Genomic DNA, 72089 nt, shown 5'->3' with positions numbered 1-72089 from the left:
TGGACTAGAAAATAACTCCTTCTCTTAATACAAAATCCCATGCACTTTTGGTGCTTATACTCAAATTGTGCACTCTCCAGACCTCCATAACCCTCTTAACTTAATAAGTGGGTCCACAGTAGCTTAAATTTACAATATCCTTCTAAGTGTATTTATACCAAAAAAATTACTTAGAACCCCCAAACATATATATATTTTAAGCAAATGACAGTCATTGCAATATTTTATGTCACTCAATATTTGCGCAGCGGTCTTTCAAACGCAAATTTTGTGTAAAAAATAAAATACACTTCAAGGAATAAAAAAATAAAAAAACGAAACAGTAAAGTTAGCCCAATTGTTTTGAATAATATGAAAGATAATGTTACGCCGAGTAAATGGATACCAAACATGTCACGCTTTAAAATTGCGTACACTCATGGAATGGCGACAAATGACGGTACTTAAAAATCTCCATAGGCAATGTTTTAAAATTTTTAAAGGGTTGTCTTTCCTTTAAACAAAGTTGGAAAAGTGGGTGGAACTCCACTTTAAGTTTGTATAGGATCAGAAACTTCCAGCACAGTAGAATGCTGTAGAGCAGGGGGGTCTCTAAACTTTCTAAGAAAAGGAAGGGTTCACTATCCTTCAGACTTTAGGGGCTGTGGCCAGTGGTGTTAGAAAATGCCCTGCATCAGTGGGAGTAAACAGTGCCTCAGGCTTGGTGGTCATTGGGAGTAAAAAAAAAATATGTAGCACCTATGGTTAGTAGGAAAATAAATAGTGCCCCATCAATTGTATTAGTGGGGAGAAAAGTGTCCCATCATTGGTGTCCGTGGAAAGAATAGTTCCTAACATTGGTGTTAGTGGGAGGAATAGTGTCCCATAACTGGTGTCAGTGGGAAGAATAGTGCCTCATAAGTAGTATAAGTGGGAAGAATAGTGCCTCATAAGTAGTATAAGTGGGAAGAATAGTGCCTCGTAGTTGGTGTAAGTGGAAGAAATGGCACCAAACGTTGTGTCAGTGGGAGGAATAGTGCATCATAATTGATGTCAGTGGGAGGAATAGCGCCCATCATTGGTATTAGTGGTAGGAATGCCCCATCGTTAATGTCAGTGGGAAGAAATGTGCCCCATTATTTATGTCAATAGGAGGAATCATGCCCTATTGTTGGTGTCAATGGAAGGAATGGTGATTCATTGTTGGCGTCAGTGAGAGGAATAGTGTCCCAAGAGCCGGATAAAGATGATAAAGATTTTTTTTCCACAAAATTGTCATTGTAATAGGTCATTCCTTTCACATGGCATGTGTATACCACAAATGACACCCCAAAATAAATTCTGCTACTCCACCTGAGTATTACGATACCACATGTGTGGGACTTTTTCACAGCCTGGCCACTTAGAGAGGCCCAACATGCAGGGAGCGCCATTTCACGTTCTAGGAGCATAAATTACACATCTAAATTGTTGACTAACTATTACACTTTTTAAGGCCCTGGAGCACCAGGACAATGACACCGATATGGCACTGATGACACGTGACACTGATGACAGATGCCACTAATATGGGGCACTGATGACACGTGACACTGATGACAGATGGCACTAATATGTGGCACAGATGGCACTTATACGTGGCACTGATGACACGTGGCACTAATACGTGGCACTGATGACAGATGTCACTAATACGTGGCACTGATGACAGATGGCACTAGTACGTGGCACCGATGACATGTGACACTGATGGAAGATGGCACGTGACACTGAGAGGTGGCATTGATGACAAATGGCACTGATACGTGGCACTGATGACAGATGGCACTAATATGTGTCACTGATGACACGTGACCCTGATATGGCACTGATGACAGATGGCACTAATATGGGGCACTGATGACAGATGGCACTAATACGGGGCACTGATGACACGTGACACTGATATGGCACTGATGACAGATGGCACTAATACGGGGCACTGATGACACGTGACACTAATATGGCACTGATGACAGATGTCACTAATATGTGGCACTGATGACAGATGGCACTAATACGTGGCACCGATGGCACGTGACACTGATGACAGATGGCACTAATACATGGCACCGATGACACGTGACACTGATGACAGATGGCACTAATACGTGGCACCAATGACACGTGACACTGATGACAGATGGCACTGATACGTGGCATTGATGACACGTGACACTGATATGGCATGGCACGTGACACTGACAGGTGGCATTGATGACAAATGGCACTGATACTTGGCACTGATGACAGAAGGCACTAATATGTGGCACTGATGACAGCGGCCCTGTCCGCAGCGCGCCGCTGCCACCACTATAATCGCGGAGGGGGGTGCCGGCCTGACACCCCCCCCCAAGTGTGCATCACCCGGGGCAGGCCGCACCCCCCACCCCCTACTTAGTACGCCTCTGGTATAGAGCTTTGTATAGAATTTGTGCGGCTTACAAGCAGGTGTACATTAAAGAAAATCCGACCAACGTTCGGTAATTATAATCATTTGTCATTAAGGAGAAGGATTTTTTTTTTGGGGGGGGGGGTTGCATTTTTTTTTGCCACGTATCTGTAAATTTCAAATTAGCTTAAAAAATGTCACTTTCTTGTACATAAGCATCCTTTCTGGCTATTTATCTTTGTGAACTGTATTACTGTATAATATAAAGTTATAGCTCTAGACCAACCTATACTTTGGTAGCCAAATGGGGGGGGGGGGGGGGGGGGGGTTGATGGAAAGCCTATATAACACTCAACTTACATACTGTGTACACTCACTGTGTAGATCAGATGATGCCGCCCGATGCTGAGTGTGTCCTGTGTCCTGTGATCCTGTGTGTGCACTGTGAGTCTACAGAGCCAGATCCGCTGCTCGCCTGAGTAGTGAGTCGCTGGCGCTGCCTTCCTGCTCCTACACGCGGAGAGACAGGAAGGAATCACTCCGCGGCGCCGGGAGGGCGGCACTACTCACGCACGCACTGTGATTGGCTGGCCTGGCCGTGACCCGCACGCACTGTGAATGGCTGGCCGTGACCCGCTGGCTGGCCTATCAGCGGCCCTGTCCGCAGCGCGCCGCTGCCACCACTATAATCGCGGAGGGGGTGCCGACCTGACACCCCCCTAAGTATGCATCACCCGGGGCGGGCCGCACCCCCCGCCCCCTACTTAGTACGCCTCTGGTTTATTATAATACAGTGCCTTCCAAAAGTATTCACCCCCCTTGGAATGTTTCGTGTTTTGTTGCCTCACAACCTGGAATTAACATGGATTGTTTGTGAATTTGCATCATTTAATTTACAGAACATGCACACAACTTTGAAGATTTTTTATTATTATTGTGAAGCAAACAACAAATAGGACAAAATAACAGAAAAAGTCAATGTGCATAACTATTCACCCTCCTAAAGCCAATGCTTTGTAGAGCCACCTTTTTCAGCTATCACAGCTCCAAGTTGCTTTGAATAAGTCTCTATGAGCTTGCCATATCCTACCACTAGGATTTTTGCCCATTCCTCCATGCAAAACTACTCCAGCTCCTTCAAGTTGGATGGTTTGCGCTTGTGAACAGGAATTTTTAAGCCTGACCACAGATTTTCTATTGGCTTGAGGTCTGGGCCTTGACTATTCCAACACATTTACATGTTTCCCCATAAACCACTGAAGTGTTGCTTTAGCAGTGTGCTTGGGGCCATTGTCCTGCTGGAAGGTGAACCTCCATCCTAGCTTCAAATCACACACAGAGTGGTACAGGTTTTGCTCAAGAACATCCCTGTATTTAGCACCACCCATCTTTCCCTCAAATCTGACCAGTTTCTCAGTCCTGACTGTTGAAAAACATCCCCACAGCATGATGCTGCCACCAACATGTTTCACTGTGGGGATGGTGTTCTTTGGGTGATGTGATGTGATGTTTTAGGTTTGCACCAGACATAGTGTGTTTTCTTCGATGGCCAAAAAGTTACATTTTAGTCTCATCAGAATAGAGCACCTTCCTCCATAAATTTTGGGAGTCTCCCACATGCCACAAGTCTCCTACTTTTCACAAACTCAAAATGTGCCATTTTGTTTTTTGCTGAAAGTAATGGCTTTCTTCTGGCCATGAAGCCCAACTCTATGGAGCATACATCTTATTGTCGTCCTTTGTACAGATACTCCAGTCTCTGCTGTGGAACTCTGCAGCTCTTCCAGGGTTACCTTAGGTCTCTGTGCTGCCTCTCTGATTAATGCCCTCCTTGCCCAGTCTGTGAGTTTTGGTGTGTGGCCGTCTCTTGACAGGTTTGCTGTTGTGCAATGTTCTTTCCATTTGGTTATGATAGATTTGATGGTGCTCCTAGGGATCATCAAAGATTCGGATATTTTTTTATAACCTAACCCTGAATTGTACTTCTCAACAGAATTGTCCCTTACTTGTTTGGAGAGTTTGTTCATGGTCTTCAGGGCAGTGTTTGGTTAGTGGCGCCTCTTTGCAGCCTCTGGGGCCTTTGAAAAAAGTGTGTATATGTAATGACAGATCATGTGACACTTAGATTGCACATAGGTGGGCATCATTTCACTAATTATGTGACTTCTGAAGGTAATTGGTTATGCCAAAGCTTTTTATGGGCTTCATAACAAAGGGGGTAAATACATACGCACATGCCAATTATCACTTTTCTATTTCTTAAAAATAGTTTTATGTGTATATTTTTCTAATTTTATTTCACCAACTTAGACTGTTGTGTTCGGATCCATCACATATAATTCAGATTAAAAAAACATTGAACTAAAGGCTGTAATGTAACAAAATAGGTAAAATGTCAAGTGGGGTGAATACTTTTGCAAAGCACTGTATGTGATGGAAGGGCAGCATTCTATTTGACTCAACAGCAGTTATACATGTGTTTTAAGCCCAATTGAACCTCCATTTTGAATCAGCTAAATACATTCCAGCTATATCAAAACAAGTTTACTTACAGTTTGTTTTCTTTATGAACAAGCCAAAGCCTGAGTTTATAAGCCTGTTCACTGCCAGAAGCTTCAGAGTGGGGCTATTGTGGAAGTAGTGGTCTCTCAGCAGATTTCTGACATGCCCCTACCAAGTAGGATCAAAAAGTCTCCAATTAGGAGAGCTGATGTTGTCCGCTGATTGGAAAGCTCTGGCTCTGAGGGGGCATGTCAGACCTCTGTAAAAAGATCACTCTTCCCCACAGAGAGCAAAGGTCCAACTCTGCAGCATGCTGGCAGGGCACTGGCTTTTATTTTACAAATATTTACTTGAGAGAAAATACCACAATAAAACAACCCATCAATAAGAAAGCCATAAATAACATAAGGTTCATACATAGTGGTATTGATATGTTCAATAGCTAGTCAAAGAGCCGCAAAGCAAATAACAGAAAACTGTTACATATATAAAATATCCACTAAGGTTTGGAGGAATTGCTTTTCTTCTCAGACTGTGGCTGATTTTTAAAGAAAACTAAAGCGGAAGTCCGCCGGGAGTCCGCCGTTTTTTATTTTTTAAAGCCTGCAGCTACAAATACTGCAGCTGCTGACTTTTAAAATAATGACACTTACCCACCCAGCGCGCCCGCGATGTCAGCACCCGAAGCCGATCTCTCGATCGTCTCTCAGGTGCTGCCGCCGCCATCTTGGGTATGGGAATCAGGAAGTGGAGCCTTTCGGCTTCATTTCCCGGTTCCCTACTGCGCATGCGTGAGTCGCGCTGCGCAGTAAGGATGCTCCCCGCTGTCTCTGTGATCCGTGTGTTTCCCAGCAGGCAGCGGGGGACCTTCGGAAAGGGGCGTAGATTCTGCGGAAAAGGGCGTACCTTCTGCAGAATCTACGCCGGAAGTGGGTGCAGATACCTGTACCGTACAGGTACCTGCACCCCCCTCCCCCCTGAAAGGTGCCAATTGTGGTGCCGGATGGGGGGAGGGTTCCAATGAGCGGAAGGTCCACTTTAGGGTGGACCTCTGCTTTAACCTTTGAAGCACTAAGAATGTAATTGGGATAAGTGTGTATAGACTCTGTTGGCTTCTTTTGGAACCCACTGCCATTAAACAAGCCTGTGAAATTGTTTTTATATATTGTGTATCTTAATAAAATTGTTATATTTTTTATTAAATACGATATTGTTTTTGTATTACAATCAATTCAGTTACCATTGTACTCTTCAGGCACCGTGAAAATCCCTACCTTCTTTTCTGTACCAGTAAATGCTTCTCTCTGGGATGTGGTGCCAATAATACACTGGGCGCTCTCTGGCCATTGGACCAATCACAATATTACTAAGAATGTAATTTGCTAATTTTAACTGAACTTAAGTTCAATTGTACTTTAAAAACTCTGATTTATGTTCAGCATTTTTTAAAAGATCAGAGCCCCCATTTTCATGTGACAAAGAACCCCCATTCATTTCTATCCTGCACTGAAACAACTCAGCAGGAGGTGAAGGGAATATATACTGCATTTTCCAATTTCTTTTTAAACAAAAACTTTTATACTCCTGTTACCCTGATGATGCGCTTTGATGTGAAACTAGTTGGACGAGTCCATGAGCGTGTGAAGTCTTTCACACCCGCTGATGCCAGCTCTATGTGAGGCTCCATGCAGTTTGAATGTTTTTTATTGTCCGGAATCATGTGAGTACCTTGTGGTGTTTTTAACAATAAACATGGACTAGTATTCACGCTATGTGCGGCCTATATTCCTTTTCCTCTATGGCGGATGTCTGAGTTGGATCCTAAGTTGTGGCGTTGGTATTGGGGAATATCATACGTTGAAACCCAGTGGACCATACTGATCCCATTTAGAGACACTCAAAGGAGTTACAGTATCTCACAAAAGTGAGTACACCCCTCGCATTTTTGTAAATATTTTATTATATCTTTTCATGTGACAAAATCGAAGAAATGACACTTTGCTACAATGTAAAGTAGTAAGTGTACAGCTTGTATAACAGTGTAAATTTGCTGTCCCCTTAAAATATCTCAACACACATTCATTAATGTCTAAACCGCTGGCAACAAAAGTGAGTACACCCCTAAGTGAAAATGTCCAAATTGGGACCAAAGTGTCAATATACTGTATGGCCACCTTTATTTTCCAGCACTGCCCTAACCCACCAGAGCTTCACAGGTTGCCACTGGAATCCTCTTCCACTCCTCCATGACGACATCAAGGAGCTGGTGGATGATAGAGACCTTGCACTCCATTACCTTCCATTTGAGGATACCCCACAGATGCTCAATAGAGTTTAGGTCTGGAGACATGCTTGGCCAGTCCATCACCTTTACCCTCCGGTTCTTTAGCAAGGCAGTGGTCATCTTGGGAGTGTGTTTGGGGTCGTTATCATGTTGGAATACTGCCCTGCAGCCCAGTCTTCGAAGGGAGGGGATCATGCTGTGCTTCAGTATGTCACAGTACATGTTGACATTCATGGTTCCCTCAATGAACTGTAACTTCCCAGTGCCGGCAGCACTCATGCAGCCCCAGACCGTGACATTCCCACCACCATGCTTGACTGTAGGCAAGACACACTTGTCTTTGTACTCCTTACCTGGTTCCCGCATTACACGCTTGACACCATCTGAACCACATAAGTTTATCTTGGTTTAATCAGACCACAGGGCATGGCTCCAGTAATCCATGTCCTTAATCTGCTTGTCTTCAGCAAACTGTTTGCAGACATTTTTGTGAATCATCTTTAGAAGAGGCTTCCTTCTGGGATGACAGCCATGCAGACCAATTTGATGCAGTGTGCGGCGTATGGTCTGAGCACTGACAGGCTGACCCAACCACCCCTTCAACCTCTGCAGCAAGGCTGGCAGCACTCATTTGTCCATTTCCCAAAGACAACCTCTGGATATGACGCTGAGCATATGTACTACACTTCTTTGGTCAACCATGGCGAGGCCTGTTCTAAGTGGAACCTGTCCTGGTAAACCACTGTATGGTCTTGGCCACCGTGCTGCAGCTCAGTTTCATGGTCTTGACAATCTTCTTATAGCCTATGCCACCTTTCACTGTTATACAAGCTGTACACTCACTACTTTAAATTATACAGGCATACCCCACTTTTAAGTACATAATGGGGTTTATTTACTAAAGCTGGAAAGTGCAAAATCAGGCTCACTTCTGCATATAAACCAATGAGCATCTAACTTTGGCTAGTTCAGTTAAGCTTTGGTAATAAAACCTTGAAGCTCATTGGTTTCTATGCAGAAGTGAGCCTGATTTTTCACTTTCCAGTAAATAAACCCCATTGTGTACTTAAAAGTTGGGTATGCCTGCAGCAAAGTGTAATTTCTTCAGTGTTGTCACATGAAAAGATATAATAAATTATTTACAAAAATGTAAGGGGTGTACCTACTTTTGTGAGATGTTGTAATTATTTTTCATGTGTGTTTGATCTCTGTAATTGGGGATCACAAGCATCTGGTAAGAGACTTGATTGTGGTGGATGGCAGGTGTGTATAGTGAAATTCCTTCTCATTGTCTTGGAAAGAATTAGATACACCTTCATTCCACTATATGCTTTCATTGCTATTGGCTCATGGACTTATTTCCATATTGAACTTTATGGACTATTCAGTTCACTGTTTGATTCTACATTGATGCATTTTCAGTATTTCATTTATTGCATTGTAACCAGAAGTGTACTATTATGTATGTATAGAGAAAAAGAGAGTGAAAGGCAAAGCTATACTTAAAAGTGTGATGGTTTGCATATTTATTTTTATAGCTGTCGTAGTTATTTCTCCACTTTGCCTGGCTGCCAGCTTCACCATTGTCTTTTCATTACTAGTAGGTACCTCTATTTTATTTCAGTCTACCCTGTATGCATCAAGCATTTAAACATTATGCTCGATTGTATTACTTTGAATCTGGAGAATTAATCCATTACACCTCTTTCATTTTCAGGGTTTTCCATTTTCTGGCCCCAGTATATTCATCTGGCCTTTCTGCCACCATGGAATGCAGGGAGACCCCTCCCCTTTGAGGAGAGTAATATTAAGCTTACCTATAGATCTTCTTAATGCCCCTCTGGCCTTGAAATTGCAGCCCCACTGGTACAATTACCTTGTGCTGTTTGCCTACATCTTTTAATGCTATATAACAAAACATTGAAAACGATCTCTCCCTCCAATACCATGTAAGTGGATTATTGTAACAGTGCAATATTTAACTATGTATTCAATGTTTGTGATGTTCCACTTTAAGATACTGATCTTATATATTTCAGTCATACTTTAGATGAATTCCTCCTTTCTTTTCACCCCTGAAGAAGGACCATAACTGTATCCCGAAATGCGTTGAGTGTAAGGAGGTCTTCTCTTATACCCTCTTGCTATGGTGATATTAACTGACTGTGTTCAGAACAACCAATGTTTCGTTTTAATGTTTAATCATTAATAAAATGTATTGTTATTACATTACTTTTGTATATTTTCATACATGACACTATTGGTTGCTTAACCACTTCCCGACCAGCGCACGACGATGTACGTCGACAGAATGGCACGGGCAGGCATATTGGCATACATGTACGTCCAATATTCGTTGCCGCCGTGCCATCGGGAGCGCGCCGCCGGCGGCGCGCTCCCGCGCTGGTCGGGACCCCCGTGAGTCCGGTCGCGGGACCCGCGGACTCGATCGCCGCTGGGATCCCCGCGATCGTCTCACGGAGCGGCCGAATGGAGGAAATGCTGTATAAACAACATTTTTCCATTCTGCCTAGCAACTAGTGACGCTGATCTCTGCTCCATGTGATTGGAGCAGAGATCAGTGTACACTAAATGAAAGCCCAACCCCCCCACAGTTAGTAACACACCCCTAGGAACACTTAACCCCTACACTGCCACCCACTGGTTAACCCTTTCACTGCCAGTGTCATTTACACAGGAATCACTGCATTTATATAGCAGTGATTACTGTATAAATGACAATGGTCCCAAAAATGTGTCAAAAATGTCCGATGGGTCCCCCACAATGTCGCAGTCACAATAAAAATCGCAGATCGCCGCCATTACTAGTAAAAAAAAAAATAATAAAAAATTATTAATAAAAATGCTATAAAACTATCCCTATTTTGTAAACACTATAACTTTTGCGCAAACCAATCAATAATCGCTTATTGCGATTTTTTTTACCAAAAATATGTAGAAGAATACGTATCGACCTAACCTGAGGGAAAAAAATGTTTTTTTATATATTTTTGGGGGATATTTATTATTACAAATGTAAAAAATAATGCGTTTTTTTCAAAATTATCGCTCTATTTTTGTTTATAGCGCAAAAAATAAAAACCGCAGGGGTGATCAAATACCACCAAAAGAAAGCTCTATTTGTGGGAAAAAAAGGACGTTAATTTTGTTTGGGAGCCACGTCGCACGACCGAATTGTCAGTTAAAGCGACGCAGTGCCGAATCGCAAAAAGTGGTCTGGTCTTTGACCAGCAAATTGGTCCGGTCTGAAAGTGGTTAAAAAGTCAATTTAGGGGAACCTTCTCTTTTATTATGTATGTATGTATATAATTATTTTTTTTTTTCTAATGCCTATTTGACATTGCCCTCTGAGAGCCTCTTAAAATGATCAGGGTACTTCATGAACCATCAATAAAAAAATGAGATTGATTTAGTAAATATACAAATAGACTGTTCACTTTGTATGCTAACTTGCACTTTGCAAGGAAATAATCCCAGAGCCTATTGAATGTGGTTAAATATCATTTTGCAAAAAAAAACACAATCTCGTGAAAGGAAAATAAAAAACTGTGTTTTTGATTCCACATCATTGGGTGATGGAAGTCAGCAGAGCTTTACCAACTTCCCTTGCAAAGTGAACAGCCTATATGCTTTAGTAAATCAACCACAATGTCAGAATGATACAAATCTGAAGTAGGCATTCTTATCTGCCCAGAAGACCACCTACTGTATGTTAATATTCTTTTGAGTGAGAAGGAAACAATGAACTGTATTTAAAAAATAGGATTTTTATATACAGCTTACCTGTGAAATCCTTTTCTTGAGAGTACATCACGGGACACAGGAGCTCATTACATAGTGGGTTAGATAGGCACCTCTGGTGATTGGACACTGGTTAACCCCAATTAAGGAGAATTCCTCCCCTACATAACCCCTCCCATATGGGATGCACCTCAGTTTTGTAGCAAAGCAATAGGAAACTACGTAAAAAACCCAAGAGGGGCGGGAGCTCTGTGTCCCGTGATGTACTCTCAAGAAAAGGATTTTACAGGTAAGCTGTATATAAAAATCCTATTTTCTTGATCATACATCACGGGACACAGGAGCTCATTACATAGTGGGATGTCCCAAAGCAATGCTCAGATTGAGGGGAGGGAGACACAGATCATAATTATAGACCGCCATGGACCGGAGGACCTAAACTGCAGCCTGCAGTACACTGTGGCCAAAGGCGATATCCTCTTGCCCTCTGACATCCACCTGATAGAATCTGGTGAATGTGTGGACTGATGACCAAGTTGCAGCCTTACAGATCTGAGCCAGGGAGGCCTGGTGATGCACTGCCCAAGAAGCACTTACAGCCCTAGTAGAGTGCGCTTTCACTTGAAAAGGAGGGATTTTCCCTTTAACACTATAGGCCTGAGAAATAATCTGTCTAATCCACCTTGAGAGAGTGGATTTTGATGCCTTCTGGCCCTTCCTAGGGCCTTCCGGCAAAATAAATAAGCAATCAGTTTTCCTTATCTGAGCAGTTGCTTGAAGGTAGATACTGATTGCCCTAACCACATCCAAAGTGTGCAAAGATTCTTCTTCTGTGGACTGTGGGTCTGGAAAAAAGGATGGTAGGATTACATCTTGATTCAAATGGAATCCTGAAACCACCTTAGGTAGAAAGGACCTGTTGGGACGCATTACCACCCGGTCCTTATGAACAATTAGATACGGCTCATTGCTGGAGAGAGCTGCTAGTTCTGACACTCTTCTAGCCGTGGATATGGCTACAAAGAAAACCTATTTTTTGGTCAAAAGAACTAATGAAGCCAGATGCAAAGGTTCAAAAGGTTGCCCCTGCAAAGCCGAGAGAACCAAATTCAGATCCCATGGGCATACCGGAGGTTTGACTGGCGGCCTTATCCGCATAGCCCCCTGGATGAAAGCCCGCACCAGGGAATGCGATGTAAGTGGCTTCTGAAAAAACACTGACAAGGCCAAAATCTGCACCTTGATAGTGCTTATGGCCAAATTAATTTCTAGGCCTGACTGGAGGAAGGCCAAGATCCTGCTAATGACATACTTTCTAGGATGCCATTCCCTGAGTTCACACCAGGAAACATATGCCCTCCAGATTTTGTAGTAAATAAGCCTGGAGGCCGGCTTTCTGGCATTAACCAGAGTAGAAAGGACTGGCCCCGAAAGCCCACGGTCTCTCAGAATGTGGGTCTCAGCAGCCAAGCCGTCAAATTCAGACTGTGTAAAGCAGGATGGTAAATTGGACCCTGTGAGAGCAGATCTGGCCGGAGAAGGAGGATCCATGGCCTGCCTACTGCCAACTTCATGATCTCTGCGTACCACGGTCGCCTGGGCCAAGCAGGGGCTACCAAAAGAACCGATTTTGTCTCCCTCTTGACTCTTCCCAGGAACCACGACAGAAGCGGACACGGGGGGAAGGCATAAATCAGATTGTACTGATCCCAGGGAACTGTCAGAGCATCTGACCCCTGAGCAAGTGTATCTCTTGTTCTTGACACGAATTTGTCCAGTTTTCTGTTGAACCTGGACACAAACAGATCTACGTCTGGAGTACCCCACCTGCGACATATGTCCCGAAACACGTCGGGGTGCAAAGCCCATTCTCCTGGGCACAACTGCTGGCGGCTCAGAAAATCCGCCTACCAATTTTCCACTCCTGGAATGAAGACTGTAGAAAGGCCTGGAACATGCTTTTCTGCCCAGACAAGTATGCGATTCACCTCTTTTTGCGCAACCAGACTCCTGGTACCGCCCTGGTGATTGATATAGGCCACTGCTGTGGCATTGTTGGACTTAACCTCGAACAGGGAGACCCCGTAGTCTGAAAGACCAGTTCATGAGAGCCATATAAACTGCCCGGATCTCCAAGACATTTATGGGCAATAGCTTCTCGATCGCAGACCATTTCCCCTGCGAGCAACTCTCCTCTAACACTGCTCCCCAGCCTGTCAGGCTGGCATCTGTCATAATAACCTTCCATGGAAGAGGAAGAAAAGTTTTGCCTTTTAGCAAATTCTCATTTTGTAACCACAAGACGAGACTCTTGCATGTCCCTGTGGATAGACGCATAGAAAGATCCAAGGATTGGGGCTTCCTGTTCCAAGCCGCAAGGATGCATCTTTGCAGAGGCCTTGAGTGGAACTGGGCGAATGGAACGGCCTCGAAGGAGGCGACCATTTTCCCTAACAGTCTCATGCACAACCGAATGGGGGAAGATCTCCTGCCCAGAATTAGGTGCACCAGATCCCCAATGGCCAAGGCTTTTGGCCTTGGAAGAAACATCTTGCCCTGAGCGGTGTCGATAAACATACCCAGGTATTCCAACCTGGTAATAGGCTGTAGGGACGACTTTTCTAGGTTTATAATCCAACCTAGGCGTTCCAGGTGTTCTAGCGTTCTGGTAACACTGTAGTTCAGGAACGCTACTGTTTTCTCCATGAGAAGCAAGTCGTCTAGATAAGCCATGACGGCTATACCCTGAGCTCCTAGGTTTGCCAAGAGAGGGTCCAGAATCTTTGTGAAGACTCGAGGGGCCGCAGCGAGCCCGAACGGCAAGGCCACAAATTGAAAACCTTAGATACTTTTTGTGTGCGGGAAAAAATTGGCACATGGAGATATGCATCCTTGATGTCTATTGATGCCATAAACTCTCCCCCTTGCAGGGAGGAGACCACAGTGCAAATTGACTGCATTCAGAAGGACCGGATGCGTAAAAACCGGTTCAGATCCTTCATATCCAGGATAGGTCTGACACTTCCATTTGGCTTCGGAACGGAGAAGAGATTTGAGTAAAACCCTGAACCCTGTTCTTTTGGGTCCACTTCTACTATCACCCCCTGGGATAGTAAGTGATCTAAGGCCAGAAATAGCGTTTTTTGCTTTACTGGGTCCCTGGGGATCCTTGACCTTAGAAAGCGAGAAGGTGGAATCTCCTGAAACTCTAGCTTGTAGCCCAGAGATACCGAAGAGATCACCCACTTGTCCCGGATCTCTTCCCGCCAGGCTTCTGCAAACTGCAGGAGCCTTCCCCCCACTCGGCCGAGCGGGGGCGCCCCTTCACAAGGAAGCTTTTGGGCTCTGCTTGGCAGGCTTTCGCCCCCAAGTCTTTTTCTGCCCCTGGGCCCGGCCCTGAGCCTTTCCTGTAGAGGAAGGTTGAGAAGGCCGCCGCCACTGCTTAGAGCTTGATGCTCCGGAAGAGAGAGAACGCCTAAATGGACGTTTGCTCCTTTTGACTGGAAGGAGAGTAGATTTACCCCCTGAAATTTTTTGGACGAATTTGTCTAATTCTTCTCCAAAAAAACGTTCCCCTTTAAACGGGAACCCAATCAAATGCTTTTTGCATGATAGCTCAGCTGCCCAATTCTTTAGCCATAGGGCCCTTCGCATGTGTACCAACAGGAGAGACAAACGAGATGCTTGTTGGACAGAATCCAAAATCGCATCAATCATAAAACACAGAATGTGAGGTATTTCTGCATAATTCTCCACTTCCTCACTGGGAAGGAGGCCAAGCATCTGCTTAACCTGTTCCTTGAGGAACTGGCACAACCCCACGGCTGCGACTGTAGGTTGCACTACAGTGCCAGTCATGGAAAAGGAGGCTTTTAATAATGTTTCCAACTTCTTATCAGTTGGATCTTTAAATACCTGAGCATTATCCAACGGACAGGTCAGGTTTTTATTCACGCAAGAAACAGCCGCATCGACAGATGGGACCCCCCATTTCTTGGTGAAACTTTCCTCCAGAGGTTAATGCATAGAAAACCTTTTAGGAGGAGCAAACAGTTTATCGGGATGTCCCCAATCCTCATACATCAATTTATCCATTAAGGGATGAATTGGAAAGGAAAAAGCAGTCTGTGGAACTTTCCTGACTCCCAGGGAAGAAACAGAGGACGTAGCGACTTCAGCAGCAGGCATTCTGAATGTGGTACCCACCAATTCAGTATAATACTGCACCTGTTTTCTGAGCGCCTGGGAGGAGGGGACTCTCTCCTCTGCCTCTGATTCCTCCGACTGCTCAAGATCCCTGTCCCAAGATAGGGATCTCTCCTCATTGTCAGAAGAATCATCTGAAAGAGGAATCTCAGCAGAGGGAGGGGATCTACCCCTTTTCCTGCTATCTTTCAGGGAAGCAGAAATAAAATTTATGATTCTCCCTTCAAAACCCTCCAATGTAGCCCTAAGGGAGTCCTCAGTGACGTATACCGGGGCTGAGACATTAGGAGAGGCTGCAAAACCTGACAGGGGCACTGACTCATCCTGTGAGGCTGTCTCCAGTCTTGCAGGGGGGATGGTAACTTACAGGCATTTTTAGAACCCCTGGACCTAGGCGGTGATTTACCAGTGCCCTTGTTACCTCCCCCTGAGACCCTCTTACAAGGAGACATAGTCCTAAGCTACAAAGCAGAGGTACTAGTACAAAGTGCAATCACTGTTGTGCTTAAAGTCTCACAATAAATATATATGCTTAAACTGCACAACCTGATGCTGAGTAGGTGTCTAAGGTTTGCCTGGATCCAATCCCTTGGGATGTTTACTGCCCACAGCTCCTGTGTCTCACACTTACAGCCCCCTGACGCTCTGGGCTTTTAAAAACTGCCGCCTAGCGCCTGCGCAGTACAGCGCCGTGCACACCAACGTGCACAGCTCACAACCACACTCCCCCCTCCTCCATTAGCCCGGGAGCGCGCGCGTGCATAAGGACCGCCGGAATCCAGGGGGGGAAGGGAATCTCCATCAGAGCTGCGTGGGACCCCCAGACTATGTGGGACCCCTATATTACCTTTATTGTGGCAGGGATTGCAGTGGAGACGTGAGACCTCTGGAGAACCAGGCTTCACTGAGCGTGTGTACTGAAAGGCATGTAAGTATGCATCAGGCTGCTCTTACTCCCTCTAGTGGTGGAAACCAGGTAAGACATACTACTACTCAAAAGAATAAATCCATAATATAATTATAGGATTAACTTCCCTTACCTGTCCTCGCCGCAGGAATTGCTGAAAACAGACAGATTCCAGCCTTCACCCATCACGGCGGGCAGAGTTGTGCCAACCTTCAGGTTTTTTTGGGGTTCTTTCTCAGAAGAACCTCCTACCTGGACCTTGTAAAAGACTCTGCCAGAAACTTTCGTGCCACTATGTAAATAGTACACCAAGTCTGGTTTTCACAGAGCCCAGTCTTCCAATAGGAGAGGACTTACAGGCAAAACCTTGTTTCTTCGGATGACGAAGCCCGGGTACCATACCATCTTGGGAGTCAAATATCGGCCCGAGATATGGATCCAGTTTGTTGTAGCCCTTAGGCCCCCGCAGGGACCTGCACAGAGCTTTCTTCATAGCACATGTTTTACGTGACCAACCACCATAGACACTGGCGAAAAAACTGAGGTGCCTCCCATATGGGAGGGGTTATATAGGGGAGGAATTCTCCTTAATTGGGGTTAACCAGTGTCCAATCATTAGAGGTGCCTACATAACCCACTATGTAATGAGCTCCTGTGTCCCGTGATGTATGATCAAGAAAAGCGGTTTATACAAAGCAAATAGTCACTAGCTCCAAAAATGGAAATAATGTTACCCAAATAAAATGTTAAATAAAAATAATACTGGGCAAAGGTACTTAAGACCTTCCAGAGGTAATGTTTTCCTTTTCTATTATTTTGTAATCTTTGTATTTTTTGACCCTTTTAATGTGTGGTTTCTATTTTGGACATTGCTTTTCTGTTTAAGGCAGTATATTATAGAAGTTGTTATACAATAAAAAATATTATCATGGAGGATCAATTAGCCCCTGAAAAATGAAATATTTGCCTTTAAAATATGATTCACTTTCTCACACAATGAAAAATGGATGTGGGTATTAGATAAATATCCATTTTGCCATTTGGGAGAGAACAATGCTATTTTTAGTAAATGTTTAATAATCCATCTTAATATCCACATCTAGTCAATCCAAACCAGATGTTTGTGAATCTGGGAGTTCTTTAACTTTAGTGAAAAATTCAGCAGGCGGCTAAACCTCAGAAATCAAAATAAAGCTTGGTGTTGGTTATAAAACTAAAACATGTAAATGATAACTTTAAATGAACACCATTTTTAGTCCATATATTAATTCAAATATTTTGTAAAACAAAAGTTATAGACACCATTTAGAAATAAGAGGAAAGGTTTTGTGACAGTTATTTTATTCGAATATATAAAACATTAAAATAAATACATTACAGTCGACCCCCGCAAAGTTGCGGTTCAGAGTTTTGCGGCCTCGGTCGTTCGCAGAATTTTCCTCTCCGGCAGATGCAGCCCAGCATTCCCACATCATAACAGTTTACTTCTTGTAGCTCGAGTGTTTCCCTGAGTGTTCTCGTATTTTTTATTTTGTTTTTCTTAAAGCCCTAAGATGCCACCTAAACGCCCTGCACCTTGTAAAGCTTATGGCAATGAACCTAAGCACCAGAAGAAGTTTAAAAATAGGCATTTATAGGCATTTTTTGAACACATCCAAAATTTGTAGTTTTTCACAATTTGCAGGTGCTCTACGAACATAACTCCCGTGAATTTCAGGGCTCTACTGTACTTCTAATGAACCTCTATGGCATCTTTTGTTTGTAAATTCAGAACGATTAGTAGTATTGTGCTGGGGATGTTAAAACGGGTTCACACCAATAGACTACATGATAAAATGAGCTGCATTTGGGAAAAGAAGTTGCCCTGGGAGAACACATTATTAAAGTGGATTGTAGTCAGGTATACCATATGAAAGGATGCTTTGTGGTGCATCAGCAAGCGCCTCATGCCCCAGAGTGAGAGGATGTCTATTGAGGACTGCCGCAGACTGGTACACAGTCTGTTCAGGGACTATAACATTATGGACTTTATCCATAAAGTCAATAAAGTCCATAAAGAGGATGACTGAAGAAGATTTCCACCCCTTTTGTGTCTTTCTTCTTTCTAAAAACCTTTGGGCCTGTGAACTCTTTTCCTCCCCCTTATCCTTCTTCCTTATTCCCCATCACACCCATTGCTTGTTGAAAAATTTTAAACATTTTTAAAAATGTTTTGAACACTTAACTTTTGTTGTAGTGCCATGTAGGACATGTAGGGCACTTAAGTACTGCATGTCTGACACCGGTAGGTATTTCAAGGGGCACATAATGCTTTTGGGGTAAAGCAGGGTCATGCATGACATGATGGTTCGGGAAACTTTCGCTCTGCACAACACGTTAAGCATCAAACCACAGAGTGAATGTATTTATTGTGCAATTGAGATGGTATTGTTACATAGTTACATAGTCTGGTTGAAAAAAGACACATCTATCTAGTTCAACCAATAAAAGGGGAAAAAAATCATACACTCTTTTATACACAACCCTTTACCCACAGCTGATCCAGGGGAAGGCAAAAAACCCCAGCAAAACATAATCCAATTTGCTCCATCAGGGGGAAAAAATCCTTCCTGATCCCCCAAGAGGCAATCGGATATTCCCTGAATCAACTTTACCTATAAATGTTAGTACCCAGATATATTATGTTCATTGGGAAAGAATCCAGGCCTTACTGTGAAGAAACCTTTCCATATTTGGAGATTAAATCTCTTTTCCCCCGGATGTAAGGAATGCCCCCTTGCCCTCTGTGACCTTAAAATTAATAACTCAACTCTAAGTTCACTATATGGACCACTTATGTATTTATACATGTTGATCATATCCTCCCTTAATTGTAATGTAATGTATTCATGTGCTATGTCACAGTGCAGGGATAAATGTATCCTAATGAAGTATTTTGATTTTTATATATTTTATATAAAACATAAAGTGTATCTTTATTATAAAAAATAAGAAACTTGTGGTTGGAGTGGCGTACAGCATGATAAAAAGGGTTTTATTATCAGACAAAATAATAAAGGCTGGATATTTTGGAAAACTGTGATGGTAAAGAGGGTCTGAACTGTGGAAACTTTGTCCCAAAAAGCAAGCAGAGGGCAGAGAGCTAGTTACCAGGATTTCTGGAGACTCCCTGCAACTGATATTTTCCCCATTAATGACTTACCATGCTTTGTAGAGGATCATCTTCATAGAGAAGCAGAGCTTTGCTCTTCTCATATCAGAGCCATCTCCTAAGAACTGGTGATGTGATGACTGGCGTAGTAATGATCAGGAACCAACAGGGGAGGTGGAGGAAGCACAGATCCACAGAATGAATGGAGCAGAAGCAGGAAGATTCAGGCACTGCAGTCCATCATGTACAGCTTTCTCTCCAGCAAAGAAAACATTACGCTGCATGGTAGTGACATCACCAAATCTTAATCCAAATCTTGCAAGACTGACAGACTGAGGCAGCAGGGCCTTAGATGATCTCACACCACAAATATACAGCTATGTGTCCTAATGCTGTGCCTATGCAAGTTCATAGGCACAGTAATCACACTGCTGTTTTTCAAGATTTTGGCTGGGTTCACATATGAGCCCGCAGCGGCACACAGCAGGGGTCTGGTGTGCAATCATTCACCATTTTAGGTCTAATTTCAGCATGAATTTTTGGCTGAATTTGGACCTGAATCTGACCAAAAGATGTACCAGAGCCGCTGCGGAGATATGTGAACCAGCTACATAGACAGTCGGTCACAATCTCCTGCTATTGCGAACGAGATGCGGGAACCCAGTGTGACTAGTGTGAACCCAGCCTTCTGGTCCATGTTAAAGCCTAAGTTTAGACAAAAATTAAAAAACAGCAAAAGTGGCTTAAAATCAAAGCGAAGTGTCCCTTGTACTGATGGCCCTCTAATCCCCCCCATCCACTCGGTTGTAATGTTCTAGTGCTGTGGGGGTTAATAAAAGCTGAAGAGCCTGTCATATGCACTCGTCAAGAGAGCCAGCTATGCCTGTCATTTCCTTCCCTCTCATCCATTTATAGAAGCTGTACTATAGCTTCAATGAATGAAAGGCACTCTGTGAATGTGAGGATGGAAGGATAAATAAAAGGTTCACCTCCTCCATTTATAGATCCTTTTTCATTCATGGAAGCTATAGAATAGCTTATATTAACTTCTGCAGCAATGGAAGATGCTGCAGAGGATGAGATCAACTAAATTTCAACAAAAACCTCAGTCAGCAACACAAAGGACAATCCACATTGATTGTAAGTATGGTCCAATGATGACTAAAAGAAATCGACTAAACTTAGGCTTTAAATAAGCTCCATTAAAGACATTAATTATAAAAAGTGCTGTATTGGAGAACTTCATTGTAAAAATTGATGCCTTGAGGTACCACATGAAAATGAAGTTGCATCAAAAGACTGGGTTGTTATCACAAATCAACTGCAATGATAACATATCCTGAAATTATATTTTAATCACTCAAAAATCCATGTAAAACACAGACAGTTTTTCTAATATATTTGACATTTCACTTATGCCATAAAATGTTACTTGGGCATTTATATTATGGAATTATTAACAAAAGCCCAGCTACAACAAAGAGCAAGGTTAAAAAAAAAACTGTTACAGCACGAAAAAAGACACATTCCAATGTAATTTTTGACAAGGGAAATGAAAATAAGGAACTAAAGCCTAGGACTGTACAATTGCCCTGAAGGTAAAGGTTGCAAAAGATAGAATACCACAGGGAAAAAGAGAAATGAATGATGAGGTTTATTCTGAGCTGGAACAACCCTCTCGTGAGATCCAATTTACTAAAAAAAGGTATGAGCTACCCAGAAATGGGTAAAAGGCTAATGAAGAGTTCCGGTACTCCAGATTTATATTATTTTTGGCAATATTTCAGGGAGCTAGCCTCACAGTGGAAATTGAATCTATTCTGCCAATAAAAATGTTCTACTATGAAAAATTACAGGACAATCTATGAAGAGAAGAAAATTCTTCCACTTTAGAAAGGAAAGAAACAGTCAAAACAAGACATGGCACAAATTTCCTTGTTTTTTTAATATTTTTTTGTCTTCTGAAACATATTTTATCTTCTAGGGATGTTGCCTGCAGACAACAACAGTAAGAAAAAATATATAAAACACAGCTAGCAGATAATACATCAATCTATACAATGCAATAACATAATGGCTTGTGCCATAAGAATCAATACGTGAACATGAAATACACACAAAAATATGTAAAGTGCTTGGTGCTCATATAATAATTGAATAAAGTGCAACGGTGCTCCAAATAGCATTGTGTGAGATGCCACACTCCCCACCGCTTTGCAGTCTAGGGGTCAAAATAGGCTGTGATCTATTGATCATGCGTATGAAGGATGGTTGCTCAGAGGCTTCTCCAGAGGAATTGCTTTATATCACAGAGAATTCACCACACTCTATAGATGAGGAGACAGAGAGGCCACTCATAGCGAAATACTGCTTAAATAAAGCAAATAGCGCAACGTGGAACTACTTACAGGATAACTAGAAAAAACAGGCATCAGAAACATCCGAGTCCACTGCTGATTGGTGTGCATTCCATGGAGGTGGGAATTGCATCAGTGGTTTAGCGTGAACCGAATTTGCGTTGATGCGTTTCACCCCTCCAGGGCTTCATCAAAGGATATCACATCCGGTTCCATGCAATCAATTTATACCCAGGGGGAGAGATCACTCCTCCCTCTAGGGGTGGAGGAAGAGACCAATTACGATCAGTGTAAACATACACCAACTTCCTCCTTAATAACATCACTTCCTGTTGCCAGATAAATAAAAAATCCTTAATATGGATAAAAGCCATAATGGCAAACATACCATTTGGCAAACATATTCCAACGAACCACATGATAGTGTAAACATCATGATAGTTTTTCAATAATTTATTATAAAATGTCAAAAATGATATAGCAATTAAATAGAAAATAAGATGAAATAAAAATAAAATGAAAAATGTTAAAATAAAAGTAAAATAGATAAAAATTTAATTAAATAATGAAATTAAATAATAATAAAATAAATAAATAAAATGAAAAATAATAATACAAATAAAAATGATAAAATGAAAAATAAAAATCAAACTTGAAATAAAAATATTCAAAGAAATACCTAATAATAATCAGGCCATGGAGACTCAAAGTGTGAAGTCTATGAATCCACTAGGTCTCATCCTGTGAGATGGCCCTCTTGAGATTGGATCATCTCCAATGCTCCTCTACTCTATCTATATTTATTATAGGAAAAAGTAAAAAATAATGCGTTTATTTCAAAATTGTCACTATTTTTTTGTTTATAGCGCAAAAAATAAAAACTGCAGAGGTGATCAAATACCACCAAAAAAAGCTCTATTTGTGGGAAAAAAGGAAGTCAATTTTGTTTGGGAGCCACGTCACATGACCGCTCAATTGTCAGTTAAAGCGACGCAGTGCCGAATTGCAAAAAGTGCTCTGGTCAGGAAGGGGGTAAATTCTTCCGAGTCTGAAGTGGTTAAAGGTATCTTGCTTGCACAACCTCAATTTATTTATACCAAACAGCCAACACTTAGGTTAAAATTGGTACATAATGTCATCAATCCCCCTAAAAAGCTATTCACTTTTTTGGACCGAACTGTTTTTTTCAGTTGTGGCAAATGTGTGATTTGTAGAACATCCAAACGTAGGAAATGGAAAACTACTCATTTTAGTTCATACTCTCAGGGCAGGTTGTTTGAAATAAAAAAAATCATCACCTGTGGGATCACACATGTCATCTATCCTTTGCCCTGTCCTTGTGGTCTCCAGTATGTGGGGAGGACCACAAGGAAATTGGGGATAAGACTTAGGGAGCATGTTAATAGAATTAAAAAGGGTTACAAGCATCACAGTTTGTCTAACCACTTAGAGATCCAAGGGGCCTCACATTCTGTGGAATAGATAGAGTAGAGGAGCATTGGAGAGGATTCAATCTCAAGAGGGCCATCTCACAGAATGAGACCCAATGGATCCAAAGACTTTGCACTTTGAGTCCCCATGGCCTAAACATTGAGCTGGATCTCAATTGTTTTCTGTCTAATTGGTAACAACATTTAGGGCTGGTTATTCATTAAAGCTGATTATTTTGTATTTATTTGAATATTTTTATTTTTATTTTTATTATTTTATTTGTATTATTATTAGTTTTAATTTTATTCTTTATTTTATTATTATTTAATTTCATTATTTCATTTCATATTTATTTTCATTTTATTTTTTATTTTTATTTTATCTTATTTTCTATTTAATTGATATATAATTTTTGACATTTTATAATCATTTATTGGTAATCTATTGTGATGTTTACACTATCATGTGATTTGTTGGAATATGTTTGCCGAATGGTATGTTTGCCATTACGGCTTTTATCCATATTAAAGATTTTTTATTTAGCTGACAACAGGAAGTGATGTTATTAAGTAGGAAGTTGGTGTATGTTTACACTGATCATAATTGGTCTCTTCCTTCCCCCTAGAGGGAGGAGTGATCTCTCCCCCTAGGTATAAATTGATTGAATGGAACTGGAAGTGATGTCACCCTGGAGGAGTAGCAAAATGCGTTAATGCACTTCCGGTTCATGTTAAACCACTTATGCAATTTCCGCCTCCACGGAATGCACTCCAAGCAGCGGCAGACTCAGGTGTTTCTGATGCCTGTTTTTTGCCAGTTATCCTGTAAGTAGCGGCAAGTTGCGCTATTTACTTTATTTTAGCGGTATTTCACTATGACTGTCCTCTCTGTCTCCCCATCTATGGAGTGTGGTGAATCCTCTCTGATATAAAGCAATTCCTCTGGAGAAGCCTCTGAGCAACCAACCTTCATACCCCAGATCAATAGATCACAGCCTATTTTGACCCCTAGACTGCAATTCTGAGGGTCTAATATTTCTGGTGAGTGGAGTCACTGAAGGGGGAGTGTGGCACCTCACACAATGCTATTTTGGAGCACCGTTGTACTTTATTCAATTATTATATGAGCACCAGAAACTTTACATATTTTGTGTATATACATATTGATTCTTATGGCACAAGCCATTATGTTATTGTATTGTTTAGATGTATTTTCTGCTAGCGCTGTTTTATATATTTTTTCTCACTGGTATAAGGTTCTAGCACCTTTGCACAGCTACTGCAGTTTTTTCATTTATCACAATTTGATTACCTTAGTGTGAGTTTTTTTTTTTATAGTTTTGCAGACAACAACAGCCTAAATATAACCAACTCCCCTCTCAATAATGCTCAATAGCTTATTTGTTCTATGTTTTTATATCCATAATCATGCTAATCGCATACCAAGACCAATGAATATTCTATTTTAAGGTATGTAAAATTATCCAGGTCAACTATTTATTTCCATACATCTTTTAAAAAATGTTAAACACATTGTAGGGCCTGACACTATACTAATAACATAAATACATTAACCCCTTCACACCGACCTAACACAAATATTCGGCCTCACTGGACTGGGCTTTTTTCCATGGGACCATATATTTGGGTCATGCCGTATGGCGTGCTTCCAGCACAGAGATTGTGGTCTCAGTGGGAGCCCCGGGCCCTGTACTAACGATCGGGACATGGAACTCCAGATTCCGGGTCACCCGATTGCCGTGATAGCCTGCCCCATGTGGCTATCACAGTGATCAGTCACTGTGAAGCCTGCCCTGTGTTTTTTCTCTGTGCATGGAGGAGACAGACACATCTTATCTCTCGCTCTCTCCTTGCAGAGTAGAAAAAAAAAAGTGTGTGTAAAAAAAAATAATAATAATAATAATAATAAAGAGCCAGGGTTAGTGTTTGGGTCAAGGGCAAGGACAAAGGTCAAGGTCAGGGTCAGCTGTTAAAGTTAGTATTTTGTTTGTACAGTGTCAGTGTCAGCGTGTTTTAGGTAGGATTAAAAAACAAACAAACTGTTCACTATTGGTTTTGGGCCGTATGATGGTTACAAACAACCTTGTAAAGAAACTGAGGTTGAAGGTGATGGACTGGCCAAGCATGTGCCCTGACCTAAACCCTATTAAGCACCTTTACCCTCAGCTTCTTTTGCAAGGCAGCTTGGAGGTGTGTTTGGGGTCGTTATCATGTTGGAATACTGCCCTGCGAGCCAGTCTCCGAAGAAAGGGGATCATGATCTGCTTCAATATGTCAGAGGACATGTTGGCATTCATAGTTCCCTCAATGAACTGTATGCCAGTAGCACTCATGCAGCCCCAGACCATGACACTCCCACCACCATGCTTGACTGTAGGCAAGACACAGTGTCTTTGTACTCCTCACCTGGTTGCTGCCACACACGCTTTACACCATCTGAACCAAATAAGTTTATCTTGGTTTAATCAGACCACAGGACATGGTTCCAGTAATCTATGTCCTTAGTCTGCTTGTCTTCAGCAAACTGTTTGCAGGCTTTCTTGTGCATTATCTTTAGAAGAGGCTTCCTTCTGGGATGACAGCCATGTAGACCAATTTGATGCAGTGTGTGGCGTATGGTCTGAGCACTGACAGGCTGACCCCCCCACCCCCGGAGGGACCGGGACCCCCTCAATGTGTCGAAGCAGGTCTGTGGCATCCCGTATATAGGAAGGCAGGCTGAACACATGTGGCCTGAGGAAAGTATCCACAAACCTACTTGCATTCTCTGTCAGAGACCCTATTCCTGGAACTATCGGTCTTTCCGAGGGTACCTGGAGATTCTTGTGGGTTTTGGGTAGTGTTTAGAATGTGGGCATACGTGCTGTCTGGGTGTTGATGTAATTCAAGGTATCTCTGTCAATCAAACCATTCCAAAATGCTCCAGTGCAAAGGCTACAAAACTCGCCAATGAATTGCTGAATTAACGTACCTTCAATAGGTCTATACCAGGATGTATTGTTAAGGACATCCAAACACATGGTTTAGTATTGAGGGAGCGTCATTAATAATATATTGCCACCCTTATCGGATGGCTTAATTTCCAAATCTGTGTGTTTCTGGAGTTTAGTCACTGCACGGGTTTGTATTGGGGTCAGGTTGGAAGGCAGATCAGGCCACTGTAGTCTTTTACTGTACCATGTAAAAAAAGCCCATACTGCTAGGCAAGTCATGAGGTCTGGAAATTTACGTGATTTTAGCTTAAATTGACTAGGGTTCAGTTTCACTTCCACCTGGGGAGGGACAGAGATAGATGACCCCGAAGGGGCTAAATTGGTCCCTTGCTCATGTACACTAGGTTGGGTATCATCGATCGCACCTTCCTCATATAGAAGCATCAGGTCCTGTAAAGCTCTAAACTCCTGCACGGAGAAGTGCTTGGTTCTCTCAGTTAATTCCCTTTCTAAATGATGTTGTTGCCGGTCTTTGTCGAAAATGAACCTAAATGTTAGGTTGCAGGCAAAAAAGTAAAGGTCTTTCAAAGATATTGATGGGTTCAAAGGGACAGAAGCCTAGGCCCAGTTGTAATATCATCTCCTCTTCAGCAGTCAAGGTAAAAGGAATGAGGTTAATAATATTCAAAAAAGGTGAAGTATTAGTGTCCTCTAGTGTAGGAGGTTGGCAGATAGATTGGGTAGTAGAGTTTTTAGAACAAATGTATCCAGATTGCCCTGTCGAGTGGGTTCTGGTGTCATTGGAAATAAAAAAATTGAGTTAGTGCCAAGTGTTTTAATATTGTGCTGAAGAATTCTAGTGATAATGTTGTGCAAAGCAGAATTAGATATACCACTGCCTTGAGCTTGTGCCCCCAATCGAATGAGTTGCAGTGGTTTCTGAGTTTACCGTGTTTTTTCCCTTTCTTGGGTTCCTTCCAGGGTGCTCCTCACCAGTGAGTGATCTCTTACGTGAAGTGCTCGGTAGGTGTGCAGTAGAACGTGATAAAGCCTGAGAAGACAAGGAAGAAACAGAGGAGTCAGATTCAGTTCAAGTCCATTAAGTTAGGCGTATCCTGTGGTATTCGTGCCCGTGTTCTACCTCTCCTAGCAGGGAATTTTCCCGTCCATCTTTAGGCATAGCCTTCCAAGAAGGCTAATTTATCTTTCATAAGTTTACCCTGTTTCTTGACTATGGTCTCTTTGTTAAGTTCCTCAAGGTGTTCCTTGATTTCTTTCCATTTAGCAGCAAATGTAGTAGAGTGTGTTGGAATTGTGCATATAATCGCTCAATCTCACCATCCACAGCCACCATGTCATCCTGGTATTGGGATTTGTTCCCAAGACTTTTTAAAATCTGTGAATGGATCCTTAACAGTTGGAAAGACTTGGACAGACTGCTTCTTTAATATATATATATATATATATATATATATATATATATATATATATATATATATATATAAATAATGATATATTATATATAGTATTCGGTATGCCAGTGGAGAGAACATCCTATGTAAAAAAAAAAACCTTAGCTTCAGCTTCAAATTTCTGACCTATTATACAACTCGCTTGGATGGTAGAAATTCCGTTCATGCTGTACTGAGAACATCCATGACAAAGGCAGATGTAGTCAAACTATTAGATTAGATTAAATAATGGGTATGAGAAAATACTGAAAAGTATATTTATTAATCAAATTACAAATATGTAATAGAGGAGGCTGAAGAGGGAAGGGATGATCCAAAGATCAGGGTGTATTATCCACCCAATATGATAATAGATAAAGCCTCATTCAAGGTCATATAGGGATAGGGGTGGGTACCATCATCCTTAATTATGGATATTGGAAAATGGGCAAGTGCTGGGAGCTGCTCCAAACATACTCTATAGCACTTAAGCACTATAGCACACTAACTTGTTTACATACGCATCTCCCTGTTCTGCCTCTCCTCGCCGCAATTGTGGGTCGCCGGCAAACATCGAGTTCACGGGACCCATGGGCACACTCCCGCGGTGCATGACAAGCGTGCGCACTTGCTAGGCAGGAAATTCAAAGGGGCGTTTGGGTACACCAATGGCATTCCTTGCCATTCTGCTGACGTAAATGGGCGTGCGGGGGTCAGCAAGTGGTTAAAAACTATCACAAATTGTAAATATCAGTGGTTACTTAACATTAAAGGATATGTTCACCTTCTGCAGATTCTCCACATTGCTGCCTGCTTGTAATTCATAGACAGTTACCTTAAAACAGGAAGATTAATGGACTAACAAGATGGTCACCAGTGCCCTCATAGTTTATTGAGAATCACCAGCTGTCAGCAGTAATGGCTGATAGTAGTTGTAAGAAATGACGCAGCCATGTGGGAAGAGCTCCACACGGAAACGCTGTTTATAAATTTTGACAGCGGGTTCAGGGAGGAGATCCCCCACCTGCTGCCACAGTGGGGTGGATCGGGGGGGGGGGGAGAGAAGCTGCAGATGCTGGAACATGTTACATGTTTCATCTTAAAAATGGGTGTAACATGTTCCAAAGATGAAAACTGAACTGAAAACTCAATTTATTTTATTTTTAATATTCAAATCAAACTCACCCATCCATCTATGCTTTATTTTGTTGCAAAAATCCCATTGAAAACCTCCGTAGCATTTCTAGATACCACCATCTTTAGTAAAAACAGATGATTCATGTAGCATTTACTTCCTAGAATCCATCTGCCCTTAGTTCAGGTATGCGGGCAGAAGGGTGTGCTTACCTGAGAAAGACCCTCCTCCAGATGAAAAAAATACCTATAAATTTTCCTGGGATGTATGACATAATTTTGGCTTTGGCCAGAAACCAGGAAGCAACTGAAAATGTCTGGCAACCTGGTATTTCTCTTCTGAAGTTAAGCAACACAGCTATGTTCCCTTTGTACCCCTAGCCTATCACCTGACAGTGAAGAGGCAGCAACAGAAAAGGTAATCTTTCTGCTCTCTCCTTCTGTCAGCACCTTCTTTGCCAGATCATGTAAATATATAAAGTATTACAAGAGGCTAAGGAAAGCCAAATTCAAGCATTTATACTAATTGCATGTCAAATACATTTTAAAGATTTTTAAATAAACACTAAACTACATTAATTTTTTTTGTCATTTTCTAGCTTTAAATGGTTACACTTTAAAAACACATTTACACTGGCTGACTTCATTTTGGAAAGAAAAGCACATATTGCCCCCTCATGAGTTCAATTATATAAACTGTTCTGATTTGCAGCCCTATTTTTTGGCAAATATTATGACCAAGACTATGCAAAGCTACAATTTATCATATAACAATGTCAAAAGTTATAATGGTAATTGGGAACTGCCTTATTTCTAAAAATGTATTTCATTCCAAAACTGCAGTGCAGACGATGATAACTAAGTGGGTGGTCTGATAACCCTGCTGAGTATATAAATATTAAAGATAACGGGATTCCAGACGTGGAGGGATAATATTCATGCTTTTTGTTTTTCCTTGTGTCAAACATACACTGCGTGTTGGACCAGCCAATGCTTTTGGTAACTTACATAGCTGAGTGTGAATTTGAAAATAGGAGAAAAGTCTTAAAATAATTCTGGTTTAAAGAAGTCTACTAATATAACATCACCTGCTATGTACAATAAAACTGGCTAAGTGTCTTGTACACCCTCTCATAGGGTCATTCAACTTCTTCTTACTATGTACACTATATTGTCAATATATATATATATATATATATATATATATATATACAGTATCTCACAAAAGTGAGTACACCCCTCACATTTTTGTAAATCTTTTATTATGTCTTTTCATGTGACAACACTGAAGAAATTACACTTTGCTACAATGTAATGTAGTGAGTGTACAGCTTGTATAACAGTGTAAATTTGCTGTCCCCTCAAAATAACTCAACACACAGTCATTAATGTCTAACCCGCTGGCAACAAAAGTGAGTATACCCCTAAGTGAAAATGTCCAAATTGGGCCTAATTAACTATTTTCCCTCCCCGATGTCATGTGACTCAGTGTTACAAGGTCTCAGGTGTGAATGGGGAGCAGGTGTGCTAAATTTGGTGTTATTGCTCTCACTCTCTTATACTGGTCACTGGAAGATCAACATGGCACCTCATGGTAAGGAACTCTCTGAGGAGCTGAAAAAAAGAGTTGTTGCTTTAAATAAAGAATGCATAGGCTATAAGAAGATTGCCAAGACCTTGAAACTGAGCTGCAGCATGGTGGCCAAGACCATACTGTGGTTTACTACAACAGGTTCCACTTAGAACAGGCCTCGCCATGGTAGCCCAAAGAAGTGGAGTGCACGTGCTCAGCATCATAATTAGACATTAATGGCTGTGTGTTGAGTTATTTTGAGGGGACAGCAAATTTGCACTGTTATACAAGCTGTACACTCACTACTTTACTTTATAGCAAAGTGTAATTTCTTCAGTGTCACATGAAAAGATATAATAAATTATTTACAAAAATGTGAGGGGTATACTCACTTTTGTGAGATACTGTATATGTAGCGATACCCCCGAAGAAGCTGCTTAAGTTTGTTCAGTTCGTTACTCTGCCTCTCAACCCCAAAGAACTGTCTAAGCCCCTCTGGCACACCTAGCAAACAGTGTACTTACAAACACAGTAAAATAGACACAAATGTAGTGAACAGGCAGTTTGTTTTCTGGGAGACTTTCCACAATCAAACAAACAGTGATCTGGTAACACAGTCAAACAATTGAAATAGGTCTAGAGTGGCCTATGGACTCAGGCATAAAGGAACTGTTCTGACTTAACAACGGTCAGTCTGTTTCCCTCAAATCCTGAAATCACAGACCCAGGCAGTTAAATAGGAGGCAATAGGCCATAAATGCAATTAATCACTTTAATAATTAACGTGAGATTTCCCCTTTAAGGGTAGTCACTGAAATCACCAAATTACTGATACTGAAGGAGTAACAGAAAGGGTCCTCACAATAGAGATATCCAGGATCTTCGGCTAGCCTGGCGTTGGTGCACTTGGTGTCCTGTTGAGCAGGATAAACAAAAGTATCCTGGTATGCAAAAATGAGATGTAGGATGCTAGCAGTACCCCATACCTCCCAACCGTCCTCGGATTGCCCGTGAAAGTCCCGCTGTGGAAAGTCTGTCCCGCATCCTGGGCACCTTCATTCTGGGACACTACATTGTCCCGGAATTGCCCACTTGGCCGATCTGATGCCCCCTAAAAAATTATGCAGCATTGCCACTGTCCCTCACTGCCTGCTGTACTAGTTCTGGCTGAGACCTGCTTTATTTCACCCCCAGACGCTGCCCGGCTCACTGCCAAAACAACTGGTTGTTAGACACGGCCCGCCTGGCGTCTAACAACCAGTGACGTCACACCAAGGAGGAGAGTGCAGCCCCAGCAGTCAGAGCAAGCTGGAGGAGGTTTCCTCCTCTCTGCGCCTAAGCTCCATCACGACTCAGCCCCCGACTCCAGGTCTTCCATGAAGGCTGTTCCTGCCGCTGGAAGAAAGATAGGAGAAATGCTCCCTGTGGACACTCATGGCCACTCTGCTCCCTCCCATACACTGCCCCCCTCCAGTCATGCTGTACAGTCCCCCCATACTGCCCTCCACTACCCCCCATTATACTCCCCCCTCCCATTATACTGCCCTTCACTACCACCTCTCCCATCATACTGCCCTCCACTACCACCCCTCCCATCATACTGCCCTCCACTAACCCCCCTACCATTATACTGCCCTCCACTACCACCCCTCCCATCATACTGCCCTCCACTACCACCCCTCCCATCATACTGCCCTCCACTACCATCCCTCCCATTATACTGCCCTCCACTAACCCCCCTCCCTTATACAATTGGGGTAGCTTTAGGTGTACACTGTGCAGGTGGCACAATACACAGACTGTAATTGCTGCAGCAGTTGTCTGTGGTATAGGATCAGAAGAACACCAGCAATTGGGGTAGCTTTAGGTGTACACTGTGCAGGTGGCACAATACACTGACTGTAATTGCTACAGATACCTGTGGTATAGGACCTGCAAAACACCAGCAATTGGGGTAGCTTTAGGTGTACACTGTGCAGGTGGCACAATACACAGACTGTAAATGCTACAGCTGCCTGTGGTATAGGACCAGCAGAACACCAGCAATTGGGGTAGCTTTAGGTGTACACTCTGCAGGTGGCACAATACACCGACTGTAATTGCTGCAGTAGCTGCCTGTGGTATAGGATCAGAAGAACACCAGCAATTGCGGGAGCATTAGGTGTACACTGTGCAGGTGGCACAATACACCGACTGTAATTGCTACAGCTGCCTGTGGTATAGGACCAGCAGAACACCAGCAATTGGGGTAGCTTTAGGTGTACACTGTGCAGGTGGCACAATACACTGACTGTAATTGCTGCAGCAGCTGCCTGTTGTATAGGATCAGAAGAACACCAGCAATTGGGGTAGCTTTAGGTGTAGACTGTGCAGGTGACACAATACACCGACTGTAATTGCAACAGCTTCAAATGAAATTCAAAGACACTGTCTCTCCCCCTGAGCCATAACTAAACCCCCTGAGCCATAATTGGCCAAAGCCACCCTGGCTTTGGCCAATTACAGCTCACTGTACAGACGACGCTGTGATTGACCAAGCATGTGGTCATAGTGCATGCTTTGCCAATCATCAGCCAGCAATGCACTGCGATGCCGCAGTGAATTATGGGCCGTGACGTGCCACTCGAATTTGGCTTGAAGGGCCTATAATGTTCGGAATTCGCCAACATGGGTTCGACTCGACCACAAAGCTCATCCCTACTTATGAGATTTATATTCAACTGTAGGTCATAACAGAATGTCACAATCATAAAACAAAACATGCCAACAAGTCAACAAATGAAATGCAGATGGTATAGCTGCCCATTTCTCTTGGCAAAAAGACTCCAGGTCATGAAAAGTATTAGGTCATCTTGCATGAACCGACGTTTGAGATCTCCCCAGAGTGGCTTGATGGTATTAAGGTCAGGAGACTGTAATGGCTACTCCAGAACCTTCACTTTTTTCTGCTGTAACCACTGGAGGGTCAACTTGGCCTTGTGCTTTGGGTCATTGTCATGCTAGAAAGTCCACGAGTGTCCCATGCACAGCTTTTGTGCAGAAGAATGCTCATCTTGAAATAAATTTTTTACAAGATTCCCTGTGTCTTCAGAGCTCACACAACCCCAAAACATCAGTGAGTCACCACCATGCTTCAAAGTGGGGATGGTATTTTTGTCTCTATAGGCCTTGTTGACCCCTCTCTAAACATAGACAACATAAACCTCTATTATCACTCCAGATTACAGTGTGACAGAAGCTGTGAGGTGTGTCAAAATGTTAGGCTTATTGTAACCAGACTTTTTGTGTGCAGTAAAGGCTTCTTTCAGGCAACTTGACCATGCAGCTAATTTTGAATCAAGTATCGTCATATTGTGCGCCTTGAAACAACCACACTTTTTCCCAAGCAGCCTGTATTTCTCCTGAAACTACCTGTAGGCTTTTCTTTGTATCCCTAACAATTCTTCTGGCAGCTGTGGCTGCAATCTTTCTTTGCTTGGTATCAAGAGATGCCTGAATTTTCCACTTCTTAATACGTGATTAAACAGTACTGCCTGGCATTTTCAAGGCTTTGGATATATTTATATATCGTTTACCATCTTTATAAAGTTCCATTACCTTGTTAGGTTGGTCTTTTGACAGTTATTTCCTGCTCCCCATGGCTCAGTATCTAGCCTGCTCAGTGCATTCACGTGAGAGCTAACAAACTCATTGACTATTTAAACACAGACACTAATTGCAATTTAAAAAGCCACAGATGTGAGAAATGAATCTTTTATTGCCATTTTAACCTGTGTGTCACCTTGTGTGTCTGTACCAAGGCCAAACATTCCAGGGTGTGTAAACTTTTGATCAGGGCCATTTAGGTGAATCTTTTTCTGTTATTAAACTTTTAGGACCATGCACTGTGGTACTGCAAAAAAGAAGCCCTTAAAATATACTATTAAACTGTTATGCCATTGACCAATATCTGCAAAGGTAAAAACTTTAGCTTTATTTTTTTTAAGACCAAACTTTCTTATAGCTTTTAGATTTTCTGTGGCTCCAGTTTCTAGCATTCGATATTCGATTCAGGCCTTTTAGCACTGGATTAAAGAACAGGTAGTGTAGGTAAAACTTTTTTTTATTCAAGTTGAAATGAATCAGATTGGAGTGCTGCTGCTCTATTATAGCCAAGCTTATAGCCAAGCTAAATTTAAACGTTAAACAATCTATTAAACATACAAAATATGTAATTCCAGAATATGGTGTCGCTGTCTGTAAAAATTGTTCTGTAACACCTCATACAGCTTAAAACGCCTGTAATTCAAAGAACTGATGTCTCTTTAATGTTGCTGTTGAAGGTGCCTTAAATAGAGGACCTTCTGTTACTATACGGTACTTTATGGGATTTGCTGTACAGGAACTGAAAGAGACTGAAACCAGGTCAAATGTAGGAACTTTAAAGGCTTGAATTTAAAAAATACATTTAATAATGTATTGTACGGTATTAATGATTACAGAGCTGCATTTATTTGCGTACCGTTATCTACCTAGAGTTCAGCTTTGACTGCTTTTTTGAAATGAAAAAAAAGTTGCACCTGTATCACTACCTGTTCACCAGATTTTTGCTCTGTTAACGAGCTACAGTCTCTGGCAAAATATTCACGTTACAAAATTTTCATATTTCAGAGTGTGTGAGATTTCTGGCCCACTTTCTGCTCTGTGGCTCCATCTGCCAGTTCCTACATCGCTATAGAACAAAGTTGTGAAGCAGAAGCTGCAGGATAAAACCACAGCATGACAAGGACACAGATATCTGACATAACATGATATAAATGTTAAGTTGGAGCCTATCACCAAAGAAGTACCTGGCAGGAGGCCTTTTGCACTTTTAGTTCTCCTGGACCCCCATTTTTGTATTATTTTATACATTCTACAGCCTCTCTCTCTGATTTGTCTTTCTTCCTGTGACCCTTACCAGCTCCACATGCTACTTTACATGATATAACTTTAATCTCCCTCCAACCTTCTCCTGAAACCTTCCTAAATCTGTTCTGAGCCTCTAATTAAAGAAAAAAAAATGTCCCTGTTCCTACATTCTTATCCACTGACCTCTTAGCAAAGGTCATGGCATGTTCATCCTTCTAATGCCGCGTACACACGATCAGACCAGACCAGAGTCTGGCGGACTTAGAAAGAAGTTTTGACTTAAAATTGTCTGCCGGACTCGGCAGTCCGGCAGACAATCCGCCCGTCTGTGTGCTAGTCCGCCAGACTTTTGAAATGAACGGACTTGCCCACACACGGAGAAAAGTCCCTTCATTTTGAATGGGGCTCCAGGTAGATGGGACTAGCAAAGGAAGTCAATGTTGCCGCCTCCATCGGCGAGATTGACACCTCGCTAGCCCCGTCACCTGGTATGGACTTAAAGGGGAAGCCCTACGCTGAAAAAACAGCATGGGGGTCCCCCCAAAAGTCCATATCAGACCCTTATCCGAGCATGCAGCTCGACCGGTCAGTAAAGGGGGTGGGGGAGAGCGTCCCCCCTCCTGAGCCGTACCAGGCCGCATGCCCTCAACATGGGGGGGTGCTTTGGGCAAGGGCCTCCCCAACCCAAAGCACCTTGTCCCCATGTTGATGAGGACAAGGGCCTCTTTCTGACAACCCTGGCCGTGTGTTGTCGGGGTCTGCGGGTGGGGGGCTTATCAAAATCCGGGAGCCCCTTTAATAAGGGGGCCCCCAGATACCGGCCCCCCACCCTATGTGAATCAGTATTGGGGTGTCATGTACCCCTACCCAAGCACCTGGTGAAAAAAGTGTAAAGAAAAAAACCCAACACGTTTTTAAAATAATTTATTGGACAGCTCCGGTGGTCTTCCGTCTTGGGGGGTCTTCTCGCCGGACTCCTCCACTATCTTCTGCTAGTTCTTTTACTAGTGGAGGAGCCTGGCTTTCTTCTTCGTCACCGTCGCCGCCGCCCGAGGGTCTTCTTCCGACTTCGGGGTCTTGTCCCCCTCTTTGGGGGTCTTGTCCCCCTCTTCGGTTCTTCTTGCCGGGCCTCCGCTTTCTTCTTCCAGCTCTTTTACTAGCGGTGGCTCGGTCTTCTGTCGCCACCGCCTCTTCTTCCGACTTCAGGGGTCTTGTCCCCCTCTTTGGGGGTCTTGTCCCCCTCATGGGTTCTTCTTGCCGGGCCTACGCTTTCTTTTTCCAGCTCTTTTACTAGCGGTGGCCCGGTCTTCTGTCACCGCCGCCACTTTCTCTTCTTCTTCTTCATTAAGATGTTGACCCCGCCCCTTGTCCATATATAAGTTGCCGCACAACGCATCCCTGTCATTGTGGCCAGAGAGATTGTTGAGTCAACATCGCAATGAAGAAGAAGAAGAGAAGGCGGCGGTGACAGAAGACCGGGCCACCGCTAGTAAAAGAGCTGAAAGAAGAAAGCGGAGGCAGAGGCATACCTAGGGTCTCCTGCACCCTTGGCGAGAATCTGTATCGGTGCCCCCCCCCCCATTATATATTGTCACCCCCTGTATTTTTTAATATGTTCAGGTGTTTTTAACTAGCCTTGCAGGATAAATATCATTTTTGCATTTGTGCGCTGTAATCTGTTTTGTATTATACATTGTCAGTCTACATTTTTAAGAAATGTAGAAAAAAATCATTTGTATATAATTATCTCAAATCTGCCTCTTCCCCTACACTCTGACCAGACCACCACACACTGGGAGGGAGAGAGCGGAGAGAAAGAGCAGAGGGAGGGAGAGAGAGAGAGAGCAGAGAGAGTGGAGGGAGAGAGAGATGGGAGAGAGAGGGGGGAGGGAGAGAGCAGAAAGAGCGAGCGGAGGGAGGGAGAGAGCGGAGGGAGGGAGGGAGGGAGCGGAAAGAGAGAGCAGAGGGAGGGACAGAGCGGAGAGAGAGAGCAGAGGGAGGGAGGGAGAGAGCAGAGGGAGAAAGAGAGAGAGAGAGAAAGAAGGGAGGGAGAGATAAGGAGGGGGAGAGGGAGGGGGAGAGAGGGAGGGAGAGGGAGAGAGAGGGAGGGAGAGAGAGAGCAGAGGGAGAAAGAGAGAGAGAGAGAAAGAAGGGAGAGAGAGAGAGGGAGGGGGAGAGGGAGGGGGAGAGGGAGGGGGGAGAGAGGGAGGGAGGGGGAGAGATAGGGAGGGAGAGGGAGAGAGAGAGCAGAGGGAGGGAGAGGGAGAAAGAGAGAAGAGGGGGGAGAGAGAGAGCAGAGGGAGGGGGATAGAGAGAGAGCAGAGGGAGGGGAAGAGAGAGTGGAGGAAGAGAGCGGAGGGATGGAGGGAGGGACGGAGGAAAAGAGCAGAGGGAGAGAGCAGAGGGAGAGAGAGGGAGAGAGCAGAGGGAGGGAGAGCAAGTGCAGAGAGAGAGAGAGAGGGAGATAGAGAGAGAGAGAGAGAGAGAGAGAGAGAGAGAGAGGGAGCAGAAAGGCAGAGAGAGATAGAGAGCAGAGAGAGAGGAGCCAGGGACAGGGTCTGGTCACAGTGCTCACTCACTTGGATGGTCCCCGGGGGCTCTCAGTTCTCACTGAGGGATCATCTCCTTCTCACTTACAGGACAGGACAGGACAGGACAGCCACATTTCATGAGCCGCCTGTCACCACACTGTCCACACACCGAGACCAGGGACATGAAAGTGGGGGCGGGGGAGAAGAGGAGCAGGTGGATGGAACCACTGGTGTTCTGGAGGGGGCAGCATGGCACTGATTTCTGCACCCCTCGAGCGCTCCAGCTACCCCTGCATTATGCCACTGGCTGAGAGTTAGGAGCCAGTGCAGCGGACGGCCTCTGCGGGAGTTGGGACTAGTGTGGCACCAATAGAACACTGCCCACTTACGCCCCTGGCGTGCGCCAGTCTTGCCGGCCCCTTGGTACGGCCCTGAACAGAGGCCCGGCAAGAAGAACGGAAGAGGGGGACAAGACCCCTGAAGTTGGAAGAAGAGGCAGCGGCGACAGAAGACCGGGCCGCCGCTAGTAAAAGCTATAAGAAGATAACGGAGGCCCGGCAAGAAGAACCGAAGAGGGGGACAAGACCCCCGAAAAGGGGGACAAGACCCCCGAAGTCGGAAGAAGACCCCCGGGCGGCGGCGATGAAGAAGAAAGCCGGGCTCCTCTGCTAGTAAAAGAGCTAGCAGAAGATAGCGGAGGAGTCTGGCAAGAAGACCCCCCAAGACGAAAGACCACCGGAACTGTCCAATAAATTATTTTAAAAACATGTGTTGTGTTTTTTTCTTTACACTTTTTTTCACCAGGTGAATGGGTAGGGGTACATGGTACCCCAATACTCAATCACATAGGGTGGGGGGCCGGTATCTGGGGGCCCCCTTATTAAAGGGGGCTCCCGGATTCCGATAAGCCCCCCCGCCCGCAGACCCCAACAACCAACGGCCAGGGTTGTCAGGAAGAGGCCCTTGTCCTCATCAACATGGGGACAAAGTGCTTTGGGCTGATAACACACAAGCAATTTTAATTTCTTGTGCTTATATTGAAAACACCCATTAAGCATTCACAGTGCTGGAGCAAAACGTAAGTGAACCATTGGAGCTATTAGCTGGTAGAACCTCATTTGGCAGGAAAGGACTGCAAGCGCTGTCCAAAGCTATGGACCAGACCTGCACAATTTTTAGGGAGGAATTTTTCAACCTATCCATTGCTTGGGAGTCATCTTGGCTGAGTGCCTACTTCTAGAATGAGTACAGTACTAAACTGTCTCCATTTAAACACAATTTATCTAACTGTTGACTGATGGATAAAAAAAAAAATGGTTGATATTGCTTTTTATCCCTTTCCAGCCTTATGCAGATCTTGATTGTATGCCTTCAGAAAGCTCCATTTTGTGAGGGATGCTTCACATCAGCTGATGGTTCTTACCAGGGATTTTTTCAGCGGGAATATGGGGGAAAACAGTTCCAGCACCTCCAGCACTGAATATTTCTAAGGGTAAGGGGTGCTAGGGTGTGTTGGAGGGTCCATTGATGCTGGTTGCTGGAGAATCTATTACTGCTTTGGGGATAAATTGTTGAGGTGGGGTCTATTGTTGATGGGGGAGGGACTTATGTTGCTGGGAGGGATCTAATATTGTGGGAGGGGTCTATTCTTGCTGGCTGCTGGAGGTGATATTGACTGTTGGAAAATCTATTGTTGTTGGAGGGGTCTAATGTTGCGGGAGGGGTCTATTCTTGCTGGCTGCTGGAGGTGATATTGACTGTTGGAAAGTCTGTTGTTGCTGGATGGATCTATTGTTGCTTGGGGGGGGGCTATTGTACTAGCTGCAGAGGATCTATTTTACTGCTTACATAAAAATTACTTAGCACCACAAATGTATACTTATTTCTGTTTTCTCTAAAATGGGTAGTATTGGGAGGTGGGTTGGGGTTAGAACCAAGGGACGGTGCTCGGAGGTGGGTAGAGGGCAGAGACAAGGGGTGACTTGGAAGAGTGGAGTATCTGCCCCTATTCTCTGAGAAAAAAAGCCCTGGGTTTTACGAACAGCAATCTTAAAATGTTTGAGTATCTTTTATCAATCAAAGTAGCTCTCTAAACCACACCTCCAAAATCATTTTATTAACTGGACTGCAGGTGTGCAATCTACTGACTCCAATTAGCTATCATTTAGATAATTATTTTAATGGGTTTTCTTACTTTTTCCGCTAGCACTGTGGGTGTGTTCAATAAAGACAGGGAGAAATTAGAATTGCTTGTGTGTCATCAGCTTAAGCACATTGTGTTTGTCTATTGTTGTGAGTTAGATGGGGATCAGTTCACACCGTGCTGTATAGTGCTGCAACTTTAAAGTGTTCTGTCTGTTTGCTAAGCCTGGTATTGTTTACCTGTCTTGACATAAAACATTTATTTAGCCTACCATCTAGTAGACCTTGGCCTAATATCTGTGCATTATTATGTACAATTATATTGTGGTGACTTACTAACGCTTATATAGACGTGAGCGATCTTCTACCTCTTCTATCTCGGTTGAGTGTGTCAGTGGGGACAGAGAGCTTTTAAGAGTCATGACAGAACAGAGGACCCATTATCAACAGCGTCTTCAGCAGGGAAACGTGCTACATATGCAAAGTTACAATGTTCCTTGCTTGACCAATGTAAATGTAAAAATATACCATACCTGGAATTCATTTTAAAAAATAGGGCAGAGAAGAGCAATATAGCTAGCTGATAAAAATGGAGGACCGCAAACTATGTGAAAAGATTAACTCAACTGACTGTATTAATTTTTAGGTGAGTTGACTAAGGAGGAGGTTAGATTATCTTGTACAAATATATACATAGTCCATTTTGTAAATTCAGTAGACAGTTGTACACTTTAAGATGTAACTAAACTTAAAAGTAAAAATGTATTTAAAAAAAATACCTTACCTTCCACTCATGCCAGTAGTTTCATGGTATGCATTTTCTTTTTTTCCCTAGTGACCCTGACAGACTTCCAGTCCTAGGGTGACAATGTTGCTGAGCTGCAGCCTAAACAGGAGAAACAATGTCACCCTGGGATACATACTCCCTGGGGACTCAAAGCTGTGGGATTGTACACCCCATTAACACCCATCATACCATAAGAACATACCAAAATAATAAAATAAACAAGGATTGTGGAAATGTTTAGGCCGTGACCACTTTATTGGGGTTAAAACAATTTTAATTATGAAATTAACTTTTAACCTTTAATACCAAACAGAACCGCTGTTAACCAACAGACCAACCAACCAACCAACAGACCAACATGCTTAATCACTAAGACTCAAGCAGCAATATTTTATACCAACCAAATAACAGTTTACCAACCACTGTCCACCCACAAAGTGGGCGTCATTTCCCAAAAAGATGGACCTTCAATATCAAACAGAACTGTTAACCAATAACGGACCAACATGCTTAGTCAACAAGACTCAAGCATCAATATCTTATACCAAACATATAGCAGCGTACCAACCACTGTCCACCCACAAAGTGGGTGACATTACCTACATAAAGGTGGACCGTGATGAGGGGAAATAACAAAGGGGACTCCGCCCAGTGATAGGAGCAGATATAGATAAAGCATATACAATAAGTAAAAGTCTACACTCATTGGCTAGATGTTTCCCACCAAAAGATTTATCACCAATGCAGTGCTCAGCAGCTGAGGTAAATCTTCTCAGCAACAGCAAGCAACTTGTCACCTGAAACACCTGGACCAGCAAAGCAGCCATAGAGAGACATGTATTTAACAATCATCATAGCCCCCGATTAAGAGTAAAAATGTATAAAACAAATGGGTGTTAGGAATGACAATCCCATGGGGCCACTTCTTTATTTTATTCTTTCGTGGCCCTGACATTCTCAGCGCACCAGCACTTACAGCTTGCAATCACCAGGGAGCACAAAGACTCATGGGACCTGGACACCATCGGAGAGGAAAATACACCTGCATATATGGGGTAGTTCAAAAACTAGAAGCCAAGGGGAGGGCACAATGTGCTTGCAGCATTGTTACTTTTGTCACATTTTAGTTAACATTGTTGAAAGATACTGACGTTTTGTCCTCGTTAAACATTACCCTGTGGCCTATGGCCAGCTTGACATGCATTTAAACCCTCCTATGCTTTAATAAGCCAGACTTTGTGTCAAGGAACTTTCTTACCAAGAACAGGTTTGGTAAAACTGGGAAGAACTTAAAATAGATATGATCAATACAAAATAAATACTAGTGCCTGATACCTCTAAAATGGGTGGTGGATGCTGTATGCAATGAGAGTCCATGCGCTCACCAGCAATTAACATTATGTCTTCCAATTAGTGTCTGTGCTTCCAAGGATGAACCTGTATTCTTCTCAGAGTGAGGGCTTTGCAGCGCCTTGCAGCGATTAAAACACTAATAAACAATTTAGCTCACTAAAATAATGTTGTGCAGCATGACCACAACACAAATTTAGCAGTATTACCAGCAAAACATGAATTTCTAATGCCAGAGGCATAACAGAGTATTAGCTAGTAAGACATTTGGATGGTGCCAGATTTTCAAGGTTACGCTTGGTTATGTTTATATGTCCTACTATGCTCAATTTGTCTGTGACCAAACTATGGCAGCATAACTAGATGACAGGGTGGGTTCTACTTGCCAAACCAATCTTTTAATTAGGATGGGACAGAGGACTGAGTAGTCCTTCCTGATCACTCCCTCAGGACCAGTGAATAGCATAACAAAAGACTATTTAGCCACCCCCCATTCTTTGTAACATGCTACATTCCAAAACATACAGGGTGGCTCCGTATGCTGCCATGGTTTGGCGTCAGGAAAGGAAAATGACGGTAAGTATTTAATACATGTTTCTGTTTTACTGACAGCAAACATGGCAGCATACTAGTGATAAATAACTAGCTGACCAGGTGGGTTCTACTTGCCAAACCAATCTTTTAATTAGGATGGGACAGAGGACTGAATAGGCCTTCTTACAAAGTCCCCTGATGACAAGGCACCCAGATCTACTCTGTAAAGTTTGAGTAGGTATGCTCGAGTGACCATGATACCTCTCTACAGATGAACACTATAGAAACTTTCATATGAGGTTGCAACCGCTCTAGTAGAGTGTGCTGCTGACAGAGGCTCACGACCCCTTGTCCTATATGCACAACCAAGCCTGCTAGAGTCCAGGCAGTAACCTCTTTTCCTTGATGATTTCCCACTGGAATGACAAAAGGTTTATTAGATGACCTGAAAGGAGCAATTGTGGACAGGTATTTCTTTAAAGTTCTGAAAATTACCAGTTTGTGTGACTTTCCTGTGTGATGTTCTGGAAAGTTAGGCAATGTCCGGATGTCTGTTAAATAGAGGGCTGTTTCTACTTTTGATGCAAGATGATCTACAAGACCCAGCTCTACTCCTTCTGGAAAGAAAACAATATACATATTTTTATTTTTTTTGAAGCTCCAAGAGCTTGAATCTCAGACAACTTCTGCTTAAAGTTCTTGCAATAGATGCTGACTTGTAGGTAATGGCCCGAACCGAACACTGCACTGTTGGAACAAATGTTTGAACTCACATGAGATCCAGCAACACCAATTGATCTCTTTTCCTTGGTGACTGAATCCCCATGACTGGCTTCAAGAATTCTTGGCCCATTTAAATTTGTTATTGCCAATATAGCCGACACTTGTAAGTTCAATGAGGATAGGCTAAGGCTCATGTCCAGTATGGCCTAGAGGTAGTATAGAACAGCTGTCACAGGAGGGGCAGTAGGATCAATGTATTCCCAGCCTCCCCTTTTAGTGCCCCTGCTTGCAGCCCCAGTCCGCGTATGTTGTGGAGGGGAAATGTCTTTTGCATCCTCAAATGAACGGCCAGGGAAAACTGTGGGCTTCCTGGCCAATATGGAGGATTGGCTGTGACAACCATGTTCTCCCTTGACAGACTCAAGAGAAATCTCATTACAAGAGATGTTGGGGGGAAAAATATATAGGCTAGATTGCAGCCCCAAGGAGAGACCAGAGCATCTGCCTCCTGTGCCTTGAGGTGCGGATACAAGGTCAGACATACCCAAAGTTTGTGATTACTGTGGGAAGCGAAGAGGTCTGTCTGTGGTAGGCCTCATCTGTGGACCAGCTCAGAGAAGACCTGGGACATAGACCCACTTATTGTGCTCAGGAAGCTTGCACGATAGTCATTCTGCCTGTGTGTTCAAAAATCTGCTGGGAGGTAAACTGCTTCCAGAATTTGCTGGTGATCTTCTGTCCCAGACGTTATGGGTTTCACCCCTCTTAATAGCATATTTCTGCGAGTTCCTCCCTGGAGCTGAATATAGGCAACTGCTGCCCTGTTGCTCAAATGCAAGGATACTGGTCACCCCTTGATTCTGTGTAGCAAGGCCAAAGTGCTAAAAGCTCTGTTTGAACTTACAGAGCAATCAAGACTACCTGCCTTGGCTGGCAATCTCTGCTTGACTCGCAGTGCACCTTCCAGGCTGTCTTGAAGACATGATTCGTAACAATTATCCAATCTAGTGGTTCTAACGGGCCGTGACTTCCTCAAGGTCTTTCCATCACCGCAGACCGCTACTCATACTGAGTGACACTATTATTAATCGTGCTAGATACTGTTTCCTCCACTGCACTAAGAATCCTAGTTGAAACTTGTACCGGTACCCATGCACCCAAGGAATCGTCGGTATGCATGACGACGTAGTGCCCAGATGACTGAGGCACTGAGAAGCCATTAAACAAGCTATCTGTCCTCAGAATTCTGTTACTGACTGTCACCAGTTTCTCTGATGGAAGCAAAACAGAGGAACTAGCAGAGCAACCAAGGTACACTAACTGTTGGGTTGGAGAAAGTGGGCTTTGCTTTCCCTTTTTTTTCTTTTTTCTCTGCAGGGTATATATGAGGACCTCTTGGTGCGACAGCAATTGTTCCAGTCCTCTGGATAGAAGAAGAATGACGTCCAGGTAGTGGCCAACCTGTTCTCTGTAAGAGTTAGACATGGTCTTTATGTCTTGTACACAGTGTCGGGAGAAGTGTCAGGAAAATCCTCTCCCTCTCAACTCAAAAATCAAGCACTAATTTGCACGCTTACAAACATGCTCATCAAGCTAAGATTCCCCTCCCCCAAATCACTCCTAGCACAAATTCCCTACCCCTTCAATGTTCCCCTGTGAGCACAACCCCCCCCCCCCCTCCAAAATTCCCTCTCTCAGCACAAATTACCCCAAATTTCCCCTCCTAGAACAAATCCCCCTCAACCCCCACCTAGCACAAATCCTCTCCCCCAGCAAAATCCCCCCCCCCAAACCCCCCCTACTAGCACAGACGTCCCCTCTTAGCTGAAATCCTCTTCCCCCATACCTTTCTCCCACAACCCCTCCTGACACACCCCCAAAATGAACCCCCAAACACAAATCCTCTCTCCCTTCCAAATTTCCACTGCACCTGGGCTGCCTGGACCCCTGGAGGGAGGAAATTCTGCTGCAACTATACTGAATGGGCCGATGCAGCCTGTGTGCAAGATTCCAGCTTCCTTTGTACAGTATAAGAAACAGAAGAACAATCCATTCATCTTGTAGTGTTACACTAACATTGTTTATAAAAAGATAAAGCAAACGGGGAGGGATAGAAGGATGGAGGGAGGGATGAATGAATAAAACACACAGACATCGTGCATTCTTTTCTCCCTATCAAAAGTCTTTGTAAGAAACATGACTTCTTCTGACAGAAAGGAATACATGAAGTCTGTGGATCTTTACTAAAAGCTTTGCTAGTGTTACAATGCAGCATGAAAGGTTGAAAAAAGGATCCTGTTTTCTGGTGCCCTGCTGTTAATCCTCTGTTTCTCACACTGCAAAAGCCTGTTCTCTCCATGCTGGCAGAAGCTGCTTCTCTGCTCTTTAGACCAAGCGCCCCCTTCTGTTAGTTTACAAGTCAAATAAGCCATGCTGGGAAAGGGGGCGGGTTCTAGTGCAGCTCCCATTGGCTATCTTTTTTCCTTCTCTCAGCAGATTCTTTTCTCCCCTCCTCTTCTGGCCCAAACACATCCACTCCACTAAGCACAGGAATATATCAATCAGGGTGTCTCTGCAGCTAGAACTATAAGCATAGCATCAGCTTCTGCAGCTCGGAGCTACTGTATCCCTCCACAGATGTGAAATTAATCCCTGCCTGGAACTACGATAATGTTTTTGTAAAAATAAAAACTGGCTGTTAACATGGGGGTGCTATGAGGGTGCTAAAAGATTTTTTAGGGGGTGCTTCAGCAAGCACCCACGTGGCGCCACCCCTGAGCATATCCACATTCTTTGCTGCCGGGACATGGCGCGGAGATGGGGAGGATAAGCAAATGCTACACAGTTCAAATCTGACAGTCTCAATCCAATAGCACTACAGTGACAGGGGAGGAGCTGGAGGTGGGAGAGAGCACAGCCCACATCTCCTCTCAGCTATCTCCACTTCAGAGTTGGTATGTCATGTCCAGCACTAAGCTGATAAGAGTAGTGAGATGCTGCTGTCATTACTCCTATCAACTTGCAGTGTCAGGAACTTGGCTCAGCCCATTGTGCCCCTCCCCTCACACAATACTATGGCGTCCAGGGCAGCTTTTCCCTCCTGCCCACCCCTTGTCTCAGCCCTGCTGGTACTGCAGCAAGGCATGAACAGATACTTTCAGAAACCTTCTGAAAAAGCAGAATGGAACCTGCACCACGTGTACCAAATAGTAAGAGTTCATCCAGCCTGCCATATGCAGAATGTAGTTTTTCATTTCAAGCCGCTGTTACAAGGTCAAATAAGGCCATTAAAAACTGATCAAAGCTTGACCAAACACTATCTTATATTACAATAAAGCTAAACTTTATGGAAACATCTAAATAACAAGATGAAATAAAAATATGGCATTTACCTGCAAAAGGATTTGGATTTCTACAGATTCATAAAGCTAAACCACTCAGCGTCTGGCAGGACAGGAGATCTGACTTATCTCAGAGTACTTTTGGGTCTTGTCTCTCTCCCAGCCTTTGACTGGACAATGAAGGAGAAGCAACAGACTGATGAGCTCATCGCCCTTCTCTCTCTTCCTATCAGCATGCCCTTGCACTGCAGCACAATTGACTGGTTACCTGTGCTGCTTCTTTTTTCCCCAATCTGAGCTCTGCTGAACATGGATTGCAAGGAGTGGATGCCAGGTAAAATTCATGTACTTACACTTCTTACTTTTAAACATGTATTAACCACTTGCTTACTGGGCACTTAAACACCCTTCCTGACCAGACCAATTTTCAGCTTTTGGTGCTCTCACACTTTGAATGACAATTACTCAGTCATGCAACACTGTACCCAAATGAATTTTGTGTCCTTTTTTTGGGGTTTTTATTTTTTGCGCTATAAATGAAAAAAGACCGAAAATTTTGAAAAAAAACGCATATTTCTTTGTTTCTGTGATACAATTTTGCAAATTATAATTTTTTTTTCATAAATTTTGGCCACAATTTATACTGCTACATATCTTTGGTAAAAATAACCCAAATTAGTGGATATTATTTGGTCTTTGTGAAAGTTAGAGAGTCTACAAGCTGTGGTGCGAATCGCACAAAACTGATCACATCTGATTTACTGGTGGCCTATCTAATTTCTTGCGACCCGAACAAGTCAGGAAAGTAAAAATACCCCCCAAATGACCCCTTTTTTGAAATTAGACATTCCAAGGTATTTACTAAGATGCATGGTGAGGTTTTTGATGTTGTCATCTTTTTCCCACAATTCTTTGCAAAATGAAGATTTTTTTGGCAGGTGGCACTGGTGCTGGCAGGTGGCACTGGCAGGTGGCACTGGTGGCACTGGCACTGGCGGCACTGGCGGCACTGGGGCTGACGGCACTGGGGCTGACGGATGGCACTGGCGCTGGCAGGTGGCACTGGCAGGTGGCACTGGCACTGGCGGCACTGGGGCTGACGGCACTGGGGCTGACGGCACTGGGGCTGACGGCTGGCGCTGGCAGGTGGCACTGGCGCTGGCAGGTGGCACTGGCGGCACTGGCACTACTGGCAGATGGCACTGGGCTGACAGATGGCACTGGGCTGACAGATGGCACTGGGGCTGACTCACAGATCCTCTCTCTCCTCACACGCTGTCTCTGTGTGAGGAGGGAGAGACACGGCAATGGGAGATGATCTCATATGTTTACATTTGAGATCATCTCCCATTGGCAGCTGCGATCGCGCTGTGAACAGCCGCTTTGATTGGCCGTTCACAGCGATCTGTGTTTGCCTGTCTCCGGGAGACACGGCGAATACAAAACTTCCGCGATGCGCGCCCCCGGCGGCGCGCATTGCGGAAGTAAACACAAGGCCATCCAGGGACGGCCAGGCGAAGGAACCCGCCTGCTCTACGGCCGTCATTCGGCTATAGGGCGGGCGGGAGGTGGTTAATGAAAACATTAATGTTCAGCTTTAATTAATGTAAACAAAATGTTGCATGTATGAAGACATGTGGGATAATGCAAATCCACAATCTTATCTTTGATTATATTGATATACTGAAATAACTACATCTAGTAAAACTAAGAAGAATAATATATTGTACTTTGGCTCAAGTAAGATCCTTATCATATTTTCACCATTACACAAATGTCTGATCGTCTAAATAATACCATGAGCATTTTACATTAAGGGTGGTCTTCACACATCAACATGAAATATTTATATGCATGAACACATCAATTTTTTTATCAATATGAACGCTGACAGTTCTCAACATTATAAAGTCCTGTTTCTAAACTTAGTGCCAACACATTTGGTATTCATCTTCTGAAATATTGCATGTTTGTAAGGGTGGTCAAAATTGTTACTTGGCATCTATTAGTAGCATGTCCTGATATCACTAAAGGCATGCATTTTACTGATTTGTAGGGCAATCTTTAGTACATCACATACACAGATAACAAAAAGTCTTTCTATTTACTACCAAATAGTGCAGCTGCTGAATCACTGGGATCTAAAGGAAATATTGGCTAGGCTGTGCCTGCATACAAGGCCAGAAGGTCTGCTGTTTCCAGCACACAGATGAACTACAGAACTTACCCTGGATTTTAAGTAGTTGATTTGCTAAAGACAAGTAGGCTGTTCACTTTGCAAGTTGTACAGAGTGCAAGGAAGGGGTCATGGATGGGAGATACTGTATGTTTCCCTGTGCTTAGGGTGTTGTTCCTTTTAAGGGGGACATCAAGAGACAGTTGGAGTACTTAGGGGTTCTCACCCCTGCAGGTCGAGGGGTTCCAGGGTGATCTGGTAGAGATGGGAAAACTGATTAACAGTTTTCCCAGGATTGTAAAGTCTTAATATGGGACCTGGAGTTCAGAGACTTGGAGAGATTTAGGATGGGAAAAAGCCTCCATCCCTAACTACTGATACCTTGGTCTTGAAAAGGTTAACCCACCTGTGAGAAAGGGCTGAAAAGGGCAAGAAGGAGCCAACAGGTGTCCATGAGTTGGAGTGTGGAACAGAACGCCGTTGTAAAAAAGGAGCTGTCTATTGTGTGGGCTACTCAGACACTAGTGAACTGCGGTGAGCTTTTCTTTGGACCCCTGGAGCAGGTGGGGACTTCAAACCCTGTTATGGCACAAGGTTTATGCTGGCGGTGAGATGAAGTTTTGCTTTATATCTGAGGATGATAGACTTTTGTTTTGTTTTTATGGTGGGAGGAAGATGTTTTTATACCTTTCTTTGAAAAGAAAGACTGTTTGCTTTTACCAACATGGCCATCTGGCTGGTGATCTGGACTCCCCAAATATGACAAAGGTTGCACTTTTCAAGGCAATCTTCCCTAGAACTTAGTGACTGGGGCACAATTTAACTTTGCAAGGAATACCCAATCACATGTGAGAAAAAAAAAAGTATTTTTGAATTTGATTGGATAATGGAAGTTAGCAGAGCTTCATCTCATTCACTAAGCTCTAAGCCTTTGTACACACGGTCGGAGATTCCGACAACCAAATCCGTTGCATTTTGTCCGTCGGATTTTGTCTGAAACTGTTGCATGCACACGGTCGGACAAAGTTGTCGGAAAATCTGACGTGATGATGTTATTTTGTTACGACAGGACTACGTTCACGCTAGTAGCCAATAGCTTTGGTGTAGGAATTTGATCTGAGCATGCGTGGCACTTTGTCCGATCGGAATTCTCTACAAATGATCGGAGTATGTCCGATCGGAGCATTTTGTCGGAAAATTTTACCAACAAGTTGGAAAACTTGGTCCGTCAGATACTCCGACAGAAACAGTCCGATGTAGACCACACACAGTCGGAATATCCGACAAATCGGTCCGATTGGACACATTCCGTCGGTATCTCCGACAGTGTGTACAAGGGCTTAGGGGGAATTCTCTCGCAAAGTGCAATTTCCCTTGCAAAGGGAACAGTCTATTTGCCTTTAGTAAATCATCCCATATAAGTCACACACTAAAGTGGGGCTGGCACAATGCCTTTATTAAAGGCAAGCGCAGCCAGTACATGGTAAGGAGCCTTTAGAAGCAGTGCTCAGAGAAGAAGCTGCATTGTATGGGAAAATAAGATATTGTATTGTATGGGAACATAAGATATTGTGTACTATATACATAGAAAATTTGTTTCCGTATTCAATAACAAATTTGCAGAACCTGGTCTGAAAGAAGTATATAGGCTGCCTCTATTTATGAAAATGCTCTGTCTGCACGTTACATAGTTATATAGTTACATGGTTGAAAAAAGTTAATCTAGTTTAACTAATAAACGGGAATAAAAAAAATTCCCAAGCCTCTATACACAATCATTTACCCACAGTTGATCCAGAAGAAGGCAAAAAAAACAGCAAAGCATGATCCAATTTGCTCCAGCAGGGTAAAAATTCCATTCTGACCCCTCAAGAGGCAATATGAAATTCCCTGGATCAAATTAACCTAGAAATATTAGTACCCAGTTATATTATGTATATTTAGGAAAGAATCCAGGCCTTTTATTAAAGCAATCTACTCTGCTGGACAGAACCAGCTCTTGAGGGAATCTATTCCACATTTTTACAGCTCTTACTGTGAAGGAACTTTTCCGTATTTGGAGAGTAAATCTTTTTTCCTCCAGACGTAATGACTGGTGCACAGAAGTGTCATCTCCTGCTTTTGTGATAGGCTAACTGGTTTTCTCAGAAGATCCAAGTAACATTTTAGGCAATCCCTATAAAAGAAATGTCATTATTGGTGAGATCCTCAGTAAGGCTTGTCTACTAAAGGGTTGCAGGTTTTTTTTTTGTTTTTTTTTGGGGGGGGGGGGGTTTCAACAAAAGGGGAGTTACACTTTAAGCTTGCTAACTCGATCCAATATGTCTACGGTGAAAGCCTAATCTTTATTTTATTTTACTACTTAAATATCTCTAAATATCTAATTACACAAATGAAATAAAAGGGCTATTTAACCTACCAAAGATTTTGTTTACTTTTCATCCAGTCCTGAGATTTGCACAGCCCAATTACACAGCATAACCAGGTAGATGACACCACTTACAATAAAATAATACAATAGTGTCATTCATCTCCCGCTGTTGACTGTACAGTAAAAGAGCATCAGTGGCAGTGGGTCTATTAAGGGAACATGGGCAACGCCCCCTCTCTTCAACACCCTCCTCTATGTAAAATGAATAGATTGGATAGATTCATGCATTGCATGAATCTATCCATGTCCACTGTAGGCCACCGCCAACTGAGGTGTCAGGCCCCTTTTGGGATGCTGGGCGCCTGAATTACAGCAGCGGGGATGTTTTTTTTTAAGCACCTGATTAGAGTCATAGGCTCTAATAGGCTTCAAAAAAGGTGAACTGCGAGCGCAGAGCATTGCGCTCGCAGTCCACCCAGGTGTGTTAGCAAAGCAAATGAATATTTGCTTTATTAACACTGAACCGCCTCTCCACCAATCAGGAGGTGCGGATCTAATACTGGTCACCTGATTGGCTGAAGCAGAGGCAATCTCATTGGCACCTAGCAAAACAGGAAGAAGAAATGCAGGAAGGACACAGGAGCGATCGCCTGACCCGTGTTACCTGTCCCACAGCTCGCTGCTGTCACCCGCTGCCTGACCCGCCACCACGATGGGGTAAGTGCCGGGCAGACAGCGGGCGGGGGGGCACAGTGGCTGCATATTATGGGCACAGAGGCAGCATATGATAGGCACAGTTAGCTGCATTTGCTGGGTACAGTTGGCTGCATTTGCTGGGCACAGTGGCTGCATATGATGGGCACAGTTGGCTGCATATGATTGGCACTGTGGCTGCATATAATGGGCACAGTTGGCTGCATTTGCTGGGCACATTTGGCTGCATATGATGGGCAAAGTTGGCTGCATATAATGGGCACAGTTGGCTGCATATGATGGGCACAGATTGCTGCATATGATGGGCAAAGTTGGCTGTATTTGCTGGGCACAGTTGGCTGTTTATGATAGGTACAGTGGCTGCATATGATGGGCACAGCTGGCTGCATATTATGGGCACAGTGGCTGCATATGATGGGCACAGTTGGCTGCATTTGCTGGGCACAGTTGGGTGTTTATGATGGGTACAGTGGCTGCATATGATGGGCACAGTTGGCTGCATATGATGGGCACAGTGGCTGCAATTGATGTTTTTGTTTCGGTATTTTTCAGAATTTTTCAGTTCGTTTGAGCACCAGCAGCCACTGACCAATAGACTGAGGAAGTCATCCCTCTGAGTGTAACTTTATAGAGTTTTGATAAAGGGTGAAATTAAATCAAATTATTGTGCTCTATTACTGTTGATCTCTTACAACCTCTACTATGTACATGTGTACACTGCAGCTATGGCTGCATTGCATTTCTCAGAGCACAGTTTCCTGATAGTGATAACAGTGGGCCATACATGCATAATGTGTATTAGTGACGGCCACTTGTCTTCACTGGAAGGTAATGTGAAAGGGTGACATTGCAGGAGCAAAGACTGTGAAATATAGAAAATATAGATGTTTTGCGGTGGTGTGAGCATAAAGTGTTACTAAACCCACACCAGTAAAATCAGTGTGTATATGCAGTAAAGCATGTTTGTTATATTAACTGTGGAACCTAAGTGATTACTTTGCATTGTGTAAAAAAAAAAAGCTGGTTGATCCTGTCTTCTCTGATCCTCACTTTCTTTTACTTTCCCCAATCCATCTGCTGATAGAACAGAGCCCATGGAGGCACTCTGCACATGGTCAGTTTGGTGTGTATTGCTATAGCTATGCTTATTTTTTTGGGGGGGGGGGGGGGGTGCATGTGATCAGCACAGGGCCTATCGCTACTGTCCAGACAGAGGGCTAGGAGTCATGCAGCCTCATAAGACAGTCAGAGAAGGAAAACTCCTCCTACAAGCTTTAACGAGTGCTCGGCAGGACACTGATAGAAGTCACAAGACTGCTATATACTGCTGATGAGAAAAGGTATTTAGCAGTTTATATTTACAAAAAAAATTGCATTTCCATGTTCTGTATACTGTGGGAGGCCAGATATAGTGAATGCAGGGACACTTTAACCACTTGACCCCCAGAAGTTTTATTTGTGGGAAAAAAGGACATTAATATCATGATCAGGCCAATTTTTTGCGATATGGCACTGAATGTGTTACTTTAAAATTCTTGTAAAGTCAGAAGGTTTTTTATCTTAATGCATTGTATGTGCCATTGGCTCTTACTGCTGTCAATCAAAGTTTGTCAGCCAATCAGGAGATAGAGGGGCAGCTCCGTTTCTGAATGGATTTAGGGAGCTGTGACTCAGCTTGAGTGCCCCCACAGCAAGCTGCTTGCTGTGGGGGCACTCGACAGCAGGGAGGGGCCAGGAGCACAGAAGAGGGACCCGAGAAGAGGAGGACCCGGGCTGCTCTGTGCAAAATCACTGCACAGAGGAGGAAATATAGCATGTTTGTTTTATTTTTATAGAAAAAAAGCAAGACTTTACAGTCACTTTAACTGACAATTGCGCGATCATGGAATGCTGTACCCAAATGATATTAATGTCCTTTTTTCCCACAAATAGAGCTTTCTTTTGGTGGTATTTGATCACCACTGCATTTTTATTTTTTTGCGCTATAAACAAAAAAAGAACGACAATTTTGAATAAAAAAAAAGTTTTTTACTTTCTGCTATAAAACATATCCAAAAAAAAATCAAAATCGTATTTCTTCATAAATTTAGGCCAATATGTATTCTGCTACATATTTTTGGTAAAAAAAAAATCAAAATAAGTGTATATTGATTGGTTTTCACAAAAGTTATAGCGTCTACAAACTATGGGAAATATACTGGAATTTTTTTTTATTTTTATTTTTTTACTAGTAATGGCGGCAATCAGCAAATTATAGTGGGACTTCAATAAGACACCTAACTGACACTTTTTGGGAACCAGTGACACTAATACCATGACCAGTGCTAAAAAAAATACACTGTCACTGTACTAATGACACTGGCTGGGAAGAGGTTAAACAGCTGGGGCAATCAAAGGGTTGTACTATGTGTGCTGCTTTTACTAAGCTCAGTGATGGATTTTATTCCCTGCATTGCGGGAAAAAAATCTATAACTTCCCCACTGACAGGACAGAGCTCTGCCTGGTTTACATAGGCAGAGCTTTGTCCTAACAAAAGGGCAGGGGAAAAAGAGAAGCGCCGAGCCACTTTTAGTGCAGTATTGTTTAATGACAAGTAGCAAAGGTATAAAACAAATAAAATGCACTCACATGGTGCTCGTTGGTTAAAGCATATCAGGTGAAGCAATGTAAAAGCCGAGGGAGCCTTAGATTACAGCAGCAGGCGCTGTGTCAGCAGGAGCTGAAGCCACAAGGAACCTCGGGAAGAAGCAGATGGGGTCTCTCGGTGTGGAAGGGTTCCAGAGCTGTCAGACCTTGGTGCCTACCACTGCACTGGCCTATCGGAAATGGCCAAGGCTCTGCCCTGTGTGACTCTCCGATGATCGGCCGGTGTCTGTGGTGATCCATTGAACGGAACCCGCTGATCAGCATCTGCTGTGTATAATCACAGCACAGCCGGGTCTCCAGCGTTGCGTGTGTCCCCTACCCAGAAGTGCCGGATTACATACCTCCTTGCCACCATAGATGTAAGTGAAACAGTTGTAAAGCGGTTAAATACACAATATTTATTTGTTTGTTTTCAATCATTTATTAATGAATACAAAGCTGTGTTAATTTGTATCTTTTATACCTACTTGGAGTTTACCCTTGGGTGTTCTTTGTGCCTGGTATAGGAAAGCTTGGACAGCCACCTCTTTTCTTTCAAATTTTTTGTGCTGAGGCGCTAGCTATTAATGTGTAAACCAAATAACTTATACATAAATCCACATCAAAAAACAGCAAAAAAAACAGGTGAATTAACCACTTCAATACAGGGCACTTAAACACCTTCCTGCCCAGACCAATTTTGAGCTTTCAGCGCTGTCGCACTTTGAATGACAATTGCGCGGTCATGCTACACTGTACCCAAATGAAATTTTTATCATTTTTTTCCCACAAATAGAGCTTTCCTTTGGTGGTATTTGATCACCTCTACGGTTTTTATTTTTTGCGCTACAAATAAAAAAATGCCGAAAATTTTGAAAAAAAAAATGTTTTTTTTGTTTCAGTTTCAAAACTTTGTAAATAAGTACGTTTTCTCCTTCACTGATGGGCACTGATGGGGCTACACTGATGGGCACTGATAAGGTGGCACTGATGGGCACCAATGTGGCACCAATGAAGTGGCACTGATAGGCGGCACTGATGGGCGACACGGATGGGCGACACGGATGGGCGACACGGACGGACACTGATAGGTGGCACAAATTGGCACTGATAGCTGGCACAGATGGGCGGCACGGATGGGCGGCACGGATGGGCATGGATAGGCGGCACAGGTGGGCATGGATAGGCGGCACAGGTGGGCATAGATAGGCAGCACAGGTGGGCATAGATAGGCGGCACAGGTGGGCATAGATAGGCGGCACAGGTGGGCACTCATAGGGGGCACAGGTGGGCACTCAGGCGGCACAGGTGGGCACTCAGGCGGCACAGGTGGGCACTCATAGACGGCACAGGTGGGCACTCATAGGCGGCATCGGTGTTATAGTAATGGATGCCAATCAGTGCCAAACAATAATGCATGCCAATCAGTGATGCCCATTGTGGCCACTGATTGGCATCCATTATGGGCACTGATTGGCACCCATTGTGCTGACTGGCACCCTGGTGGTCTAGGGAGGATTATGGATTTTTATTACCTTTTCCCTGGTGGTCTAGTGGTGTCCCTGGTGGTCCAGTGTGGGCATCCTCGGGGGGGCTGTGCTGATAATCGATCAGCACAGACCCCCCCTGTCAGAGGAGCAGCCGATCGGCTCTCTTCTACTCGCGTCTGACAGACGCGAGTGAGGGAAAGCCGATCACCGGCTCTTCCCATTTACACTGTGATCAGCCGTGATTGGACACGGCTGATCACATGGTAAAGAGTCTCCGTCGGAGACTCTTTACCGAGATCGTAGTTGCCGGGTGTCAGACTGACACCCCGCAACAACGATCGCCGCGATGCGCGCCCCCGGGGGCGCGCAGCGGCTCATAATCCTAATCACGTCATATGACGTCCGGTTAGGATAATGAAACCACTTTGCCGCCGTCAATTTGTAATAGGGCGGGCGGCAAGTGGTTAAGTGCCATTAATAGCTGTAAGCGTATATCCTATAATCAATTAAAGCAATGAAAAGACCTTTATACATTTTGTCACCACATTTGTGATCCATGATCTTCTTACTTAAAAGTGCTCCTGTTTACAAATGTGCTCCAACCCCTGTAAAAAGGGGGCTACCAGATAGTTTTGGGCCACAAGGACCTTCACAGCTGGTGCTCCTTTTTTTGCGGGGACACCAAGCAAACCAAAAGGACCCCCCAATTCGGTCAGTCAAACCCACCTCCCGTTGCTCGGCCAATCTGCGCCCGAGCCCACCTTTTTTTGACGAAAATTAGAGCCTCGAGCTTTAAACATGTGCTTAAAAATCCCCCAAAAAAACACTGAGATCCATGTGTCCAGCACCCTGCATGTAGATTAGGAGCTGGGCACATGGAATAGGGGGACCCCTAATGGATCGGCTGACACTGATGGGATTCCTTTAGGTATGGGCTCAGCATACATCCAGTGGCACCAGCAGGAATATCCCAAAATGAAAAGAAAAATACCAAATAATTGTGCATTACCTTCATTTAAAAATGTTCCCAAAAAAACATAAGCGAGTAGACTCTCATTTCCTTGTGCCATATAGCGGCACCCACTGTAAATCGCCTGGTTTGTTTAAAATCCTTGCAGCTCATGTCTATGAGCCGGCGTGCATTCCACCTGAGTCAGACATGACAAAACCAGAAATATCACCGCTACAAGGACCTTGATGCATTTCACTGGACGGCGCCATCAGGAAGTCAACCTTTATTCACTTTTTTTTTTTTTTTGCTGCTTTTGATGTGGACTTATGTATAAGTTATTTGGTTTCAACACAAAAATTTATATGCATTTTTTGGATATTTACCAAAATTTATGGCACCTGGCTGATAAGAAATTAGGAGTTAAACAGGAGGTGCCATTTAATTTTTAAATTCACCTATTTTCTTTGTTGCCAGGTTCAATGCTTGAACTTTATACACAGATGTAACACGAGACCTTTTATAATCTGTGCCAGAAATATGGAAGGAGCTGATCAGGCTTGGAGCACTATAAACAATTGCTCTTAGTCAATACCCTCTGTGTCAGTGTGTTGGCCTCTTTTTATAATGATTTTAGAAAAAGTTTTAAGTTCTGTTTATGGCTATATCGCTATCGCAAACTATTTGTGGGAGAATTTGTTTTGTGTACAAAGACTTAGCAATCTTCTGATAGTATTCATGGACATGGATTCAATAAAACCCAGGACAGATTTTTCCAGCAGATTGACAATTTTCTTCTAGGATTGACACTTGTGGTGTTCACTCAAAATGTCAACATTTTCAATGAATATGCCTATATTATATGTTTTCATATAAAATAAATAAACTATAAAATCAAAAATATAAATATTTTAAAAAATATATATAAAAATATTATCATTTTAAATTAAATTATAAATAAATAAACATATAACATATACATATATTAGTGGCCAGGTGCTTGAAGCAGGCGGTGGGAGTGAGGGTGAGGCTGTGTGAGAGGGTCACCAGAGCAGGGTGAAGGATCCCTAGAGTGGCACTGTAGGTGTACTGGGGCACTGTGGACTGGGGGCACTGTGAGTACTAAGGTAGTGTGAATCTGGACACTGGAAGTACTAAATGTAGCAATATGGACTACAATCACAAAGTACAGTGATTCGCCGGTATTTTCATGCATCACATGTCCCTCTAGTGCCCAGTGCTAGCAACTGACATCATATTTGTGAGCCAAACAAAAGGGATTGTGAGACGAGTAGTTACTCAGACTGATAATCACTTAGCATGATTATGCACCAGGACTACATATCCCAGGGATCTTTGTTACCATCAGGAAGAAGCTATAAAACAGGGATATGCAATTAGCGGACCTACAGCTGTTGCAGAACTACAAGTCCCATGAAGCATAGCAAGATTCTGACAGCCACAAGCATCACACTCAGAGGCAGAGCATGATGGGACTTGTAGTTTTGCAACAGCTGAAGGTCCGCTAATTGCATATCCCTGCTATAAAAAAAGCAAAAGCCCGCACAAAGCTCTCTTCCTCCTGGGCCTGATGTGAGATGGACCTCTCCATGCATTGAGAGAGGGGTCGCGACCTACCACAGGGTGTACCACATTCCAACGCAGATGAGAGGGGCCTAGTTCTGTTTGCTGTTCATCTGACATCCATCTCTGGTCGCCTGCCAGCCCATGTACTGAGCTTCACATCAGGAGATCTATATGGCGGATCCACTGCACGAGTGTTGCTACATGAGCTACTGTCCGGAAGGCATGAGATCGGTCTGGTTGTTGGTGAGAGGGCAAAAGCCCAACCTTTACAAAATCCTTTCTCGCAGTTTCACTGGGACACTTTGCACAGACATTTCTACCTTAACCACTTCAATACAGGGCACTTTCACCCCCTTCCTTCCCAGCCCAATTTTCAGCTTTCAGCGCTCTAGCGCTTTCAGTGACAATTGCGCGGTCATGCTACACTGTACCCAAATGAAATTGTTATCATTTTGTTCGCACAAATAGAGCTTTATTTTGGTGTTATTTATTCACGACTCCGTTTTTTTTTTTTTGCGATATAAGCGCAAAAAAAGCGGAAATTTGGGAAAAAAACAATATTTTCTTTTTTCTATTTGAAAAGAAATCCAATAAAATCAAATTTTGTCATAAATTTAAGCCAAAATGTATTCTGCTACATGTTTTTGGTAAAAAAAATTCCGTTAAGTGTATAATAATTGGTTTGTGTGATCACGGACATATGTACGCAAATGATCATGTACATATGTGTGCAGGTGATCACGTACATATGTGTGCAGATAATCATTGGGACATGTGATTTTAGTGGGACATATGTGGGGGACATGTTTTTATTATTAGGGACATGTGTTTTTATTATTTGGGGACATGTATGTTTTGGGGACATGTGTGTTTTGGGGACATATGTGGGGACTGTGTTTTCACTGTGTGGTGTGTTGTGTGTTTACACTACACTGATGATCAGTGAGTAAAAAGCTGTGAAAAGCAGCCCATACTCACTGATCATCAGCCGGCTGCAGCGTTCTGCTCTCCTCTTCTCAGCGGTGACTTCCGTGTGAGGAGAGGAGAGCCGATTGCCTAGCAACCGGCTGTTTGTTTACATCACATGACGGCCGTGATTGGACACGGCCGTCATGTGATCAGGAGGGCCAATCACAGAGCCCTCCTGCCGATCTGAGATGTGCCGTGTCCGGGTGACACGAGCACATCGGGATCGCGCCGCTGCGCGGGCGCGCGCGCGCGATCCCGCTGCTCCTGAATGACGTTCCTGAACGTCCTATCAGGAGCAGGCGGCTCCCACCCGGCCGTATATATACATTGGCCGGGTGGGAAGTGGTTAAGAATCAAAATCAGACATCAAACATAGGAACAGATTCAGGAACACAGGAATACCTGTAGATCAGACAGCACTGACTAGCACAGCTGCTGCACTTAAACAGTCCATTTGCCCAGTGTTAGTGGCATGTGTGAGTGTGAACACGCATTTGAATGCACATCTGTGCACGGCAAGGTGAGTACCCATAGATCTATGCTGTGCATCTGAATGCACCTTGAGCCCTCACCTGTACTATGGCAAGTGCTTTCCTGACAGTTATGAGGAACGACTGCAGATATCAATCTTGTTCTCCTTGGAGAAAAGATGCTAAAAAGTAGAACTATAGGCAAAACTTTTTTTAAATTTTGGATAGAGCAATGGAGGGTTATATCCCCTGTCAGATTTTTGTTTAACATCTGTGTCCCATTGTGGAGATTTCCCTTCACTTCCTGTCCCATAGCCAAACAGGAAGTGTGGGGAAATCCCTCCAAATTAAGGGACTTCCTTGGGGACTCCCAGGTCACCAGAACTAGTGTCCTCATTTGGAAGATTTCCCCTCTATTACTTTTCTGGGGACAACCCAACATTTGGGATTTTCTTTTACTTTCACTATCAATGATAATGGTAAACAAGACAAATCGAGAGGGTGCATATCCCTAATGGGGGTACAGACAGCAATAAAAACTGTCAGGTGTTCAAATCCCTCTCGACGCTATCCAAAACAAAAAAAAAGTTTTGCCCTTAGTTATACTTTAAAAGGGGGTATGATAGGGGGATTCTAACTAAGGGGGAAAACTATTCAGTCTCGGTTGCTGAAGAAGACACATGGCTACTCAGTGAAGTTGGATGAGAAGTGGTTTAACCTTAAACTGCATAAGGAGTTCTTTACTGTTAGAGCGGTAAAGGTGTAGCATTCCCTTCCACAATTAGGAGTGTCAGCAAGGAGTATCGACAATTTCCCAAAATGTTTGAATGGGCATCTAAACAAATGCATTATACGGGGATATGGGAAATGACAGAGACAAATAGATGTTGTGCATACGCGTACAGTACAACCACACCCACACAGGCTGAACTGGGTGGACAGGTGTCTATTTACAACCTTACCAACTACTGTATGTAATAAAATATACATGTTTTCACTTCTCCAAGCCTAACTTATTTTCATTGTCCATACCTCTAGTTTGTTTCCCCAACCTGTGATGTGTGTTGGTCATTTCTTGATCACCACAATGGCCAGTGGGGGACCCATTATCTGACACAAACCTAAAGTGATGCAAAGCAGCATCTCCTGCAACTAATGAAGACCGCCATGCCTGCACAGTTCACCCATTATGGACTTGAATAGAATGGTTTCTTGAGACTGAAGATGCCGGGGTGCGGCCATATAGTCATTGAGGATTACTGCACAAGTGCAGACAAAACAGCAAAAAAAAATTCAGAGATGGAATGTGGACTCCAGTGCAGACCATGGCTCTGCTTGTGAGGTAAGTAAGCAGCTGTGAGGTGGGGGTATTTGTTTAGGTCATGAAAGGTAGGCAGGGTAGGTAAGTGCATTTTATCTGACACACCCTGTAATGTGTGACATCCAAAATTAAATAAAGACCAGCCACTTGAATTACACAGCTACTGTTAATTAGACATATGCAGAACAAAAAAAAATATTTACATAAATTCATTTAGTTAAATTTGTTTTAATCTGTTTAATTTGTTTTTGGAATTCATTTCATTTATGCATATTCGAATATTCAAATATTCCATGTTCGAATCTATTCAAATTGTTTTTGAATCAGTTTCAAATAGTTTTCAAATTTGTTTTTCAATTTCCAGAGAGAATAAAATAGAATAGCAAATAAAGGAATAAAATAAAATAAATGGAGTAGAATAGAAAAGAATATAAAGATTAGAATATAAAACAGAACAAAAAAAAAATGAAAATAAAAGAACAGAACAGAATAGAAACAAATAGAATGGAATACAAAAATAGAATAAAATAGAAAGAATATAACTTCTGAAATTTGAATAGAAAGGAATAGAACAGAAAAGAATAGGAAAGAATTAAAAAAATAGAATAGAATAGAAAGAATAAAACCATTTCTCAAAATTCAAATTGAATCAATTCAGATTTGAATAGAACAGACAAGAATAGATTAGAACAGAATAGAAAATACTAGAATAGTATAGAAAAAAACAACAGAATAGAACGTAACCATCTTTCTATTCAAATCTATTCTTTTCTATTCAAATGCAAATGTATTCTGTTTGAATTTTGGGAAATGGTTATATTCTTTCTATTCTATTCTATAGTTTTTTTGTTTGTTTATTCTATTTCATTCTATAGTTTTTGTATCTATTCTTTTTTATTCTATTCTATTCTTTTCTATTCAAATTTATTCTGTTCGAAATTAAAGTTTCAGAAGATGGTTATATTCTTTCTATTCTATTCATTTTTTTTCCTACACTACTCTGTTATTTTATACTCTATTCTAATCTACTCTTTTATATTCTTTTCATATTTGAATTGATTCTATTTGAATTTTGGGAAATAGTTATATTCTTTCTATTCTATTCTAATCTATTGCTTTTTTTTATTCTATATTTTTCATTTCTGTTGTTTTGTTATGTATTCCAATTCAAATTTTTTCTATTTGAAATCCAAATTTCAGAAGATGGTTATATTCTTTGTATTTTATTCTATTCTTTTTTTTATTCTATTCTATTTGTTTCTATAATGTCCTAATCTATTATTTTATTTTCTACTGTATTTTATTCTGTTTTACTCTATTATATTCTATTTTTTTATTTTCTGTTATTTTTTTTTCTATTTTATTATAATTTTCTTCTATTCTATTCCTCTATTTTCTATTCTATTTTATTCTATTTGGAAATTGGAAAACAAATCGGAAACTATTAGAATTCTAAAACTATTCAAATTCAAACATTTTTTGAATTTGAATTTAAAAACTATTCAAATTCTAATTCAAAATCTATTTGAATTTGAAAACTATTCCAATTTCGTCCATTTTTTTTTATTTTGGCTTCATTTAAATTCAGTACTATTGTAATTCGGAAGTTTGGATATCAATTCGGAACGAAACAAACTGCACATGTCTACTGTTCATGAATACCATATAAACACAGGTAAATATTAATAAATTAAGGTATTCATTCAGCACATTCCTGTTCTAAGAACCAAGAGAAGTCTATGCCCTTGTACACACGGTCGGACATTCAGACGGAAAATGTCCGAACGGAGCCTGTTGTCGGATAATCCGACTGTGTGTGGGCTCCATCGGACTGTTTCCGTCAGAATATCCGACGGACAAAGTTTTAGAGCTGGGCTATGAAACTTTCCGACAACATGATCCAATCGGACTTTGCCCGATTGTGTGTAGAGAATTCCGATCGGACAAAGTGCCACGCATGCTCAGATCAAATTCCTACACCAAAGCTATTGGCTACTAGCCTGAATGTAGTCCCGTTGTAACAAAATAACGTCACCATGTTACGTACAATCGGATTTTCCGACAACTTTGTCCGACCGTGTGTATGCAACACAAGTTTTGAACAAAATCCGTCGGACAAAATCCGATGGATTTTGTTGTCAGAATGTCCGACCGTGTGTACAAGGGCTAAGACTACTCAACACTCATCTATCCACAGCAACTTTGGAAGGAACCATCCACGGTGCGTGCAGCTAAAAGGCAATAAATGGATAGTGTTTTGAATGTTCCTTCTTCCTACTTAACCAATAAGCTGTGGGGTACATGATTGGACTGGATCCCGGTGGGTGGATAAGCTCACCTGTAAAATCAGCTGTAAACATTGAATTGAAGGCAGTTGTAGAATGATTTTGATGAAAACATGTATATTTCTATCCAAGTATTTTTTATTTATTTTTTCTGCCAAACGTTTTTTTGAAATGTTGTAAGAAGCAGTTATCAATTTTTTCCATACAAAGAAATCTTATAATGAACATATTATTTGTAAGAGGCGTACATAAGACATATCAGGGTGTAGGAACAGATAGGAACATTTCAAAGTTTAAGCATTACTAGTGACCATGAAGAAGGTTAGGGGTGCAGTCCGGTACCCTCTGGACACCCCACCTGGGATCAAACTGTGTCAAGGACATAGACTAGAACTGTAAAGGATTGTAGAATCAATATCAACCAAACAAATGTGAATCTTCAAATCCTGTAACGTACTGGTCATCACTTCGGGTGATAACCGGGAAGAAGAGCTAAAGAAATGAAAGGGGACGAGGAGGGGAATTAGGGACTCCATTCTCCTCTGCTATGGGGTGTTGGAGGTTTGATTCCAGTATTTAGGCAGATAGTTGAGCAAATTGGTCTGTTGTTACAAAGTGGTGCCAACAGGGCCAAACCTTGTTGAATTTGGATTGCATCTCTTTTTCTTGGTGGACAAGCTCCTCCATCCCTGAGGTTTTTTTTAAGGTTCAAAGCTACTCTGCTATCGTGGGAGGGTTGGGATTATGTCAATGGCATGGTACGCACATTTTCGCGACATTTATGCATGGCTAGAGAGTGATTGTATGTTTTTAGTGAAATGGAGGAGTGATGTAACAGGAATTGTGCCGGGGTGAAGTCTAGGTAGAATGTCGTGATCTGGTTGGTAAGGCCCCTTTCACACTGGGCGGGAGGTGTGTCGGCGCTTTACCGATGGATTTGCGGCTCTATTCGGCCGCTAGCAGGGCAGTTTTAACCCCTGTTAGTGGCTGTGAAAGGGTTAAAAACCACCGCAAAGAGCCTCTGCTTTGCTTTGCCGGTGGTATAGCCGCGCCGCCCCATTGATTTCATTGGGCAGGAGCGGTGGAGGAGCGGTATACACACCGCTCCTTCACCACTCCAAAGATGCTGCTAGCAGGAGTTTTTTTACCATCCTGCCAGCGCACCGCTCCAGTGTGAAAGCCATCGGGGCTTTCACACTGGAGACACAGCAGCAGCTGTTTCAGGTTGGTTTGCAGGAGCTATTTTTAGCGCAATAGCGCCTGAAAAATGGCCCAGTGTGAAAGGGGTCTAAGGCGGTGGACTTCCTTTCAAAATGGTTGGATTTGTGGACACATCCACCATATATGCAAGTATTTTATTGGATTTTACAAGTAAGGTAACAGCAAACATCACGATCAAATAGGAGATACAAAGTCAAAGAAACTTGCCTACAAATAACAAAGGTATTCCTCTCCCCAGTCACTGGGTCCTATAGTAATGTAGTGGCTAGGAGGAAGAGGCTGGGGTTTTTCGATCAACTTCAGGTATAGGGATTGTATGATTTATTTTTATTTTTATTGGCTGAACTAGATGGACTTGTGTCTTTTTTCAAACTGACTATGTAATTATGTAAGAACCATAGCACCCAGAGGTGAATGACTACCCAACACACCCAGAAGGCGCATAGCAGCAATGTCTGAAGCTGATGAAAACAGCATAGATTTCACGAATCACCATGAGAGGTAAGTATTGAGCTTCTTCTATTGTAGGAAGCAGCTACATATGTTTTTTTTTTTTATAAAAGTGATAGGGTCATTTACACAAATCTATACTTTCTGGACATTTACCTCCCAAGGTGCCCAACAAAAGTGACAATCACAAACTATATCACTGCCAGGGCTACTTGTGCAATTTCAGCAATAATTTTATTAAACTGTGGGAATCAATGGTTTAAATCAGCAGCCATGTTGTAACGCAGCCACTGGTATACACAAGTACACAATGAATTGCAGTCTTTTGTTCTTTAACTTTATTGGAGTGTCACAACATTATATTCCAGTTATGTTTCCTCGCCACAATGCATTGCAATGTGGTGTAGTGCATTGTCATACCTTGTCAAGAAAAAAAAAGTACTGCGTGTTCCATTTTTTCTTAGAGCCCATTCACACCAGAAACTGCACATAACTGAATGATTTTAATTGCATGTTTACATGCATTTGAAGTGCACTTTACATGTATTTGATGTGCTTTTTGTAGTTTTATGCTGTGTTTGCAGTGCATTTTTCTATATGTTTTTGGGTTCGGCTTTCTTGGCTTAAAGGGATTTCGTGCACTGCAGGTACGCAAAATGCAGGGAACTGCGCATTTGTAGCGTGTTCCCTGCATTTACGTTGTAGAAAAATACAGTATGCTCTACTTTTTTAAACTGCACTGCATTGCACTGTAATGATGTGAACTACACCCATAGGATTACCTTGGTTTTGGGCTGTCTAAGCCAGTGTTTTTCAACTCCAGTCCTCAAGGCGCCCCAACAGGTCATGTTTTCAGGCTTCCCATTATTTTGCACAGGTGATTTGATCAGTTTCACTGCCTTAGTAACTACCACAGTTTCATCTGAGGGAAATCCTGAAAACATGACCTGCTGGGGTGCCTTTAGGACTGGAGTTGAGAAACACTGCAGTTGGAATACAGTTCAAAATGCATTCAACTGCATACCACTTCATTCAATGTAAAAGGGCCCTTAAAGTGTCACTAAACCCAGGGCCCTGCGTGCACCACATCTGGTCTCCCACAGTTAACAGAAAATGGAAAGGAAATTATTTTAGTAAATATAAACTGCTAAATACCTTTTCTCATCAGCAGTTAGAGCAGTCCTATAAGGCTGTGGGACCCCTGACCCTTTGTCTGGACAGTGCTGATTGGCCCTGTGCTGATCACATGCACTCTCCTAAGAAAAAAAAAATACTCCCTAGCAATACAGACCAAATTGAGCACATGCAACTCTCCCCCGAGGCTCTGTTCTATTAGAAAATGGTTTGGGGACTGTGGAAGAAGGGAAGGTTTAGAGCCTTTTTAAACAATGCAGAGGTTTAACCCCTTAGGTTCCACAGTGAGTCAAACAAGCATGCTTTACTGCAGGGGTATGCAATTAGCAGACCTCCATCTGTTGCAGAACTACAAGTCCCATGAGGCATAGCAAGACCCTGGCAGCCACAAGCATGACAACCAAAGGCAGAGGCATGATGGGACTTGTAGTTTTGCAACAGCTGAAGGTCCATTCATTGCATATCCCTGCTTTACTGCATATACAGACTGATTTTACTATTATGGGTTTAGTAACAGTTTAAGCTCACACCACCGCAACCCAGTAGCATGAACTGAATAAATAGGCAATAAGGCAAATTGCTTTGTCCATGCTTTATAATTGCATTTTAAAGACCTGGTATGAATGAGGCCTAAAAGTTGACCATTGTCAAGTACCCCTGGAAAAGTTTGTTTGCCCCAGGCTCTGTCACTTTTGTTGGGAACCAGGTAAAAACACAGAAAAATATAGATAAAAGTGTGTTAAAAAAAAAAAAAACACATTTTAAAATATATTATTATAATATATAGAGGATATTCCCCTTGCTGTGCCAGACAGATGGCCAGTGCGCGTGTGATGGTGTATGCTTCATGAAGTTGGTGATGGGTGCTTAATGACCCAAGAATTTTCATATCATGGTTTATGCATCCCAAGGAGAATCCATAATTCAAATGCATCTAAAATAAGATGATCACATGCAAAATGCCACTAAAACTGTTTTTGTGTGATCATTATGGAGGGCTTGTTTATAATAAAAACTAGTTTCTGTTGCTATCCTGGCTATCTTCACCAGATATGAGATACTTCAATGTTTACAGTATCTGTTACACTTGATGTGTGCATAGAACGATTTAATGGAGCCCAGATATCTAGGGGAACATATAAGTTTATGTGCAAGTAAGGTCTGCCATTTAGTGAAAGAGATAAACCAGGTCTACCTAGAGCCTGGCATGACTTTATATGGTCTGCCTTTAGTGTTGTGGCAAAGAGCAGTCTCTAATAAAGTAAATCACTGGAGATGGGATTAAATGAATCATCCTACTAGTAGATGCTAGCTACTTAGTAAGAGCGTTTCTGCTAGAAATTCTACGGGTCTGCAAAGAGCCATACAAGGCAAAGTTGTTTCCAGCGTCTTCTCACAGAAATCGCACTTCACTTGACAAAAAACAGGAGATGACTATTAAGGAAGCGGCAATTTACAGGGATGGTAATGAAATAACTAATCGTTTTTGCTTTTGGCCTTATTTTAAGATAGTAAGTGCTAGATTTCCATCTCAAGTACCGTAATGACAACACTGGAACATTTCTGAGTGCAGGTGAAGTTTTGTAAGGTCAACAAAAGCAACTTTATTCGGAGGAATGATATATACATAACACAGTGTTCGGCGGCTAGAGGCACTACTGAGCAAAAACTGCTTGACATAAAAAGAAATTTTATTTATCATTTATCAAAGTAAAATATACACCTCTGTGAATTACTAAAGAGGATGACATGTACAAGGAAGGCTCAGGCAGTTGGAAATCAGTGGCTTACAGGAATGTTGTTTTGACACATAATTCATTCATGGCTTTTGTATAATCCAGAAGGATCTACAGACGATATCAAATGTCAGGAAGAAAGCCCTCAAAGATCTTCGTAGTGACGATCGTATACTTCAGGAGTATATTATTGGAAAAGAAGCTCTTTCTGTGTGTATAAATGTTGTTTTAATAAAAGGAAGCATAATGTGAAGGAAAATGTACAGATAATCCTTTCTGCCACACGACCGGACTTTTCGACAGCAAATGTCTGACGGAACAAATCCATCGGACAATTCGATTGTGTGTGTGTGGGCTCCATCGGACCTTTGCTGTCCAAAAATCTGACGGACTTTAGAAATAGAGCGTTTCAAATTTTTCGCCCAGAAATCCGCCGGACCCAGTTCCTATAGAGAAATCCATTAGTGTGTATGCTAGTCCGATGGACAAAAACACTAGGACAGCTATTGGCTACTGGCTATGAACTTCCTTATTCTAGTCCGGTCGTACGTCATCACGTTCTAATCCGTCGGACTTTGGTGTGATTGTGTGTGTCCAAATCCATTCATTCGGAAAGTCCGCTGGAACTCCGCCGAAAGTCCGTCGGGATGACCATTGGACTTAGTTTGTCGAAAAGTCTGGTCGCATGTACGCGGCATTACTGTTGACAGAGTACCTGACAGACACATTTGAACATACAGTATGTTAAAAATTTTAGCCTGTGTGGGTATACCTCTTCCTCTTGGACTAAATAAGGACCAGAAAAGGTTCATGATGCAATCAGAGATTCCCTGTGTGTGGAGCATTGTAGTAGTATTGATAGTCACAAGACAAAGGAAAACCTACGGCTCACCCTCCACTGCACATCTTCCACCCTCTCACAGGAGCAATTGTCCAAATCCAAGACGTAAATACAAAAATGGATGTCCAGCGCCTATCAAATCATCTACAGTGTCTTTTATTTCCGATTAGCATAAAAAACATATAGGACAATCGACTAATACATTTTAAACCCACCGACTGATAGAGTCTTAAAGCGGAGTTCCACTTATTTCAAAATCAGCAGCTATAAAAAGTGTAGCGCTGACTTTTAACCACTTCAACACCAGGCACTTTCGCCCCTTCCTGCCCAGGACAATTTTTAGCTTTCCGTGCTGTCGCACTTTGAATGCCAATTGCGTGGTCATACAACACTGTACCCAAACTAAAGTTTTTATAGTTTTCTTCCCACAAATAGAGCTTTCGTTTTGGTGGTATTTGATCACCTCTGGGTTTTGTTTTTTTTTGCTAAACAAACTAAAAATGACTGACATTTTTGAGAAAAAAATTGTTTTTCTTAGTTTCTGTCATAAAATGTTGTTTTCTCCTTCACTGATGGGCACTGATAATTTGGCACTGATATGTAGAATTGATGGGCACAGATAGGCAGCACTGATGGGCACAATAGGTGGCACTGATATGCAGAACTGATGGGCACTGATAGGTGGTGCTGATGGGCACTGACAGATGGCACTGACCAGCGGCACTGATGGGCACTGATGGCAGCACTGATGGGTACTGATTGGCAATGATGGACACTAATAGATGTCACTAATAAGCAGCACTGATGATGAGATACTGACAGGTGTTACTGCTGGGCACTGACTGGCACTGTGGGCAGTGATTGGCACTGCGGTGGGAACTGATTGGCACTGACAGCCGTTATTGATGGGGCACTGATTGGAAGCTGATAGGCACATCTGATGGGGGGCTGTGCTGATAATCAATGTGCTGTTAATCAGCACAGACCCCCTCCCCCTGACAGGGAGAGCCAACGATTGGTTCTCCCCGTCAGCGCGAACTGAGGAATACCGTTTACCGGCACTTTCTGGTTCACTCGATGATCAGCTGTGATTGGTCACTGCTAATCACATGTGAAGAAGCCTCTGTCAGAGGCTCCATATGATCGGAGATGCAGTGTGTCAGACTGACACACAACACCTATCATATGACGCCCATTCAGGATAACAGAACCACCGCCCAGCCGTCAATCTGCTATAGGCCAGGTGGGAAGTGGTTAATAAACAGACACTCACCTGTCCCATGGTCCAGCAATGCGGGCGCAAAAAGCTTTGTTCCTCTCCCCCTCCTCTCCACGGCGCCAGCATTGTAACTGTGGGAACCTGGCTGTGAAGTCACAGCTGGGCGCGCACTGCGCATGCGCGAGATTGCGCTGTGCGTTGCGAATTACCGGGCAATCTTCTGGGACCTGTGACATGTCCCAGAAGATTGTAGGATGGGAGTGGGAGAGGTGAACTTCCTTCCGGTGCCGCAGCGCCAGCGGAGGAAGCAGGAGCTGGGTGCCTGCCAAAAAAAATGACATGTCAAATGTGGCTTGTCAGGGGGTCACTAGTACTTAAAGCGGCAGTTCCATTCTTTAACCATAGCTTTAAGAGCATAGCAGGTTGAAATGCGTTAACTGGTTGTCCTGTATGTTTTCAAGCTGAGCTAACATAAATAAAAATGTGGATGAGTCGACAGGTGTTGGATTTTATTATCATTTAATTTGTAGTGGTATTGCCATAGAGTTTTTGCCGGAGGCACCTGTACAGCGCTATCACTAATGCCGCGTACACATGACCAGACTTTCCGGCAGACTAGGTCCAACGGAATCAGTCCGTTGGACAATCCGATCGTGTGTCGGCTAATCCAATCGTTTTTCATCTAAAAAAATCAAACGGACCTAGAAATAGAACATGTTTCAAATCTGTTCCGAAGGACTCAATTCTTATCGGGAAAACCATTCGTCTGTATGCTGGTCTGACTGACCAAATACGACGCAAGGGAAGCTATTGGCTACTGGCTATTGAACTTCCTTTTTTAGTCCTGTCTTACGTCATCACATCCAAAACGAACAGACTTTCGACCACACTTAGTCCGTTTGTGTGTGGCCAAGTCTGTTCGTTCAGAAAGTCCGTCTGAGCTCTGCCGAAAGTCAGTCGGGAAGACCGTAGGACCTAGTCTGCCGGAAAGTCCAGATGGGTATAAGCGGCATTACTGTTGAATGTCACTTGTGTTGGAATTTAAGAGGAATGGACAATGCCACGTTACAAGAATGGCAGAGATGCTCAAACCTATAGTTAAAATACAATATAACATATTTTGGCAGCACAATGGCTAAGTGGCTAGCACTTCCATTTGGAGGCACTAGGATTATTGGTTTGAATCCATCTATGGCACTACCTGCCTTGAGTTTGCATGTTCACTCTGTACCTGCGTGGGCCCAGCAACTGCAAACCTATTCAGGTTTGAGGGTTGGAAGTAAGTAGCTATCTCTTCAAGTGACATCACTACCCAAGCCAAAGACAAGTGTAATCTATGTGCCAAAACAAGATGCAGCTGGAATCCTACACAAAACGATGGGGATGTTAGACCTACAGATGTACTTGCACTTACAAAAAACAAAACCACTCCTTTATTGGATTAATTTGACCTTTAATGTAAAGAAGGATAATTAAATTATTATAGATCCCCCTTTTTATGGGTGCTTCCTAAAAGGGGAGTGGGAAACTGGGATTATATTAAGAATGCATGAAATAGGTGACATATAAGGAAGAATTGCAAAAAGCACATTTTATTCTAAAGATCATGCTTAAGCAAAATAAATTGTACTATGTGTTTTTTTTCCCTAAGATAATGCAGATTTAAGAGATTATTCTATAAAGTCCCCAAACTCTTACTGCCTTGAACAGCAGTTTTTGACCAATTGCAGCTGCAGAGCTTACGCAATAAGCCTCTTAAGGCTGAGCAAAGATGTTAACAGAAAATCTCTACAAAAGACCGATTTATATTTCCACGCACTTACTTATTTTTGGGGGGGATATTTTTCTTGACCTTTAAAAAATCTTTTTTTCAATAACAGCACTGGAAAGAGTACTTTGTGGTTTATCAAAGTTTTTGATTATCTACACAGGATTCCTGTAAAATTGATTTTTATTAATCACGGATTTATTTATTTTTGCTGTACATTCTGTGTTGCTAATGCTAAATAAATAAAAATGTGCATACACATCATGTGTTACTCAACAAGGCTTTAACTATATGTCAAACTCAGTTTACAGTGAAACTCAAGGCCACAAAAAACGAAATATAA

Source organism: Lithobates pipiens, unplaced genomic scaffold (genome assembly GCF_037356315.1).
Source record: "Lithobates pipiens isolate NorthernLeopardFrog02 unplaced genomic scaffold, aLitPip1_a1.2 Scaffold_18, whole genome shotgun sequence".
NCBI lineage: Eukaryota > Metazoa > Chordata > Amphibia > Anura > Ranidae > Lithobates > Lithobates pipiens.
Note: the sequence above shows the minus strand (reverse complement) of the source record.